This window comes from Phaethon aethereus, assembly GCF_964289735.1.
Source record: "Phaethon aethereus genome assembly, chromosome: 1".
NCBI lineage: Eukaryota > Metazoa > Chordata > Aves > Phaethontiformes > Phaethontidae > Phaethon > Phaethon aethereus.
This window is the reverse complement of record NC_138575.1, coordinates 99,768,484-99,829,431: the sequence shown is the minus strand read 5'-3', so window position 1 is coordinate 99,829,431 and position 60,948 is coordinate 99,768,484. Positions and strand designations below refer to the sequence as shown.

Sequence of the window (60,948 nt, the reverse complement as noted above, 5' to 3'; positions counted from 1 at the left end):
ATGAAGAGTTTTGGCACTGTCCCTGTACAGAAAGTTAGGTACAACTAACACTTTGAAAACATGATAAGGGAATCGTAGAACTCTTTGGCTCTGTTGTAATACTTAACTACTAAGGCAAGAACTGTGTGTACCTTAGGGTTGCTTTTTTGTTTATATTTTTATAAAATACTTGGCTAAAAGTTTTAAAAAGTCACCTAATCATCTATAAATGTCAAATGCTGCATATTAAAATATATGCTTATTACACCTTTTTGTTCCATTACTAGAATTTTTGCATACTGATGAGAACACACACATTTGTAAACTGTTTAGTGTGAGTTTATGAGGACATTCTCCATACAAGAGAGTCTGCAGAAAATTATCATTGAATCAAGATGCTGTAATATAAATTGCCCGATTATCCATTTTAGAGCACTACGATCCTCTCAACAGCTTTAGCTCTTTCATTCCTATGAAGATCAACTAAAACAAGTAACAAGCCCCCCTTTTCAATGCCTTTGTAAAACCGTCTCGTTGCGAGGTTTCAGGTGCACATCATAAGGAAGGATATTTCAGAGTATTCACTGGCTTTTCAGATTTCACTACATATGGCTAACTTCATATGCTAGGTTATTGCAGTATGCCCTGTTGCCCCCTTTTATTATAACATGAAGTGGGTGTAGCCTTCTGCGCCGGTAACAATAACATCCATCCATATCCTCATGGCTTCTGGCGAAGGAGCAACCATATAGTATATCCGGTCATGCGTCTTAACGCTGAACGTGAGCAACGGGTTGGGACTCTAGAATAACACAGAAAGAAGGATATCAAAAGAATGAAAGCAAAGCCATTTTCTGGCACCAGAACCAACATCCCTTACAGGGAGATATACGATGGGGTTATGGAGAACGACAAAATGCAAAATGCTGTAGCACTTCACCCTGCATTGCAGCGCTGGAAGCAGAGATGTGTTTATAGCATTTGCATCCAGCATAAACACTTTTTACAACATATTTCCACTCACCTATTACACTGTAGTACAGGGCTTCAAACTGTCGTTTCGTGCCCAAATAACATAAGTCCTCCACTCTGTCCAGTGGTCAAAACCAGCCTGGCTTTCACAAATCCCCGCACCAAGGATATATTCAGCTTGTTCACAGCTCATTTAAATTACAGATGAGAGGCAGGGGGTGCCGCGAGCCGCGGGCACCAGTTACCTCCTCCCTGTGACAGACGCATGCAGCCACCCCGTGATTTGCAAAGCCATAGATTTCAGTGGTCTCACCCCTCGACTAAGGAATTCCTTGCAGCAAATCCCACTTGGCAGGGAGGCACTCTTATCTCTGCTTTCATCAGTATTAAAAAAAACCCCACAAACAAAACCAGTGCTAATCACTGATCTGGCTTCATCTTCCTTTTCCTCCACTCCAGGTTTTTTTTGTTTGTTTCTTTTTTTCCCAAATAATGTCAGCTTTCCCTTTGACTTTACAGCAGCTACCATACTTTGGGTACTGCTATACGATACTCAGTTTAAACAACAGTAACAATAGTTTACCTTATATGCATTCTTTAGGTGATCATAATAGACTTCTTCAATAGCTTGAAAATATATTACACCTTTTAATTTAGTTTCATGTTTATCTAAAATGGAAAAGAGAGAAAAACTTGAGAACTGAAATGAACAGCCTGATTTGCATTTCCATATATGTTAGGCTAATAAGTAATTGGATTAACACTTCTGCTTGTGAAATCCTACAGAAACCTTCCACCCTTTCTTACCAGTTGCTCAGTTTTGTTGAGAGATGCATTTCCTAATTTAATAGGTTTTCTTTTCCACCTGGTTTCCAAAGAAATAAAAGCTTTTGCAGTTTCCTCATCTATCTGCAAGTCACCTCCTTCACTGATGTGTCTAAACATTATGGCTGGTATTAGCCAACAGAAGGACAGATGTCTCTGAGATACTTCCAATCTTCCAACTCCATGAAAGCCAGCCAGACTTCACATAGCTTACAGGCTAAGACCTACAGTTTGCCTTCAAAGGAAAACTCTTAGGATAAGCAAATTTGAAATACAATTTGATAGCAAAAGCTTTACATTAGAACGTCATTTGTGCTTGTACTTATTAAAAAAAGTGCTTCTTCCTGTTTATAATAATCTCCCTCAGTCTCAAGCTAATGTTTATTATTCAAATGCGAGGGTAGCAGATTGTAGGCAAATTTCTATGAGCTCTGACACATGGAAAAGTTTACAGGAGGTTAAAAGTTCCTGAGCACCAGCTGCAGCATCGTAATTGTCTGTTTGCACTCTCCTACTCTGACACCCAAGGTAAAAGCCAAATTAAGTAGACGCAGTTTGCCCCTGTTGTGAAAGGGAACTCCCTGTTTGCTTCAGAGCGCCTGAGGTAGAACCGCCTGAGGGGATAGTTACTCCAGGGAGGCTGCCAACAAGGAGTAGGTTGTTACCCAGTGGTACTGTGTTTCTGGTACCAGTATCCCATGGCAGCAAAGCTGACATACAGGGTGGGAGTCTTCTCACTTAAGTTCTCATATCTACAACAGAGACACAGCTGACTTAATCTCCCTTTGAAGGCCATAGGAAGAAGCAGACACATGCAGGGGGTCAATTCTAAACTATCTTAACACATCTTCTGATGTTGCCTTCTGCCCCAGCATCAGCTAGTGAACGGTTAGGACACAGACTGTGAATTTAAAATCTTAGCAGTCACAACTGTAAAGTTTCACCAGAAAAAGGAACAAGGCAGATAAGCATCTACAGTCCCATCCGGTTTCCTGCAATGGAGAGGCATTGCTGAGTAATCCCAGAGGGTGTTAAGAAGCATCACAACTGCATGTGACTCTGAAGGGCAAACTTCTTTCCACTCCCAGTGCTTTTATATTAGGGGAATGTAATGCCTTCTGACCCCGAGTCAGTACCACCTTAACACTGAACAGTCATGCATAACCTCTTCATCAGTCCCGAGAGAGATTCTGCTGTCATTTTGAATACTCACGAAACTCAGCTTACATCCTACTGGTAGCTGCAGGCAGTTTTGAAAGTGTCGTGCGATGGCAAAAATGAAATCCCAGCAACCAAACGATACAGCGCTGGGAATCACCTTGCCAGCCCCCAGGGGACCGGTAGAAGTACTGAGGTATAAGATTATGACCTTTTAGCACACATTATACTAAGCTAAATGCAATACTATACAAAGTACACTGTCTATGCAGTACAGGCAAACAGTGATCCATTCTCCTTTTCAAGCCCCACCTGGGGTCTCGGTTACAAGAGCATTTCAGGTACCCACCAGCTCCCACCGCAACAGTCTTTGTAGAGTTCCCCGTGTGCTTCAGGTCAGAAAGTGCAGATGCTTCAGTCACCCTAAAGCTTGACAATTTAGTGCAGCAAGTTCTTTGTTCAGGACACTTACAGAAGTAAAACAATATGCCAGTGTATTCACTTAGAGTTCAATTACTCTGAATTTACAGTATCAATTTTTATTTTGGAAGTCTACTATATATTTAAAGATCTAGACAGATCCTCGCTTGTACAACCAGATGCATTTTTGTACAGCTGGTACAGAATTCTCATGAAACTATGTTTGTTGGCCGGAGTCCTTGAGACATTATGAAAAGTTTTCCTTGGTAATTGAAATTTCATTATGGCAACTGTACTGCACACAAAACTCAAACTGTTAACTATTAACATAACTACTGAAAAAAAAAATTGGTACCAGATGGGAACACTACTGTATGTTACAGGCCTTGCTAACCAATAATCCAGATGTTAAGAACAAAGTAAAAAAATGTTTGTTACATTCTTTATAGTATTACTGCAAACTAGTAAGAAATACTCAGTATGTAGTGAATGAATGTAATGAATACAAATACGGGTTTTAAAAAAGATGGACTGAGCAATGCATAACCCTACCATCAATTTTAAGCTCCTTATGAGTTGCTGGAAAGCACTAGTGTCATAAAAGGAAATGGAACTGTTTGGGTGTTTTTTGTACTCGATGGGTTCTTCTGCTTCTTAGCAATGACCATCCTACATATGCCCCTGTGTCTGGCCTCTCCTAAGAATAAATATTCAGAACACAAAGTCATTTTTCTGGCTTCCTCTGAAACTTCAAAATCAAACCATGTGTAGATTTGCACAGCAATTGCAGAAAAATACATGTTCTTAAATTCCAAATTTCAGGGTTTACCCCAAGATAACAAATAAACATAATGCTTATAATGGCTCCAGATATCATATAACACAACTTAGTGTACAGAAACCTCTTTAGCGTATTGCATGTTGTTAATTTGAAATTCCTTGGACTCTCAAAACATGGCAAACTCAAAAAGCCTACTCCTGTACATTTAATTTCCTGAAAGACTTTTCAGCACGTCAAGCAGTGGGACTGCAGAAGCATTCAATTTAGTTTTCATGGGAAGTATAATAAATCATATTCTTGTATGAAGGGTACAAGAAATCATTCTGTCATTGGGGAAAGTATATCAAATTTAAAAACAAATTATGTGGAGCCATTATTCTGTGTATTAGGAACCTGATGATCTTCCATTTTTTCCTCTTGCCTATCTACATCTCTCCCTTTGTCTGTTACGCTCATTTCTGCCTTACCTAGCATTAGGATTGAACACTACAGGAAAGGGATTGCACGAGCTCCGAGTGTATGTTTAAAAAAGCCGACGAGATGGAAATGTAAGTTTTACTCAGGACTCCCTACACGTTCATAACTCAGCTGAGGTTAACGGGAAAATAGAGGGACAGGTAGCCTAGTAGTGATCCTGCAACCTACCTGCATAATATGTAAAAGTTCTCTTGTTTCTGTCAAAAACAAACCATCGTTTTTTCCATGTTTTAATTTTTCCTCCCATTTTAATCAGAAAGCCTCGGCAGGTCTTCTCTGTGAGGGAGACATGGTAACAGGTCTCTATGTTGTGACCGGCTGTTTCGATGTGACTTCGTAGGTCAAAGTCTTCCTTTCTAATGGGCAAATAGCGAGTCAAGGGACGAGCCTACAGTTAAGAAAAGAAAATCGTATTTTTTTTAGCAGAAGCATTAACTTCTCCGTCACTCTTTCTGCTGCACGGACATAACTGTAAACTGCCCATAGATTCTAAGAATGAAGGTAAGAAAATAAAAAGCTTTTGCCGCAGCCCTGATTTTCTTTAAAAGAAAAATGCTAAAAACTTGGAACTTTACAAAATGTTGGATAACTTCATAAAAGTGAGATTAGAGCATAGGAAATGATAAATTAATAAGCTGGTAAAACAGGGGCCACGGCACAGAAAGGTTGGTTTAGAATTAAAACATTAATTAAATATAAAGGTGTGTTGCTGCTTTAGTTGAAGTGTAAGAACTTAATTTGCATGATGTTAAGCAAAACCTTTATTTCTCTAGGCTAGATACTTGCTACACGTATCTCACGCATTAATATTTTACTGCTACAGGTATTTTCATGCGAAGTATAATATAAATAATAAGAACATGCTATCACACGAAAAATTAATAATAAGAGTGAACTGGAACCACTAGTTAGTTTTTCAGAGATTTCTGTGAACGAAATAGGATTTTTCTCTTCCGAACGAGTTAAATGTGGTATCTGATTCACAGTGGCAATACAGTATGGAGAGCCGAAGTGCACCCCCCCTGCAAGAGACCGCACAGCCGTGCAGGAAATGGTGCCTCATCCTTGACTGCAGTTCAAGACTGACTCTGCATCAAGCCTGCAGGGTGTCAGCTGGGAGAACAAGCAAGAGGAGGGACCTCTGCCAGCCGAGGGAATATGCTTGTTTTCTGTGCCTGAAGGGTCTGCGCGCCCCCCTTCCCCATTTTAAACACAAAAGGTAAGTCTCCCAAGGCTCCTGATGCAGTCAAGGCAGACAGAGGCTACAACACAGGGCAATTCAGAACAGAAGCTGAATTTAGGTTCTTTGAATGACCCATGAAAGGGGCATCTCCCTCTCTCCCCTGACTCCCGAGAGGTCAGTGATTTGGAGAATCTAATCTGCCCCTGCTCCATGCCTAAAGTTAGCCTGTTAAACCCCACTGAGAGTCGCAAATCGAAGGGACTTTCCCTCATTGCATTTTCAAGAACCTCTTGGGGCAACGGGAGCTGTGTTGCCCACAAGAACTCTCAGCACCCTTCTAAAATTATGCAGTCCTGTATGATACAAGCTGGCACCAGCTTTGGCAAGTGCAAAGATGGAGTTCCTTCTCCTAGCTGACGTTTCTAAGTGTCAGGAAGTGCTGAAAAAAAGAGAAAAATTAGGTCTCACTGTACAAAGGAAAGAAAAAAGTTAACAAAAAATCATAGTTATTTTTGACAGACATATTTTGTCTTCCTGCCAATTCAGTCTTCAGCCCTTGCTGCCAAGTCTGCCAATTATCAGTAACTAATAAGGGCATTCTATTACAACATATGCATGCTCCAATTTGGGATAGAGATATAAGGATTGCATCATTGTTTACGCCATAGTTGAGTTGTCATTAAAATTTCTGAGAAAAAAGAAGGCATTCAGGTAAAGTACACAAAAAATTAACATTTGGTAATTACATTTTATATAAAAACAAGGAAATGGATTTATTTAACCAGAAAAAGCTTAAAGTTCTTCTGGGGTTGTCCTATTGTTCTGATTTAGTGTTATCAATTAGAAAGGCAAGTTATATAGAAATGATCATTAAAAAAATGTAATAGTGACTCATGAAACAAAGATTTAGTAAAGGTAGCACAGATAAAAGCAGAAAGGTATCCAAATATGCTATATGGAATCTTCTGAACTCAGATACATACATTAAGATGGAGACATTGTCTTGCTATACTATACTAATGATAAGATGACTGTCTGATCTATTTGCTGTACCATGTAGATCTCATTAGTTGTGGTGGAATAAACACATAGGTAAGACCTTTAAGCCTAAAGAAAGCTCAAGATACCTCTAAATCCTAACAAGAAGCAAAATGATGTAGGAGGTAACACTGTTTTAATTAAATAATGTTTCTCATGTTGTATAGTCCCAGTAACATTAGAAGAAATACTGTTTCCTCTCTACAGTAGACGTGGAGCTGGAAAAGCTTCTTTATCTGTTTTTTTTGGTCAAATATTTGGAAATGACAATTCACAGTCCAAGATATTGTACATATTAAAGAAAAAAACAAACACCAATTGTTTATAAAATTAACACACTCACAGACTTCTGTTGTTTAGGCTGAAAAATTCTGCTCTGCCCATACTCAGTAATAAACCCTATATAATTAATATTTATACTTTAGATATAAGATGCTAATAGATATCTATGCTGCTATTTATCTTTAAATGAATACTCAGACATCTATCTAAGGCTCCAAGAGCCCAAACATACTTTTAGCAGCACAGTTACACCTCAGAAATACTACATCTATCTATTCAACTGAAAGCAGTTCTCTTTACCATTGGCAGTTACACACTTAGTCCCTTCTGTATATCAAGGGGAAGTCTTGCACTTAAAAACCGTTTCATGTCAACATATCTCACCTGTGCTCTTTGTTTCTCACGTATTTTGACTTCCTTTTCAATTAATTTTTGCCTCTGGCTAGTTTCTTCTTCCAATCTTTTCTCCAGTTGCTCTCTGCGTCGCTTCTCTTCTTCCAGAGCTCGTTTTTTGGCTTCCATCTCCCGTTCCTAAATACCACAGCACATGCAGAACTTCAATTATATGTGAAGCTATAGTTGATAGTGTAATTTCTAAGCTGGGACTTTTTGCCTCTTAAGTAGGCAGAAATATGTATCCAGTAAAGTGGACTGAAAATTGGAATCAGAATTACAAAGATTACCACACTGTAAATTAAGATTCTTCTTAAGTAGCTCTCCTAGCAGGTGTAGGAACAATGCTGACCTAGCTTCTGATGGGATTTTGCCATCAACTCACGCACTGAGATAGCAGCCATTGCATACAGTATCAAAGATATAGTATGAGGATGAAACCAGACCAAACTAAGCGGGGAGAGGTAATTTTTAAAGTGTCTATTAGATGCAAACTATTTAGGGTCCAATGTTGCATTTAGGAGGAAATTATCTAACATGCTCATTCTTAGTTTTACTCATAAAATTATGCTTACCCTGGTCTCAAGCAGCCTAGTCTTTTCAGCATGTGCTTGTTTCAGAAGTCTCTCCATCTCTTCTATTCTTGCAACATTTGAAGTGCTAGCACTGCACAAAAAAAATTCAAAAAGTTATTTAAAAGAATACTTGGTATTTAAAGATGTATTTTACAGTCCTACATTAGACAGTTTAAGAATGGAGTTGATACTGTTCCGATCCAATTCAGTGCAGTAGGCACTAACAAAAAATGATGTATAATATGGTACGCTCTCAATGTACACATTCCCCATGCAGAGTTGTGAAAAATGCAGACTTGAGTGCCTAAAAATGCATCTTGCTGGTCCCCTGTGATCTGCCATCTTCTCCCAGATAACAGAATAGGGGTGCAGGAGGTTACCATGTCCTAACAGAACACACCAGTAATCCTCAGAGATGGCCTTAGTAGCCATCTGAGTATACCAGTCTTTGGCTGTAGACTGTCTCTGTTTTGTGTCTCCCTGAGCTCACCATCAAAAAAAGCTCGATGAAAATAAGGAGGGTTAAGAGGTATGCATAGAGGCCATTCAGTGACATAGTAGTGTCAGGAAGGATCTGCTAGTTAAAGTAACCAGCAAGCCAAAGGAACAAAGGTAATCACAAAAGAGTGCTGGATCCTGGCCCAGCACAGCACAGCCGTCACCTTTGCTTGTCCTTTTTTATTTTGCTTCTCTTCTCCAACACAATTTCTTTGTTTCATCTCAATTTAACAGCCGTTTCAACAGTGGCCATTTCCATGGCATGCTCTTTAATTTAGTTTTTATCTTAGGCCGTTCAAGAAAAACAGTTGATGTTAATTCTTACTGTATTACCGTTAAATATGCCATTAGACTAAGGCACATCACGAGGAACCAGAATGGATTCAAACGTTTAGGGCAGAGAGAAACTTGACGTGGGACTGCACTGAAAACGCTATCTGACCACTCGAGTGGAAGTGGGTGTCAGATGGCAGATTTTTTCATGCTGCTGAACAGCATACAGACCAATTGCAGAGGGACACAGGTAGAATGGAAGTAGTCCAAATATGTGTCCTGGGCAAGGAAAAGAAAAAAAAGTAAGAACAACATCCTTTGCTTTCTGAGCACGCCTCTGATGCTCCTGTCTGTACGACCAGGATTTTTGTCAGAAGTGTGACAGTCTTCAGAAGACATTTCAATGTCTGGGGATATGTTTCCTGAGCGGATACAATACAAGGTGAAAATAACATACCTCATTTAACCCAAGCTTGCAGAAAAGGTATAATCCACCTGAAATCTATCTAAACTCTAAAAGCTTACTGTTTTAGAAAAAAGGGAGGCCACTGACTTAGATGCCTAAGCCTAGTTTGTCCAAAGTGTGTTTAGTTGATGGGCCAAAAGAATCTGGCTCAAATAACTTCAGTAAAAGCAACGGGGCCGTAAATTAAAAGTCGTGTGAGCAACCTGCAACATAGTTAATCGCAGTCGGTTTTTCCATGTTAAACTGGTTAACCCTTCAGTTTAGCTTAATGCTTGATTTGCTTATCCTGCTCACAGAAATTAATGCACAGCAGATCACAATCTCTGAAACCTTGGCCACAAAAAAGAAGTTGCTAATGAACCTTGGAACAACTAGTGCTTGGCAAGTTGAATAACTACAGCAGTTCTGTTTCTTCTGTACTTTGAGCACAGGCAGATTTTATGCATTTCCAGCAAAAAAAGTCTCTCTCACCTTATACAAGGTAAAATATAGCATATATTTTAAATATGTCAGAACAAAGCATCATAATTGTTTTCCTTTAAAGTCTGATATGGCTGGAAAAGATTCTCAAACACCATCTAAACCAATCTGAATTGATTTTGCTTAAGGGAAGTTTTGTTAAGGAAAAGTAACTGCCTGTCTTCCAAGTTTTATCAACGAAGTCAGCCCACACTCATTTCTTCCCTCACCAAAGTTTGCCTTGTAAGAAACAGAAGAGTCTGTCGTAATGGGTCCTTTTCTGGTTTTTGGATTGGATTGTTTTTTTGGTTTTGTTTGTGTTTTTTTTTTTCTTCTGGCATTGGCTGGAAGCTGCAGAAGAGCCAGAGGGAGGCAGAAGGGGAAACAGCACCAGTGAAAGTCAACAGCCATCAGGGCTCCCGCGTCCTGGGCTGGAGATTCCACTTACAAGATGGCCCTGAGGTAGCTCAGACACACACCATCTTCTTCCAAATGATCAGAGCAGTGAAGAGGCAGATTTCATACCACTGCCCTGTTAGCTTGCTGCAGAGACAGAGTTAATTCCCAGCCTGTCTCCAGCTATCAGAAACTTGCTGATAGTGTTTCTATTTAAAACAGAAATCCTCAAAACCTGAGTCCTAATGTTTTTACTTAAAAAAACCCCCAAAACCACAAAACCAAAAAAACCAAACTAACAACAACAAAAATACCCCAGCCAGCAGAATGAGTGCCACTGGTATTTTCTGAAACCCTTAACACTGCAGTGATAAAGACTATATGAGGAAATCAGCAGGCTGATACCCTGTTACAGGAAACAGATGCTGAATAAAAGACAACATGCTAGCCAAAAAACCTGTCCTTGTGATTGCAAGGGATTCTTAATCCCGTGACAACATTGTACTTAATTATCAGCCTCCCCTTACGCTTGTGAAACTGCTGGGGCAAGACTGCAAGCAGAAATGAAAGCGCTATCATTAAAACCAGACTGTCAGAAGAAAAATTGTTTGCACACAGTTTTGAGACTCGGCTTGACTTTTAAAAGGAACATCAATGTTCTGTGTTATCTGAGGAGTGGTGTCTAGGCTGACACACTCTGAGGATGAGAAAAGCCACGGAGGGCTCTAAGCCTCTCAGTGTCATCTCTTTGTTTTTACTGACCCAGAAGAGTGAGAGGAAAGGGCAGAAAAGACTGCCAGAGGAGCCCTAAGTGTTTCAGCATACGGCTCTAGTAAGTTAACCTGCTGGACTTGCAGAAGAAGTGTAACATCGTCGCCAGCAGATGTCTTTGAGAAATTTCCTATCACAGGAAGTTCCTTCCCTGTAGTGACCAGGGAAGGAAGCTCAGGTATACCCACTCTGAAAAGAGCATCGACAACTGCATAACTGCAGTTCAGGACCGACACCGATTTCTCTGTGACCTTCAACTTAGCCTCCCCATGTGTTTATTTTCCATCTTTAAAAACGTGAGATGATAGTTAAACCTGAGTATGAAAGGCTACACAAATACTAGCTATTATGCCTGTCTAATGATCTTACATTTTCTTGACCAGTTAGCAGTATTCATGTACATATTCTCTTTTTTCGTTATAACCCTGTGACCATTACAACATGAGAAAGAAAGGTGTTTTACCTGGAAATGTTATCTGGTGAGCATGCCGATATGCTTGTCTCCATACTGTCAGAACTGTCTAAGCTTAAGGTATCAAAGGCATGGTCCTTGTAACTACGATCTGGGTAATGGAAACTATTCAAATACACATTCGATTCGGATGCTGTTCTGCTGTAGAATTCAGGAGACTTCTGCCTTTGGTTTTCACAGGTACGCTGATGGTTATACCCTACAGAGCACAGAGGAAACATTTATTTTACACAGGAGTTTTGTGACTCAGAACATGTTAGCAGCACAAGCATTCTGAACATCACCTCAGTCTCAACTGCACTGTGACCAAGGCACTACACTATTACGGTTAATTTCACAAGTTAATCATAACTGAAATAAAACCTTTAAATACCTGTTTTATCTATGATGGACACAAATATATGCAGATTAGTATGGCTGACTTTTCAATATATATTCTTGTATGTGTAGTATGAAAATTTAATTTGAATGAATGAAATTTTCATTTTAAAATTAAAATTAGACTTAGTCTGGAAAGTAATGCAGCTAAATTCAGGGATCTAGAAGAACTGGCACTGATTAAATGAAAGAAAAAAAAAGAAAACAAAGATATTCAATCATCTTGAGTACTTGTTTGGTTGATTTTACTGACTCTGGATTATTTTTTTGTCTGTTTGAAGAACTTTCTCTTCTGGTAACTGCAAGTTGGGCTTTTAGTGTCAGCTGAAATAATATGGGCTACTTGTCACATCATCATAGTTACTAGTGTAGAGGTAATTTCCTGGAGTTTTGAAGCTGCAGTTCACCCTAAATGAATGAAGCAGATCCCTATAGCTCAATGACCGTAAGGAAAAATAAGGTTCATGTAACATTTAAGTCCGTTGTGCTGTTATTTTTCCACAAAATCATCCTTTCTGAAAAGCCATCCTTCCTGTACACAGGGAAATTTGTTTGGCTACATCTCCTTTAAGAAAAAAATTCCTCAGAATTATTTTTATCTCATGTCTCCATTGCTCTTTGTAAACAACGCAGCAGTATTTATACAGACTTCCAGAGCGGTGGTTGAGCTTGCCTGATGAAGGAGAGTAATGACGGCTGTTGTTTTAACTGCTGAAGTTATTTTACGGTGCCCTTTCAAGGTCTCTTTAATCCATGTGATTACAAATGCAACTGCACTGCTCATCTTTTCCTTCCACCAATGCACAAAGTGAGGCTTTCTCACAGCCCTGACACTCAGTCAAGTTTATAATACTCTCTGCACATTCTTGACCCAAAATCTGAGCTGGTGGCAGAGTTGGAGATTAGGAAGGACTGTTAGACTACATGAAAACCTCCCATTCATACAGGAAGGCAGACACAGACATTCCACATAGTTAATATAAACAGACACAGGAAAAACACAGACAAATGTACAAATGCAGCAAAGTCCAGATAAAAATTTTTACTAGACACCATTAAGAAACTGATGTTAGCAAAGCATGCCTGAAGTGGGAATATTTGCCTGCCTTATTCTCATTCTCTATCTGCAGGTAGAAGGTTACTGTCTGGTATTTTTTGCCCATGACAGAGTGAGGAGAGTCCCAGCTCAGGGAGCCAACAACTGCAGCTCTACCTTGGAAAGGCTATAATATTCCCCAAAAGGTACCTGAAACACATGACTGAAGCTGAGTAATTAAAGCATATTATTAAGGAAATCATGCCCTACAAGCATTTCCAAGGCAGAGAGTTTTCTCTCTACTCCTCGCTTCCTTCTGTACCATACAAAGGTTTCTTGCAGATGATGAAAAGATGGTTTCTAAGGAACTAATAGGACTTCACTTGCCATTTGAAAGAACACTAAATTTCAATAAAAGTTCAATTGCACCGATTAGTAAAATCGGTAAATTAGTATATAAATTAGTAAAAAGAGACAAAAGGGACACAAATACACCTCAGCAGTCATAGATAAAGCATCACACAACACAGGTGTTACTGATTCACATGTGCAGTTTGGGGTTTTTTTCCCCCATTATTATGGCAAATGTTATTGCAGATAAGCAATTACCTTTCATACTCGAACCTTTGGAATGATTAATTGCTCCTGTGATATGGTTATCAATTATTCATTATGGAAAGAGAGGGAAAAAAAAAATTACTGAAAGAACTTTATTCAAATGCGTGTTTTTCTACTGAGCCCTTTGCAAAACCTTGCCTGCTCAGAAATCTTAATTCCATATCTCATATTTCACTGAAAAATAAAGCCATCTAAAAAGCACAGAGAAACATAGCAGTTTCACAAACACTCTCCTAAAGGAGGATAAAGAACCCATTTTTAAGTAAAAACACTTGGTGGTTAAATTTATTTAAACGTGCAAACGTAACTAAACACTGCAAGATATATAGTCGTTAGGTCACAAGATGAGACGTATTCACAGAAACAAAGCACAACGCGATGTTCTCATTTCCTCCTTGTGCCACAAGCAACAGGCAGTTCAAAGCTTAGGATCAGCTGCGTACAACACCGAGAAGCCTCACAACCGACCTGCCTCCGTTACAGCCCCACTTGCACGGCGTGCAGGCACAATCTGTCGCTTAAGGATTTTTTAAGGGCTCAGGTGCCTATTCACAGAACATGCACTTAAAAATATTAGACTCCTCGTAAGATCCAGCACTTCACTGAAAGTTCCCCACAAGCCAAGACTTCTATCAGCCAAGTATAAGCTCATACAAGAGCGAAAATGTTTCTTGTTGCATTGGCTTGTGTTCTCTGTAGTAGAACAGTAAAACTTAACACTATTAACAGCCATACTCTTGAGCAAAAATATCCATAAAGCCATATCATTAAAAAAAAAATCCAAAGGAGTTATTGCAGAATCACAAAACCCACATATACCACCACAAAATTCTGGTGAGCTCAGAGTTACAGGTGAAAGCTGTTACTGAAAGTGGCACTGTCAAGTATGTAAAAAAAACCCCCCAGTATTTCATAAAAAAGATCACAGTACATTTTCTCCCATTTCTATTCTTTCTTCTTTTTTTTTTTTTTTAAAGATTGACATTAAAATGTCAAGCTACATTTTTTTGTATGCAAACATGTCAAAGTAGGAAGCCCAAGTCTGTCTACCTTGTCATTGTCACCCACAGACCTGCAAAGACTTCTAAATTTTCTGCTCTACTTGTGTGGCTATGAGCAAAGAAGCAAAAAATTAGGCCTGCGCAAAGCTGTAGCTCTGCAGATATTAGCATTAATCATAAGTTTTGTTGTGACAGTTTATTTGACAGGAGGGAAAAAAGAATTTTTGAAGTGCTATCATTACTTAACAATTATTTTAAAGTTTTCCAAGATTTTTGGGAACTACTTGACAGTGCTGATGCAATCAGTACTTTCGCCAAAACATGACAATGACAGCTACAACCAGGTAAAGGGATGTTTTCGTACCTTTTCTGGCTTTCCCTGAGTTCGACAAGAGAAACGGTGGGAGCGGGGGGGAAAAAAGGCAAACTGCTTTGAAAAAGCTTCTAACTTGTTTGTACATACACACCTTGCCCTCAGTACACTGGTTTTCTGTAGAGCTTAGGAAGAATACAAATAATCATCTTGCTGGTACCTAATTTCTCTGTCCCAACGGTTTTGTTCCTAGTGCTGTGGCTGGGAAATTACGTCTTAGCTCCCGGCTTACCCATCCCTCTTCCCTTCCGCAGCCTGCGAGCAATGGGGGCTGATTTGGCCAACCCTCCCTCCTTGCTCCCGCCTGTACTCGCGTGGGCTTCTGGCACCCCGAACCCCACGGGAGCTTCCTGGGGCCACGTTTTGACCTGTGCAGGGTGAGGTCTCGAGATTGTACCGACTAGCAGCTTCTCCACCCTTTATTTTGGCACGTGGTTTGCTTACAAAGGCATGTATGCAGGAGGTGAATTTATAAAAACAGCCCTTCAAAAATACCTCAAGAATGGCTGCTACGAAATAGCTTTTTCCACCAATGACTTACAGCAAAGATGCGTCCTCGTAATCATTTTAGAAGTTGCTCTTAACTTGGGCTATGATTGCTGACAGTGGCTTTATTTCAAGAACAATTCTTGAACTCACGTGACTGACTAAACGCAGTTTTGGTAATCCTACAACGAAGGCTATTTAGAACTTTAAAATCTTTCCTAATCTCTCTCCTACTGGATAGACATAGACATCACGTGTTCCTGCACAAAGACGAAGAGATTGAAATCCGTGTTCAAACTCAAATGGCCGTTCTTCATTTCCAGACTTCATTTTTTACTTTGAATTTTTTCCTCTCAGACTTTCACATTTACCTTCTTGGACTGAATTAGAAAAACTGGAGAAGGCAAATTAGAGAAAACTCATTTCGTAGCACTACTAATTTAGTGACGATTCTCAGATAATATCTTCACATGAGCTAGGCTGCCACTTCTTCCTCCAGCCACCATTGAATATGTTTTTTTTCAGATCCCTATGAACACGCCCAAACACCTGGCCTGGAAGTTCTTTCAATGCTTTTAAACCCTAAGGTAAGCTACTAATGCCGCTTCGGGACCGCATCATCCCCTTTGCGTAGCAGCTCGTGGGACACCGCCCGATGGCCAGCGCTCCAGAGCGGATGGAGCGGCATTTGCCACGTGAGACCCCGGGTCTCCACCGAGTCGAGCGCACCCGGCGCCAGTGCAGCCGGCGCAGCTGTATGCTCGAGGTACCGGTAACTCCAGCCCTCCGCCTCGCTTGCAACGCGTCACCCCGGACGCAGAAAACTGACGGAGCGAAAAACCTGCCAAGTGGGAAAAGAAACGCAAGGAGAGCAAGCAGTGGTTCAATACACACAAGTCAAGGACGCTTTTCATCTATTCATCACCTGGTTTAGGTGAACAACTTATTTTTGGACTGGGAAGAGAAGTGAGCGCATATTTATCAGCATAAGCAGTATCTATACATTCGCAGAGTTCCACTGAACTGGTAGAAAGATCTTACTCCTCCAAAATATCTACTTAGTCCAAAAAGGCAAATCTGACCTACCTGATCTACCTACAAAAATAATGTTTTTGTAAGAAATACAGTGTATTTATTACCTAATAATCATTTATCACAGAGTGATGGAATAAAAGAACATCACCAAGGATGTCCGCTGACATGAGATTTGGCTTAGTTTTTAATGATGTATTTAAGGACATCTGCTGAAATTAATCTTAGTTACACAGACACAAGTCACGCCAGTTTTAGTGGAAGCCACATAAGATTTGAGAATTTTAATTAACAATAGTATTCCATTTCAGTTGTACTGTGTGCTCTGTTTAAATACTACGCTGTGTTCAAAACACTTCCCAAATCTCACCGTCCCACAGAAATGCAGGTCCTTTACTCATGACTTGGAAGAAAATCTTGCTTCTCCTCCGTGCACTCTGCATGGGTATGAGGTGCTAGGGGAAACCAGAAATCAGGCCAAGTTGAACGCAGACCCCCCCGGGCTCATACCACGACACTCGTTAAGGCTATGCCTATGAGGCTGAATGAAAGATGCCGGAAGACTGTTCCTCCAGCCCCAGCTGCGGGTTATCTCATGGCATAGGGCTGTCTCCCTTCACGACCACATTCGTTGTGGAGTGAGCTAGTCGGAGCAGCCCAGAGCAGTTTGGGGGAGGGATGCTGGCAGACAGTTACACGTTGTGGATGGTCACACGTGTCCAGCACGCCCTGGCCCTTTTGTACAGCTGGGTAGAAATGCTCTAGGATCTGACTCCAGCCACCTGACTTGGGACATCTCCTTGCTGAGCTCTGCACTGCACTGGGACAACTACATACCAGCAGGAAGAGCCATGCAAAAACTTTTGTGGTGTGTTACTGAGACAAAGAAACCTAGAAACACAGCACTTCAGAGCAAGAGAAAGCAGTTGGACTCTTCAAGCTCCTCCAACAGCAAGAAATTCACGGAGCTCCATGTTGAATGCAAAGGGAATAAACCCTTCACTGATTACTAAGAGAGGTAGTCAAGCCACAAATAATCCTTGCATTCCCATATCCTTTGCGTTTCGACTCTCTTTGCAAATCCTGTGAGACTTCAAGTAAAGCACCTGCCAGCAGCATCATTTCCCTTTGACAAAGCTGATGTTTCAGAATAGGCCATCTAGAACTGTCCTCTCTCCTAGCAGGAATTAATCCTGTAAGGCTCTCTTCATAACTTAGTATTTCCATTCAAACCATTGGATCTTTCAAAGAATAATGGTCATCATCTAGCACGGCAGGCAGTACAGCACACATGATTCTTCACAGCATATGGCAAGTACTGTGCCAAGCGCCTTAACAAATGCCTCTCTCTCATTCTCTCTTGCCTCTTTTCTTTGTCGGGCCATAATTCAGTTTTGGTTTGTGGGTTGTTTTTTTTCTTTCTCATTCTTCAGTCAAGAAATCTGCATGTACTCTTAGGATTTTCTTAATTGCGTGCTGACAAAAAAAGGAACATTAAAACTGATCAATTTATTTTTAAAACCTTTATCTTTGCCTATATTAGATTTGATAACACTTTGTAATCGTGTTTTAAGTCACACACTAATGCTCTTTTGCAACCATTTTATACAGAAATATTTCCAATTTTAAACACATGTTCTCTTGTCATCAAAGTTTAACCAAACCAACCTTACTGATTTTCAAACTGAAACAAAAGCGTGTTCTGCACAACGGCATAATGATGAGTATGAATGTACTTGCAAGCAATCCCACCCTTGCAAACGCATTACACCAAAGAAGCTTTCCAAGCTGAGCATGATGCTCCTTTTGTATCGCATCCAAAATAAATACATTGGTAACTTAGCCACAACACGCTAGGTTTGCGGAAGGCCTGCTGCACATGTAAAGCTCAAAAAAACCAAATCACAACTGGATGAGCTCTATAAACTGCACCAAGTCATGATCCCTTTTCAGCAAGCTTGTTCCATCCCTGTATGGAGTCATCTTGGCGCGTATAGCTGACCTCAGCTGGGCCCCCTTGACCTCTAACAGCTGCTAGCTCTGAGAAGCCCTATGACAACAGGATAGATCCTGTCTCAGCTCAGGCTTAGTCAGAGCAATTCTACACAAGGACCTACTGCACTTACATTGATAATAATGCTGCAGATGCTGGAAAGAAAAGAAACCGACAGCTGGCACTGAAGCAACTCCATTTGAAGATGGGACACTAATGAATAATGCAGTTAAAGCAGAAATTAAGTGTATCGATTCAAGTAGACAAACAATAGACACAGAGTGCCACAGCCTACAAGCTCATGTTTCAAAGATGCAACTTCCTTTTGGACCCAGAATTGTCACGTTCCCTATTACAAAAATGCAGCTATCTATCCATGATGAAACACCTCTCTCCTTTCCTATTTTCTAGCCCAAATGTTTAAGACCAGTGACAACAGCAGTTGCAGATTCTCAAAGTCATGATACTGAATCTTTGTCTGGGGTATTACTTTCTCGAGGCTAAAATACATGCCAGTGAAAAACCATTTTTAAGATCACAACATGAAAAGAATTATTTAAGGGGGGGGGGCGGAGAAAAAAAGAAAGCAACATGTAGTATCTTTAATACATTGCCTCAAAATCACTCACAGAAATTACCCAGTTAACCCAACGTGTATTCTTCAATAAATTTTTCTTGCTTACTTGATTATATTTGGTGACCACGTACTTCAAAACTACACGTGCACCTATCACCATCTCACCTGGTATCTGCAAATTACATTTAGAGCTTGCTTTTTTCACCAAGAAGGAAACTTATTTTACAGCCCTGTTGATTATAGCAATATCCCTTTCAGACTTATTTGCTGAAAAATTGAACACTGACTTTTAAGAGCAACGAATCAAATAAAAAGGTCTTACCTTTGTGCATCCTTCTCGACTCTGACTCTTTGGTCATGGTTGCTAGGCAGTGAGGAAGTACGCTGCCACAGCTGTTGCTCTGTCCTAATGGTAAATGTCCCTGCAGGAAATTTTGTAAATATGTGCTTAAAATTACACTTCAAGACTTTTTTTTTCCTATCAGCAACTAATGCTAATGACGTGCTTTGTCATGGGTATAAATGTCGTATCATGTCATGTCAAATCAGCCATGGATATTTTAGTTGTGCAAAGCCTCTATTAGACCAAAACGTTTCCAAAGAAGTATCTCCACCTTGCTGCTGTTCATTGATTTACCAGATCACAAATAAAGAGTATTTTCACTTTATACACAACCTTTACCATTTAGAGGCCTTAGGTAGGAATGAAAAAAAAACCCCGTTGTGTCTCCAGAATCAATTTAAACTATCCCAGAAATACAATCATTGAGATACATTAATCACAAATGCGTGATTACTATTGCAGCACAGCACTTCCAGAGGTCACAATAAAGGCTTCATGTGTGTTCCCACGTGTTAATATACCTGAATTTCTTTCAAGGTCAATTTCAGAGCTGAATTTGGGGGATTATGCAAAGCTTACAGCGCCTCTAACATATTACAGGCTTTTATACAGACGTTGGAAGGCTATTAATAGCATGCAACTACGTACTTTAGATGCAACGCTTCGTCCAAGCGTTGCGCTATTGAAGTGCGGTGATACAGACGGAGTCGTTTTCTTGCGAGGTAAAGTATCACTCATGTACATGCATTCCCTGTGCTGCTTCTTTCGCTCTTCCAGATTTCTGAAATGCTTCAAATGTAATTTGTTACACAGTTTTGACAGAATGAATTGACCTACTTGCTCAGTTATACTCTATATGGAATATACTGAAGGTGTAAGTCTGGGAAATTCACTATAAAGAACAAAATCTAAAATACAGAGTACCTCCTGCTTCACAGTGCTTTCCAGAATTTCTTCAAATACCACATTAAAATCATGCTGATTAACACGATACATTAAATTCATGTACACATTTTGTATACATGTCCGGGTACTTAATTTTTTATAAAAACCCCTCAAGTCTAGTGTACACATGGAATCAAATTACAAAGAAAAACATTTATTTACAACCTATTCTAATGAATTGGTGGCTTAAAACCAATACAGCTTTTGAGAGACATTGTTCAAATGTATTTGAAAAATTAATTTAGGATTTCAAATGTAGCCACCTGTACTTTATTGCTGCAAGTCTTCTGACAGTTACAATGGCTCCTAAATATTAGTATTTGCCTCTGGATTGCTTATATAGAATTTTTGTTCAGTAACATTCTATAATGCATTGTGCTCATTTTTAAATGAGCAGTGCCTTTAAGTGCAACACCCTGCGAGCACGATCAACTTATGATCCATCATATCACTCTAAAAACTTCACATATAAATCAACTTCAGGGCCACCACAACAAAAACAAACAAAAATAATAATCCCAAGTTATCAGCTTTGACTCTGTTACCTGTTGTTGCCTGCGGTGTTTCTTAGCTGGCAGAGGTGGAGGTGTATCAGATAAAGGAATAGGGTCTACATGAGTAGCCATGACCTCAGGCCAATGGACTGGTGGAAGTTGAGCAATAGAGCGAGGAGAAAGAGAGTGAGGAAACACAAATCCAGAACAGAGAGGTGATCTTAGCTTTATAGGAAAAAGAGAAATTACACACAGAGTTTTCTTTTTGGAATTGCTCAAAAGATACGGCACATACAAGCTGCAGTTCTAGCACTGTGTTTTGTTGGGGCATTTAGCAGGAGAGAGATGTGTTGTATTGCAACTCTCGAGGCGTATTTAACTACCAGCAGCAGCACAGAAATGCCAAATTCTAAAGCAGTTGCAACACAAAGACAATGGCTTTACATTCATAACATTATTCCATTCTTTTAAAAGGGGATTTATTCAAAATTTGCTATGGTCATTACAAAGGCAGAAACATCACAAAGAATGAAGAAAAGAAAGAGTAAGCTAGAAGACACAGATTGGACAGACTCCATGAAATAGCTGAGATAAGTAGAAGCTACCCATGTCCCCCAAGTATTCAAGGTATACTTCTTCTACCACCTCACAGGAAAAAAAAAAGAAAAAAAAGCTACAAAACACACAAAATTAACACCTAAGCACCACTGAACGAGTAATCATTAAATGCGTCCACAGACAATTTCTCCAAAGGTGCATTACATTATAGTGTTTGACAGGCAAAGATGGTCACTTATTGCTGCTTGGGTCATAAGCATTCAGGTTTTTTGGCCTTCGAAGTCCCATCTACATCATCAAAGACACCTTATAACTGAAGCAGTCCTTCAGCTTTACTGTTAAACTGTTATTTGAGTCGGTAGCAGGCAGACAGCAGCTTGCCTTAGGGTCAATTTGTTACATGTTGAATTATCAAAAAAAAAAAAAAAAAAAAAAAAAGAAAGAAAAAGGCAGCCATAAAAGAACAATGCAAACAAAGGGAAACGTCTCTCAAACAAACCTCTTTATTTTGTGGCTGGCTCGTCAGCACAGCCGTGGAAGGCTCAGTGGCAACTGCTTCAGCATCTGTGGGGGGCTGAGTGGAAGGGGACAGATTCGTGGAATTGCCATACAGCTCACTAATTTCACTTACACTGATATAGCCCTAAAAGGAGGAATTCAGAAGTTAAAAGCAGCAAAAGCCAAAAGACGTGCAAGAGTATTAATGTATCCAGTACGATGAAAGTTAGTTTAGAGCGGTACAGCCAAATATTTGTTATCATTGAAATACTTCATCATAAATAAAATAAAATTATCACCAAGCTTTTCAAATGTTGAATACTTGGATTCTGAAAATTGTTCTTCATTTAATTCCAAAAACATTGGTGTAATCAAAAAGCAAATGTTCATTAAGTGACCAAAAGACTTTACTAAAATGTAAATACCCTTTAGAAATTATGTAGCTCTTTCTCGGGAGAGCAGACTGGGGGAAAAGGAATAACAAATCTTATTCACCCATCTTTTTATTTCTTTTTTTGTTTATGTTTAAATTAAATAACTTACCCTGATTTGTTTCTTGCCTAACTATTAAGCTAGTTTGAGTAACCCAAATCACTAACAGAACCGGAAAGAACTTGCATAGGGACAAGCCATTGCTACTCTATAAATCACGCTGACACAACACCTCCCATTTGCATTGTCTGGAAGTGGCTTCTAACTTTTAGGTGTTACCAGGAGACTCGGGTAGATGCCATTAGTGCTGGCCCCATAGCCATTACAATTTGCCTCTTTTTTCTTCTTTTAAACAATCACAGGGCATGTGACGGACTGAGGAAAGGCACAGACTTAAGAGTGTGCTTCAGCCTGCAGGGAAGACTTATGCAGGCAGATTTGAGATATAACGGTAGAATACAATTATTGCACGTGTTTTGGTGTTAGCTGAGCAAATGTTATTTAAAAAGTAAAATACGGATTCAAATCTGTGGTATATAGGATGCCAGACTGTAAAACGTCAGATGTCCTAACTTCTTACCATAGAAAACAAGGCTATGCGAAAAGAAAGAATAAATCACTGCTGAAGCAATGTCCTAAAAATGAGACAGAAATATGCTTATTTTTTAAATCAAGATGGTAAGCTGCTTTTAAATTGAGACGGTGTCAAAGGGGCTATGTTTCTATTACGGTACCAGCACACTGACATGCCAGTATGTATACTTCAGCAATTCAGTAAGAGAAGCCACAGATGGCTATACTATTTCTTCTTTTTAAAAGTGCATAAATTTAGCAATGATCATAGAAGGTAAGTGGGAAAAAATACCAACCCTACTATCTATTAGCATCATTTTCAATGCATTTTATCAGCTATTTCAAGCAGATATATACAATGCTGGAAAATTAAGTATCATACTGTGAACCCAGCACTCTGGAAATAGGAGGCAAATCTTAACTCTGATATTATTTGATGAACTAGTAAATGAGAAGGAGACTGAGTAAGATACTAAAGTTTACCTCTCAAAACATGTAGCCATATTACAGCCAAACAGAGTCCAGTACGAATAAACATAAAACTTGCTTAACCAACTTGTAGTAGCAGTATACGAGTGACTAAAACTTGGCAAGCCTATGAATGCAATATTGTATTAATTTTTATAGAGGATAAAAGCACTTCCACCATTATATAAAAAACATCCAGTCCAGACTCACAACCCCAATGGGGATTCACCCTGGGGTTTAAAAAAACAGAAGCAAACAACAAATGACTGTGCTGCACATTAGCCCAGGCCCCTTTTACATTAGATTAAATAAACGGTTTCACGTCAGATTAGGCATCCGAGTCATTTTGTCAACGCTGAACTTTTAAACAGCGCTGATTTTCCTCCCTTGTTTAAGTGCCGGGACAAGCACCTTTACGTGAGGCCGTGTTGCTCTCCGTAGCGGCGCGTGCGGGGAGTAAGCTTCGGGACGGGTGGGAGAGAGGTACAGATGTGTGCTTTGGTGAGGGGGCTGGGGGGCCTCGGGCGGCAGACTCGGCCGATGGGTGAGCGACCGCACGCTGAAGTTCCCTTCTGTGCGCAGGCGGGTCTGTTGAAGCCTGTGTACCATTCGGTGCCCCATTTTCCAAGGTGCCAGAACAGTCAGAGAAAAATTAAGCCGGACTGAGGCAAACGTAACACCTGGTAAGGAACGGCACTTCTGTTATAGGATGGAGCCTGTGGGGACGCTGAGCACGAAACAGATAACCTGCGCTGCTCCTTCTCTCATGTGCCTTGGAGCAACTGGCTTCACTGCAGCGAACAGAACGACACCGCAGAATAATCCATTTCAATAGAAAGAGCGTCAGGCTCACTTAATGTAGTTGCATTTTGACATATCTGTGATTACAGAAACCATTATGCAGGTACGAAGATAAAAATCAGAGATAGCACCCACTCTCTAGTGAGAGAATGAACAGATCCATCTCAAAACGCAAAAAATGAAGCTTAGACTTGCCAGATGCCCTGGTGGGAGGTCAGATACCCAGGTCAGAACACAACCTAGGACACTGGAAGTCTAAGCACCTGCAACATGGCTTGCACTGAGGAAGGGTGCTCAGCCCTGCTGGCATGTGCTGGAGGCCACTCGGGTTCACGAGGAACTTGGAGGCCACATACGCAACATCACAATTCCCAGCTGCTGAAAGGACAGGTGGTTGCTTTCGACTTCAAGAGCCCAACTTCCCGCAGCAAAACCTACATCATCAGATGTGGCAGACCTTGTTCAGGGCTTCCATACAAGCAGATCCCGCAAGTCCAGTCAGACCTCTTAGGCAGAAGTCAATGAAGCAGCCATAGACACCTGCCAGTGTATTTTAAGTGCTAGATTTTCTGCCTCTCCATTTATAACTTCACGTTTACCTGCGATGTGCAGATTCATCAAGTCAGGTCAGGAAGATAAATACGGGACATGTGCTAATATCATACGTGCTGACTGAATCTGGAACGGGCTTGCTGGCTTACCTTACAAGCCTTACCTTGTAAGGCTTACCTTACACTGACCTTGCTCATAGACCTTGCGGCTTGAAGCGGTACCCTCAAAGCTATGAAGTCTTGACAGCTGCAGGTAAGCTCTGGGTCTCATCATGTATTACCCAAACTAACTTAGTTTTTTTTCAGCAAAAATATTTTACACCTTTACTGTAATTATTCAAAACAGTTAAATGACAATGCTTTACTACAGAGCCTTAGAATAAAGGGAGGGGAGGCAATGATAAAATCTACAGTGCAAAAATAAGACTGAACTGTATTTGTACTTGAACGGAGTTATTCCTGGACCTCATTCTTCTTCACTTCAATGAGGTTTAATTGTCTATTTTGAGAAAATTAGACACACACACACAGACACATAAAACCGATCATTTTTCTGGAGCGAGAGATTAAGGCGATACCAGCCACACCTTGGAAAATGTCAAGAGAAGCTATTTTTGATCACCCATGCATTTGGACTTCCATGGATAGCTTTACAAAGGAATTTCATCACCTCTCAAAAAAAACCCCCAAACTACAAATAGGTCTTTACTAAAGTGCTTTTGTATGAAGTGTTATTAAAAGTTACTTATGGTAAAGTCAAAAGCAGTGAATCTCTTTACCTCTTTTAGACTACTGGGACTGACAGGAAATCCCTTTCCTCCGGAAAGCATGGAATATTTCTTTTCCAGATTACAGAGATTCTCTTTTTCCTGTTAAAAACAGACATTTTATGCTAAATACCAACAGCCATGTAGTGAAAATAAAGGCTAGCCATTTTCTTAACCATGTAAAGAAACACGCTGGGATAGAAGGCTAGAAACTGCACAGCAGAGCTTCAGCTTCATCCATTTACAGCAGAACTGAACAAAAAATGGAGGTACGGAACGAAAAGCTAGTGAAAGATTTCAAACCTAACAGGTCTTCCTTCAGCATTTTGAAAATGCTGTTTCTGCTTAATGAACTACAATATGATTTCCCTCCTGATTAAAAGCAAAACATAAAACAGATGCGAAGGGTACATTCCAGCTTCTTATTAACCGGATGTCAGCTGATGTTAAGTAGCTCATCTTGTGGCCGAGTATGGGCTATCACAAGCCAAAAATCTGAGCACTCTGTGCACAGTTCCAGCAGCCACACAGGGAACACAGGCTTCCAGCTTCAGCACCCGGGCGGGTGCCTCTGGTTGAGTCCTCTGGAAGGGAGGCACATCTAAAACCCTCTCGGTTATCAAATGCCACTAGCGTTTTTTCTTAGGAAATCTAACGATTAATTAAAAAGATTTCTTTTTTTTTTAAAGTTTAACGGATACAACGATGTCTATTACGTTATTACACTTGCTAGCTTCTGCACACCTGATGCTTTTCTAGTGCTCTATGTTCTTTTCTTCTATGAAATGCTCTTCTATTACATGCTAAAAATATTTGAAAGACAGCAAGTACTTACTCTTTGCAGCATCATTATTAAGTTGTTTTTCTCTTTTACAAAATGATCTTGTTCTCTTTGTGCTTGTTGGACAATATGATTGGCTTGTTTTTTGAGAGCAGAAATCTTTTCCTAACATAAAAAGAAAACAATCACAATTTACATGTTTTATTTTCAAAGCACAAGACAACCTGCAGCAAGGATCCTATTCATAAGAGTTCTCTCACTCATGAGTGAAGCAGCAGGAAAAGAAGTTTTTACAAGACAGCTCACTGCTCTGAAGGAGATAATTAAATAAGATTTAGACAGTAAAGAGACAATTTATTCAAGAGACAAAACAAAAGAACTGCACATATTCTTTGATAATATGGTGACTAACATCCATATACTGAACGGAACTGGTTTAGAAATGCAACTTCTCACCGCTGGAAAACTGGTATTTAATTGGTTGAGATAGGACCTTTACAATTGATTTTAAAAATTAAGGAGTATTTAAAAATACACCTTACAAATGCAATACAAATTTAACAATTTGGTGTTCTATTATTATTTTAACAAAATCATTTAACATCAATCATGAGTATAAAATAACTGTAGTTTTGTCCAGAGTGTACAAATCTCCTTTCTTAAAGAAGGAAAACCAACTCTTTGGTACTTTTTGTAGCAAACTAAAGGGTTTAATTTTCATATGCAAATATGCAAACAGGGCATGAAATTTTATTGATTTATTTCCTTTTGGAGAAGTGCATGATTTGATCTGTGTCGGATGTTCCTGGGCCATCATCTTTGCTCTGCTTCAAAAGCTTTGTCAAAGAGGAAAGTTTTGCATTGTTTCTCACAGATGGGCAGGCTGTAGATCCGTTTAATCTCCGTTATGCTCAACAACAAAGAACAAGTGAACTGTTAGTGCTTTTACCTTTCTACTGACAATGCTGCGCTGATATTCAGCTACTTCACGTAGCAGCTGTTGCGTCAGGTTTTCTTTCTCTTCATCTAACCTGCTTTCATGTTCAAGCTGCTGAAATTCCAAATCTTCAAAGTGTTTGCTTTCTATGTCCAAAAGATCAGCATCCTTAAGGGGGGGGGGGAAAAAAAAAGGCAAAAAGAAAGTAATCATGCTTTCACTGAAACCAGAGTAGAGATACTTACAAAGACACACACAAGTCAGTCTAAGATGGTATTTAGGTATCTCACACAACATGTTCAAACAGGAGCCCAATGCTCTTAATGACCTACTGTCATAATCAGAGAGCAAATGGAGCTAATCGTTCTTTCGACGTTGCTTCCTCCATCGCTCCCACCGTCCCGCCCCGCTGAGAAAGGCGAAGCACCTGCGTGGCGAGGGAGCGGCTCGGCAGCGTTCGGAGCAAGCTGGGCACCCAGCACGCCCTGGCTGGGCAGACCGCTCTGCTGTAGCCTAGCGGTGGCACCACCGAAGCCTGAACCCATTCGGTGAGGTTGTCACATGCCAAACCAGGAGAGCATCTGCTTACCAGCCAAAAAGGACAGGAAGTATCATCCCAGCCACACCAGGGAATGGCACACTGGATTAACTACTTCTGGGAACCACACACTCAAACGATGGAGCCTGAACTGCAGTTGGAACTTCTTCAGGTCTAGCCCAAGTACCAGCCCTGCTTTTATTAACAGACCTACAGTCAGGTAACACAAAAGAGACGTGGAGCCATGTGCCGTCGTCAGTGCATGGCCATCACCTCGGCGGCGATGTCCAACCGTGCAAGCTGCTCAGCCAGAGGCTGATGGTGGACCACCAAATCGGAGCCGACAGTTGCTCCCCGTGCAAATACACAATTAAGGACGCTAGCCACCCCCCCTAGCCAGTAGGTGTATGACTTCCGAAAAGCGTATCAGCCCACTTTTAGGCATTCCCCTGGACCAACGCCAAGTTTTGCCAGGAAAAAGAAGTTGAATGCTGCAGAAAAGACCCAAGAAATAAGAACACACCTGCCTTCCGCTTAGGGACGGCAAGATAAAACTGGCGGTGCTTTTCAGCACACGAACCGAATGCTAGTCTTTCTCCTGCAACAGCTGTGTATTCCTAACACACGTTCCTACTTACAGGTTGCAGAGCCCTGATGAAAAAGGCGATTTTAGTAATCGCAGTATTATTAAGTGCTAAGGCTCTATAAAATAGGCACATTGTGCATAACTTGTCAGGCAAGAAAACCTACATCCTGTAAGCAATTTATCATTTTAGGGAAATGCAAGCTTACTCCTTTTCTTATTTTGACCTGAGGCAAAGGTTAGTGACAGAGATAAGCAGATAGGTCTCTATAAAGGCGTTCAAAACCAGCTACCAATGTACCAGGGAAAGACAAGGGATGCAGAAACTGAAGAATCCAAGTTATTATATGAAACACCAACGTCTTCCCATTATTCTCCAAAGAAGTGCCTTTCACTGGTAGGAGATAGTGAAGAGATCAAAAGCAAAGGCGTGGGCTAAAAATTACAAGCAAGCAGTTACCTACAATACAGAAATGTTTCATTCAAACCAGCCAGCCGTCTTCAGCATTGAAAACAAACAGAAGGGCTTTGCCTGGGCCACGAAAGTCAACGAATTCAGCCTATTTCACATCACATTAATTGCTACTGAAGCAGAAGAGCAGACTTCAGAGCCAGTAGGGCAACTGGTAGCCAGCTGAGCTCACAAAACGCTATATTCTTTGCCAGATGTGCTATGGAACAAGAATTTCACCATATCCTGTAGCACTGTGTCCACCAAGGAAACAGTGCCAAACAAACACCACTGGAGAAAATTCAGTGGGAGAGAACCTGTCCCTTACTTCTGGATGCCCTGAGAGCTCCATGGGCCCACACCGCCTGTAAAAATTAGGAGAATTTTATCTGAAGAGTAGGGTATTTCCTAGCAATGGTCAGAGTCTTTCCGGATCTCTGCAGGAATCCGGGCATCTATTCTCATCCCCCATTTACGCGTCTCTCCATAAACCCAGGCGCGTGAGAGCAAACGAACAAACGCTGGTGCTTTCACCCCAACAGCGAACGATGCTTACAGTAATTTCGCAACAGCTCTCACACTTGATGTGCACCTGAGAGCTACTGTGCACTAGTTCAGGGGTAACTTCTTCTGCTTTGACCACAGCAGCCACAGCTAGCTTTCACTGCCCTTGGCCTGGAATAACGTGCAATAGGACTAACCGGACATTTAACTGCACCCCCACTTGCAAATGCAAAATCGTCATTAAGCCAACTCGGAAGGACCAAAAAAAAAAAAAAAAAATTTAACTGAACAGATTTCTAGAAGCCTCGTGGTGGTCAATAGTGAAAAATTATTTACTACCATCCCACAGCAACAAGATTGCAACTTGTCATGAATTAATACCTTCAAGTATGTGACTGCACAGGAAAGGCTTCCTTTCCTTTTAATATGTAGCAGATATTACATCATACTGCCTTTTTTTTTTTAAAAGGTAACTTAAAAAATCCTCAAGCATCTCAAAACCAGCAAACTTCAGTTGCTACAGAATAATTTAATATTGTTATTTCCAAAGCTGGACTTTTTTACTTTTTGCTCTTTGAAAAAGACTATTAAAATAGAGTGCTGCAAATAAACCAAAATCTAAAGAATACTTCCTAAAAAGCAGAAATACCCTTTTTTGGTCACTGCTATTACAACCCTTATTCCTGAAACAAACACTCAAGCAAGAAAAAAAAACAAAATTAAAAAATCAAGTTTGACTTTCAGATGGCCTCTTGAGCTTGCTGTACTGACGCTTTGAAAATTATTCCCCCTCCCCCAAAGCTAACTATATCTGCTGTAGAACCCACTTAACATTAATTATTACTAAAATCTTTCCACAGAAAATAACTCTACCTTCACAGACAATATTGTAGCTTTTTCACTTACAAATAATACAGAATAAAATCAAGTTGCAGCGAGACTTTATGCAAAGGCTATTATACCCGTGTGCAACTGTTGAATATGTAGGAAAAAATAAAGCTATTTTGATAAGTGGTATAATCTTCAAAATGAATTTTTCAAAGCACAGTTCAGGCTGACAGCTAAGTTATCTACTGGAACAAAGAAGTTATCCGTGGCTTCACTGAGACAGCCATTTACAGCACTGCAAAGGAGAAACACACAACAGGATCAAACGACGAAAGCAGGGAAGGGGTGCTAAAATGGCTGATCCCACTGACCAAAGTTCAGTTCCTGCCTTTGCTCACACAGGTAAAGAGCGATGCTCCACCAGCCACCTAAACATCACAACAGCTTCCACACCACCCAGCAGCCCTAAGGTGCTATCTACAGGCACGTAGCCCAAAGCTTTAAAAACATTCAACGCAAAATGAGTCCTAATCAGCCCGTTCACACTCCACGCCTTCGCCGCCGCGCACGTTATCTATTACAAGCATCCGACAAAAAAGCGTAACCCCCGTGGCTACTAACAACTGTAAGTTGCAAACACGTTCAGGCACTGGATACTTGAAACAGAATACGTCACACAACTAAAAAAAAAAAAAAGTCAACAAAAAAAGAGTTAGTGCAATCTTGAAACTTGCTACTGACCCTCTTCAGCTGCTGCTGTAATTGTTCCCTCATGGACTCAGGGCAATTATCAAGCTGCGTCTTCTGCTCGGAGTAAAGCTCCTGAAGCCTCTCTAGTTTTTCCCTCTCAGCATCAAGTTTTAATTTTTCCTGAAGCATGAACCAGAAAATAAACACAATTACCTTCAAACCCAAGCACTTGTTAGTGATTATGACAGCGTGTGGCAAAACTTGAACGAACAGTTGAAGCACAAAGGTTAAAGACAGAAACCTCTTGTTAGTTGAAATGCAACGGTGGGATGCAAAATGATAAAAAAAAAATTAATCATTTCAGTGCGGTGATTAATTCTCTCCCTCGTCACTGTGTTTTGTACTCATGCCTGGATGATGCCATTGAAGCCCAAACACTTGTCTCACCTAATGAAAAAAAAAAAAAATTAAAAAATGAGGAAACGGTAGCCATGTTAGTGAGGTAACTGATGGAGAGAGACAAGAGTAGCTGTTGGAAAGCAAAATGGATGGAAAATGGCTGTAGCCTGGCAGTGAGGGGAAAATGGATCTTCCCAGGAGAATGAATCACATGCCTATGTGCCTCTGTACAGATAAGTACATTTAGCAAGCAGTGAAAAGGCAGAACAAGACAGAGCTTTGTAAAGAAATAACTCTGGGCCAGGAAATCTTCTTGCAGCAGAAACACCAAGTGATTTAGCACATTTGCTTCAGGATGCAGGAACTGTAACCTGTTCTCAGGGATCCAAGGGGACCGCTCCACCTCCCTGGTCTCCTCCAACTCGTTCAGCTTTCCTCTCGTTCCACCCGAGTAGCAGCACTCGGCACACTGCTGCTCACCCTCAACAGCCTTTAACCTTTACACATTTGTAATGACATACTACATGATTTACGGTGCAGCACTGCTCTGAAGACTCACTTAAAGCTACCTTGTAGACTGTTACTTATCTATGGACCAAAGTTTGGGAACTAATAAATCAGAGCGCAGAGAATTTTTTCCATGTCTTTTACTTGCATCTACACTGGCTGACAGAGCAGATGCATTTTCTTCCACTGAGCTGATGATAACTGGAAAAACCAACGTGCCTGATTATTTATGCCAGGCATACATAATCAAGTAAGTCCTTGAAGCCCAGCTCTCTGCTACCTTCTAGAGTCACACTGGTATAGTTCCCTTTGCCTACTTCTTGTTCTGTTGTTATGCATCACCGCTCAGATGGTCTTTAACTCTCCTTAATACTCAAAAATTAACAGTATCAGCCCCAAAGTTTCAGCTGCTTCTTTTGGATGTTCCAAGAAAGGTGAATTCTGTCACAGCATCCACTCATTTGTCCTCTTTCTGGTCCCAACTATTATTTAATTTTAAAATCAAGCATGTGGCTCAGCAGGTGCTATGTGATCAGGCACTCTGCAGCACCCTTATGGCACAGGCCATAGAGGAGGAACTTCTTTTAGTATACTGTACTTGCTGTTTCAAACTGTGGGATGGTCTTTCCCCAGAACCTTCTCTTGGTTGCTCCGGACAAGGTTCTCAAACCCTCACGCACAGTGGAGGTACAACCACAAACATATGTTAGCTGCCTGCTTTCTTTACGGTTTTATCTCTAAATCTGAGTGGGATCAGGGGCTGAGATTTCATTTTCCCAGTATTTAGAAACAACAACAGGAAGCATTCCCATTCAAGGCCAATATCAACCAAATTCCCAGCTCTGTTGTTTTCATTTACACGTGCAGCTTCCCAGCTCATACAATCAGATGAACAAAATGCTGAACACAAAAGATTATTGTATTTTTTTTTAAGCTTGCAAAAATGAGCAACTGAGCCAGCATATTCAGCTACCTGGGCTTCCTGCACTAGCTCCTGCCTTACAACAGCAGCAGCAGGGCTCAGAAATACAGAGGATGCGGCACGCTCCTCCCTGGAGGAGCGAGGGAGGAGCGTGCAGCTCTTGAGAGGTCACCTCTAGACCTCTGTCCCCAAGGAACCCCATTTGCTGAATCACCCTTACTTGAACACGGCAGGAAATCTATGAATAAACTGGTAGTTCCCCTCCTCACAAACCTTGCTGTCCACTTAACAAGTCAACCTACGGCCTGCCACATCATTTCTCGCTCGCCCTTTCTGCCCAGCTAGCAGCCTAAGGCAGCAAGGACTTCTCTGACCGTAGCTGCAGCACCGTGCCTCTGAAGCTATTAATAGCTCTCGAAACGTCTACGCGCTGCAACAAGCGTGCTCATTCATGAACGAGCAAGTCAACTCTCGAGTGCGAGGAGGCATCATCAGCCCGTATAAAACTCCCCGGGAAACCGGCCAGAGATACTGTCACTTCCCTCAAGAAATTAGAAATGTATTCCTTTGAGATTGAAAGTGATACTCATCTGGGCTATTTATAGCGTAGGAAGCGCTGATGTCCCACCGAACCGTCTCCCTTCAAAATGTGCAGTCTTAACAGGAAATATCACTTTCAGCACTGAGAGGCACTGTATGTTTTGCAGCTGTGGAGTTAGGTTAGCCGACATCCCTGGCCCTGCATTGGTGAAGCCCATTTAATTCACAAAAAGTAATTTGATAAATAAATGAATAATCAGAATTTTTCCGTACAGTCTCTTCTATTAAGTGGATCAAGGCAAGTTCTTTTAGAAAGGAAAAGACTAATAACTTTGCAAGCTGAGTGCACGATGCAGCGGAGGCAGGGCTGCGGCTGACTCCGCAGGCTCTTCGCCCGAGAAAAGCCAGCGGCAGAGCTGTGAACGGAGCCCGTGCGCTCCAGCTGCTCATCCTCATTTCACTGCATGAGCTTGTACTTGTCAAAACATTTCTCTGCAGACAACTGCTTCCCGGCCCCAGCGTTGACTCCGGAGTCGCATTAACTGCAGTCTGGCTGAATTATTAACATCCTGTTTCCAGGGAAAAGAAGTACAGCTCAGTAAAGCATAACATCTGGGCTTAGCCTACTGCCCAGCTTGCCTTGTGGTTTGCCGCTAGATACACATTAAATGAACCTGGGGTCAGCCAGGATACAGAGCAGGACTGGCTTGAGTTTTGAAGATGCTGGGGCACAGCTTGGAGCAGTTTGGGAAGATATCTGAATATTGTGAAGGACTGCAGTAGAAAGAATTGAGGTGTGACACTGTGCCCCAAGAGCACAGACACAGGATGTCACCTGAGCACCCATGGGATGAACACAGACCAGAAGTGACCAACATGGGTCACAAAGGAAATCAACCTTTAGATGTGGTAGAATAGATTTTAGGGCAAAGAGAGAAAAAAAAAAAAAGAGCATCTATCCAACAGATCTCATAGATGCTGAGAACACAGAGGAGAGAAAAGGACAGTATTAAAGACAACCAGAGCCCCTAGAAGAATGGGAACAACAGAAAGAGAGAGACCAATTGCTTCAGCGTAGTCTCCTGTGGTTAAAGATGCCCTACACCTGATCAATACTGCTAGGTATTAGCAGGTCCCCACATCCCTTCTGCAGAGAAGTTCTGCTTTTCAATTTGTCATTCATCACATTCTGCTACTGCAGGCAGGCAAAAATGGTAGAGTAGCACGTGTCTGCACTTATATGTGCCTTCTGAGCCAACCTTCCTGCATCAACTGGTTGACTCTACAGAAATGAGTCAAAGTGGATGAAACGGAGAAAGCTCCTCAAAAATCCAGATAAAAATTGGAAAAAAACAAAGCAAGAAACCTGTAATTTTTACCAGGTCACTGTGAAATGGATTGCATGGCTAGAGGAATTGGGCTCACTCTACAGCCTTCCAATCCTACCCCACAGCCCCTCCCCCAAAAAAGAACAAAAAATTCCCCCAACCAAGATCTGTGTTATTTTCAGACAGAAAGAGAAACTGCAAAGAAACCTACAAGCCATCAATGAAGAAAGGAAAAAAAACCCCAACAACCAAAACTGAATGCCTTCCCATCCAACAGGCTCTTATACTTTAAATGTTCCGGTCTGAAGTACTCCAGGATCTTCCTCGGTCCAACTCACCTGCAAATCATCGCGTTTTAAGGTAGCAACATCTCATTACCCACACCAGGCTTCAGACATGCACACCCTGTCTCACAGCTCGGGTAGTCTCACAACTCTCAGGTTTCTGAGAAATAAGGAGAAGCGCCTGGAGTTGTTTGCTCTGAAAAGCTTCTCCATCTCATCTTCATGCTTTCACCTCTACCCAAACTTTATTCTTTTACACTCCAAAAAAATATCCCTGCCCTTCTCAAAAATAATCTACTGCAAAATCTAGAAGTGGAGGAAAAAAAGCAGACTGCATAAATTATTCCTTTCTGCTTGGAAGCGGTGTGATGCTACAGAGTTTGTCCACTCAGTAAAAAGTTTCGAAGAATAAGTGGAAGAGCAAGAAAATTTGACTTTAACATTGGCTTAGCCCTTGCCATGAATCTAGTAGTCTAGTCCCTAACAGAAAGCAGGCTAGGAAATGTTATCTGTTCTTCAGTGGTTACTCACTGCAAGGGGCAGACGGTACATTTGGGGCAAGTGTTAAACCTGAGGTGTACCAACCCGTCCAGCACTCTTGCAAACTGGAAGCATTTCCAGTGCTATGGCTGATACAAATCAGACCGCATACAACTCTGATTAAAAAAATACTGTTGAAATGAAACAGATCCTCCCGTGCACAAACTGTACATGATCCTCTTCTGTATTTTTCCGACAACTATTTCCTGCATTCCTTGCTGTCTTTCAGGACAGAAGCATGAAACCTGTCACAATTCAGTTATCTGTCCCTAAATCCCTGTGGGTTTCATGAAAGAAGCCATTAAGGGGGGGAAAAAAAAAAGTAATGCCAGGCATGTGAAAAGGAGCGTAATATGTTAGAAGAAGGTATTTCACAATAGTTCTTTTTACTGTACGAGTGGTAACTAATTTATTACATAATAACAGACTGCATATAGTGATGGCATCTATATGAGATCTCAATGGTTTTGTTTCACATGCATGTATACAGCTAATGTTAAAAAGCATTTTAAATCAGAGTAAGCAATTCTGCTGCTGCTAAGTAAAAAAAAAAAAAAAAATCACAATGTTGCACACACGAACTTGGTCCTAAGACAACTCAAGCTTTATGGAATTTCTAAGCTCATTCTCCAACCATTGCAATGTGTTGTCCTAGTGAACAGATGGGGAGGCAAAAGAAAACCCCCAATTCTGAAGCACCGTTCCTCCATGAATGCAGAAGAAGAGGAAATAATCATCCAAACCACGAGAAAAAAGTTTCAAGTGAGAAGATTAAAATTCTATATAGTCTTCAACATCTAGATGACAAGAAGAGGATTTCCCTTAGTGGTACAACCCATTCTGCTACTTCCCTCATGACTGTTTTAAAAGAAAGCTTGTGAATTCAGCTTTTTCTCCTTGAGTCTTCAGAATCATCTTTTTCTTCATTAGTGGTCTTTCTACAGGATATCCTTGTGTGGGTATATCCAGTGGATGCAAGTATTCCTCAAAATACTTAATCTTGCATATCATGTCTTAAGGAGGTTAATAATGTTATAGAGACGATAACTCATCCATTTAAAACATTTGCTTACATCTTGCTGAACTGGAATCTGACCAGGGAAGATTTAAAAGGCTATGCTATGAGGTATAAATTTGTCAGATTCATCAGGATAAAAAAACAACAGCAGGAATTCTGAATTCAGAAGAGAAAAGCTTGAGAAGGGACCACCAGTATATCTCACTTCGATTGCTGGTGGCTCACCAGACAGCTGCTCTTCCCTTGACTCAATTCTTGCAACTCTTTGCAGTGCTAATTCAGCAACAAGGCCGAGCTTCAAATGTTTTGGCACGTCTGGGATATTCTGTTAATGACTGAAAAACATTTCCACAAAAGCACGTGGACAAAATTAAACATATTAAAAAAAAAAAACCCCAGATGAGTTATCCGCTGCCAGCTGCTCCTGATTTCTGCTCTTGAAGAGGGACGGGAAACCTGGGTTGACAAAGTAGTCCCAGAGTACGTATTTCCACCATGACATCAGGCAAAGGTCCTCCAGGAGAAAAGGAATAACCTCCCTCTCCTAAAACACAGCCCAAACTTTTGCATAAATAATTGTTTTGCAACCCTCTGCCAAAACTCTCATTTAGCTATGATTACCTCCCACAGCACTTCTGCCGAATTCATTACCCACTTTCAGTCACTCCTGTTTATTCACGCTCACTGATTTATCCCCTCTTTCCCCTGCTACGTTTTTACTTTCAAACCTCACGCTTTAACTCGGAGACGTCAGGCGTGGCGAGCCATTAAGCACCCTTCTCCACGTACTGTGCCGGACTGCGCAGACTACGGAAGCACTGTACGAAAAGACAAATCTGGGTAACATCCCAGCGGGCAAATACCATTTTCTCTCCAGCTTCCTTACAGACAAACATCAATCCTGAACCACGTCTCATGAGCGAAGGGTCATCAGGAGGAGGTCGTAGGTAGCACCATGGACCTGAGGTGCTATGTACACCTAAAAAAAAAGTGTCCTTACCGCACACCTGCGGTGTTACTTATCAGGGCCGTCCCTGCGCAACTGGAACTTGCAATTAATAGCTCAAATGCTGCAATTCAAATATGTAGTTGGTCATCTTTTTCTGTGGATAAAACCACATGGTAGTTAAAAAAAAAAAAAAGATGATGATGATTGTAAGCTGTGCTCGAGAAGCACGGCCATGGAGGGAAAGCCAGACCTTCCTCCATGCAGGAGCGTGGTTTCCAGCGTAGCTGAAAGCACAGGCCATGCCAAACAGCTCTGGAAGCGGCTGCCCCAGCCAGGACAACCGCATCCTGTCAGCACTTCTACCTGGCAGAGACGCACCGCAGGCAGAACCACACCGAGTCCCGCAACGGCGCTGAAGGGCTCTGCCACCTTCTTTTCAAAACGGCAACCGCTCATAGCGCTTATTTCCAAAACCTCAGTAAACCAACGCCGGTCGCTCCGTTCCTGACGGCGCGTGCGGCCGCACGCTCACAAACGCGAGGGCAGCGCTGTCAGCGCGCCGTGGGCGGCTGCGCGCCACGTCATCGGCCCCACCGATGCGTCCGTCCTGCCTCACCGCCGGTCCTGCCGCCTGTTCCGGCAGGGCCGAGCGCCGGACTCGAAGGAGACCAGGCTGCAGCACACCATATAACCTACGGACCCGCTCGCAAAACCCGTTCCTGATTTACGGGCAAGGGGCTGGGACACACAGAGACGCTGAACCACAGCGAAGAGCGTGCTGGCGCAGCCCGAAACTGCTCGCAGCTCTCCTGCCTTCAAGTATGTTTTCCAGTTGATTCCCTTGCCTCGCAAGGGCTCGAAACTGGGGCTTTAAAGCTGTGCAGAAGTTGGCAAAACTTCGTGTCCTCATCTAAATGAATTGTGCACAGGGCTTTAAAAAAATTAAATAACTTAAAAAAATAAAATCAAAGAATCGGGTAGAAAGTAGTGCAAGAGCTTCCAGTACAAGAGCTTCCACCTGCAGTCTATTTCAAGTACGTAACATGGCCCGATAATTAGGTTGCAGTTTATGATCTTTCTTTTCAAGAATTTCACAAGCTTTTCAAACAGGTGCATGGGTAAGGATGAAACACGACCAGGCAGGGGTTTCCTGTCAAACAGGTGCCGAGATCAGCGGTGAATTCCAGGAGACACTCAAGTCGCCCCAGAGACGAGTGCCATCATGTACAGCCCTGGCCCCACCGTCCTTTCATGAGCGGAATTAGCTCTCCCTCTCACTTCAAGCAGACACCGTGCGGCGTATTCAGATATCACTCCCCTACCCTGACAGAAACGACCAAGCGATGGGACCCGACAGCTTCTTGCCATGAAGCACCACCAAAACCAAGACCATCAACATGATTAGGGGTGAAATAGTCAGGCAACTAGAAGAAACTGTGTCCACTGTGTGGACGCTGGGACACTCGTTCTTGCAAGAAACAACACAAGAAGTACCATCAGCAGGGTAGCAACTACTGGCCAAAACCTGAGGCTTAATTCTGCTGAGGAGGTCATAAGTTTCAAATTATTTCAGCAAAACGAACCAACTACCCCCTCCACCCAAGCACCCCTTTTCTGGGGGGGTTGACCCTGTACTGCTACAGGGCCAAGATGTTGCCTGTCTTGCATCAGATCTGCAGGGCTGCAACGTACCGACACACAAATCAAGCTTTAAAAAAATGCTGGCTTCTCAAGTCAGCCAGAACTTCTGTTCGTTGACATGATCCATGCCATCGGTTTTGCTGGCTGACACTACTTTCTCCAGAACACTTCAGCTGTCACTTTACACTTTGTCTGTTCGCAGAAGCTTGTCTCTCATGTCTTGTCTAAACTTTCACTTTTATGCAATGCTTTAAGACATCTTCCAGAACAAAGCCCGTGGGCTCTCTTAGAGTTTATTTCTACAAAGATAATTTCTGTATTAACTGAGCCATGGCTTTAAGTCTAGAGCACGCACTCACAGCTGGGTTTTTGTTTTTGTTTGTTTAAAAAAGAACACAAAAGAAAAGACAACTAAAATATTGTAACTGATCTGACTAATGGTGTGCTTCATACTGAAAAAAATGTTGTGAGTGAACTTGCCTGTTAAATAACAAAAGTGGTTCTTCTAGGCTGCTTTCCATGCTTCAGTTCAACTGAAAATTTAAACTAGACCTGGAATGTTAATTTTCTGACTGCTACACACTAATGTTCCATCACATGATTGCAAGGAAATTTAAACAACCTACAGCTATTAGAATAATTTCCATTAGTTTAATTGACCTTTGAGGCTACTAGCGAACAAATATAAAAGGCAAAAGATCTCTTGAATTTCCAAGTATGTTCTTTGTTACCACCTACCAACCAAAACTTATAGCAGCATCCTTTTGGAGGGTATCTGCTTGCACCACCCCACCTGCTGTTACCAACTTTAAACTCATCTTTATACTAAAAACCAAGTACAAAACACGTTCCATGGACAACTAACTTAAAACGTGCCCACAGGCAACACCGAAAGCTGAAGGATCCCTGAGGGGTAGACAAGAACAAGGAAAAGTGCAGGCAGGAAAGTCCACGAAAGTTCAAGCTTAAACTGATGTTTGCTGTTGCTCCACAGGGCAGAGACAGTGGTGGGAGCAACATTCTCCTCCTCAGACGCAGGCTTGATGAGTACAGCCACAAAACAGCATCTTTCAGGCTCATGACAGGGTAGGCAGAAATTGAAGACAAAAAGCTCAGAATAAAGCAATGCAAGCTGTAAGGCGTGAATTAAATGGGAACTGTAAAAGAGCTAAAAACGCGCAGCTTGTCTAAGCAAGAGCAAACAACGCAGACGACTCCCAGATATTTCTGGAAAGCTTAAAAAAAAAGAGGGGGAGAGACTAGCTAGAGTATTTCCACAAGTGGCAGGCTTAAATTATGAGGTAGAGGATGAAATTTAAAAAGGAAATGTTACTGGCTGAAAGCCCTGGAAAAACTTCCTGACCTTGAGATATTATTGTCCGCGGCACATCCCCTGTGGAGAAGGGAGCGGAGAGCCTGCTGGGGAGAACCCGCGCTCCCTGGTTTGAGGGGGACGGCTTCATCCTGCAGGCCCTTTCCATTTCTGAACTTGATTTCTTATTATAGTGCTATCCTATTTTGCAAATATGTGCTTATATTTTTGCTGAGTATCTGAGAGCAAGTATCTGACTCTATAGGAGAACTAATTAATTCCTTGTATTTAAGCACAGAATGTTCTACAGTATTAAAATTGTCAGTCAGTCAGCAAACAAAATAAACCCACATAATTGCTTTAAAATTACGCACTTGACAGATATCTCATATCAATCTATATAATAATAGATAAAGCCATTTTCTGAAACCGCAGCCTTTTTTCATTCTGTTCCTTTGCTGAGAAAGGATTTTTTTTTTTTTAATTCAAAATATATAACCTACAATGGAAGGTAGAAGAACAGTTCAATTAATACTGTTCTCTCAAACAACAGGTAACCCAAGTCCTATATGGATTTTTTTTATTAATCAAAAATATATTCACAGTAGGTCAGGTCTTTTTACTTAAGCGTACTATATTTTGCTTGTCAAGCATACTTGGGGAAACAAGATTGTTACAGGGAGATGATGGTGAGACAATTATTTTCTTCCTTCCATATTTACCAAGTAAGTTTAATTATAGACAGTACTTCATAAAATAACCACAATCAATATGTTATATATCATATAAATGTATTTTGAAGATCAAGGGGAACAGAGCACACAGCTAGCTAAGATAATTCAATTACCTTTGTCTTTTCACCAATAACATTTCTCTCCAGCTCAGCTATTTTTCTGTTTAGATGATCCAATATTTCCTTCTCTTTCAGCAGCTCTGTCGTTTCAGATTTCTGTTCCCCATCCAAAAGGGCACATTCCATATCCAACTAGGAACACAAAATATTTTTCAGAAGCAGTCCAGATTAAGAAGAAATCTTGATACACATTATTTTCTGGGGGAAGGGGAGTGAGCTGGTCATCATTCACAAGAGAAAAACATTTTAAAAAGAGGGGAGGAGGCGGGGAAAAAAAAAAGTAAGTTTTACTGCCACAAACGTAAGTTAAAAAGAGATCACAAATCTGAGAAAAAATAAAACTACAACATAAAATACTGCAAAATAAAGTCCAAACCAACTTTAGTTTGAAGATTCTTTTTTCCAAAACTTTTTCTTTTCTAAGTCTTCTCTGTGCTTCCTCCTGTTACGATACTGTACCGACTCCCTGTGCCCAGGCTCCATAGGAAACCCTTCTGGAACAGCTGTTTCTTTCCTGTCGCTGATAATTGGAGCAAGCACAACCCAAATGCCTGGCCAGCCTAGACTGCAACTGTGAGATTCCAGAAGTCAAGAGGCTGCCAACATACCCTTGCCACCGTAAAGCCAAGGAGGTTTGAAAGGAAGTTGTCTCACTTCCTTTCTCTCTAAAGGGTCACAGGAGACACCCCCATAAAACGCCCCAGTGACACAAGGTATTTAGATCAACTGAGTCACCATTAAACAAGCAAGATTGTTCTAATTCCACTTAGGAGTATCGTGATTACAGCTGGGAAAGGCTAATCCGAGCATCACATCCACCTCCCAGCTGGGGAAAAATAACCTTCACAGTAGGAGGCTGCTAGGTCTGTGATTCTGTGCCTAATCCTGGTGGAAAAGCACAGAATATGAAGGCTACATACATCCATGAGTTCCCTAAGCACTTGCTGAAGCCAGACTTATGCTATGTCGACGTACCTAACATGCAAGACATTTAAAACCAAAACGTATTTCATACCTCTCTCGAGGATTCATCCATCTGGTCATTTAAATCTTTGATCTTCTGCTCAAGTTCTTCCAAGTTATTTAGTATTACTATGCGCTCCTCCTCCAGTCGACCGAGCTCCTGCCCTCTTTGCTCATCACTTGTGCACTCTGGTATCTGCAGTTGCATGTTACAAGAGGCTCATTAGAAAAAGAGTTAAACACTGTTTTTCCTTCCCCCTTTCATATTGTGTGCATTTTAGACAAGTATGCTACTGCTGGTTTTGAACACGTTCCGTATTTCATGCCTACTATATTGCTGTTCCTATATTTAGAAGGTGTACAAGAGAAACAAACACGATACTTCACTTCCAGGCATTGGAATTAAATACTATACTTAACAGTAAATACTATTCATTCTACAGGAATTATTAAAACCTAACCCTTGAGAATACTTTACACGCTGTGCTATTTAGGTTGTAAAAGTCCAATTTTTCCCTTATAAAAATAACACAGATAGATGAGGATGCTTTTTACGTAAATCACAGCTGTTCGTGTAATAAAAGCCAGGAGGTAGGATAGGGCATTTTTGTAACCAGCCATTAAGATGGGCAGCTTCTGTAAAATAAGGACAAAAGTTGGTTCTGTCTCCCCAGTTAGCACTGAGGAAGTAGGTACCCTTAATGTTGCTCTTTTCACTGCCATTTACTTACTATAGATAACTGCGCCAAGAATTAAACGACGTTATTAAGAAAATACCTGTGATCTTATACCAGCAAAGGCTAAACCAAAGAGTATTGGGTTTCAAGGGTATTCTTCATGTTCACCTGACCCCAGGGGCTTGCAATCCAATCACCCCGGTCAGGCTGCTCGCTCATTGTCCCCGGCCGGAAAGAGGAGCGGGCTGTGCGCGGGGCTTCGCGTTAACCGCCGGACCGCACAGCCCTGCTCAGAAGAGGCTCAGCTCGAGCTACTGGATGGCTATTCCGAGAGCAGGCATTTTATCCTGAACAAATCTCATCTCCGTGTTTCAAAACAATGAGCTGTGCTTCGTTAACAGAGTTGCTTGTTACTGCTTTTCTCAGGGCTTGGCAGAGCACCCTTCACAACGAACGAACGGACGGCATTCCTTGACTAGCATTAGTAATCCTAGCAGGAAAGCCTCTTTTTGTCCGGTATCCTGTTCGGATAATGCTGACATAACATCTTCGATTTCAGCTTCCTAATAAGGATTTAAAACAGGATCTCCGACTTGCACGAAGAAAGCAACAAATGGGAAAGAAATGCAAGACCACAGTTAACTTGCGAGTGAAACGTCTTACGAACTTTTCAACACGGAAAGACCAAGTAAAGCCACAACGGCACGCTCCTGTTCAGCGGAGTTTCACACCGAAAGACTCAGCAGACAGATTTCCAGAGAGATACCCCTTTTTAAGGCAAAAATGTTTTTCTATCACACCTCTCTCTTCTCATACACGTACGTGCTTCTATTGACTATAAAGACGTAAGCAAGCTAAGCAGAGGTTAAATACAATTCACGTTAGGCGTACAGCTGTGCTGAAGCTCACACAGTCTGCACATAACAGTAAAAAGGAGAGGCACAAAGTATTTTGAAGGTGTGAATTCGTTAAACAGAAACCTGCTTTTATGGCTTTGCTTGGTCACCTCGTGCTCCCGATTCTAACTCCTGAATAGGGTTATTGAAGGCGCTGCGCTGCTGGTCTGGCGCAGCAGAGCCGCGGCTCTGACCCCAGACGACGCAAGGCCCCTGCCCCAGCCCGGAGGAGGCGGCTGCTCTGCCCTAGCTGAAGGAAACTGTGAGCAAACGCCGTCAGCTTGTTTTTTTAAAGGACAATTTCCCCTTCAGCAGCGTCAAGGACCCCGGGGAGGAGCCGGGAGTGGGGCTAGGGAGGCGGGAGGCTGGCTGCCGCCGCGCGCCCCACGAGAGGCAACGGCTGATTTGACAAGCGGCTCGGGTCCAGCCCCGGGAAGGGAGACAGGACAGTAAATTCGGCTCAGGCAACGCCTCTTCACCTCCCGTGCGACTGTTGTGGTCTGCCCGCGGGAAAGCAGGCCTCCTCTTAGAGGAGACGGGAGCCCCAGGCTGTGAGAAGATGGCAGAGCTCCCCTTCCCTCCCACATCCCAGCAGGGTGCTAAGCAGGGCTCCTGAGACCTTCCCTGCTCAAGCAGCTACAATCGTTCCAAGGAAATTCTTCTCCCTCAGAACAGCTTAAAACTCTTCCTGAACTGTACATCCCTCTGAAATAAAATAAAATAAAATAAAATAAAATAAAATAAAATAAAATAAAATAAAATAAAATAAAATAAAATAAAATAAAATAAAAAACAAACCCAACACGCTTCCAGTACCAATAGCTTCCGCAGAAAATGAAATAACAATTTGCCGGCTGCAAAGTTGTATGAGCTCCGAGATTAATTCTCGCACCTAAGCCACCCTGGCTGCGGCCCTGCCAGGACCACCAGCTCCCAGAGGAGGGTTGGAAGAGGAATGGTCCTCTTCCCTCCTGCGGAGCGTTACCTTTGGTGTGATGCTTAGGTAGGACGATTCGGTGGCGTCCTTCAGGAAGCCGGGAGCAGCGAAAGGTGGAGGCTTCGCGCTTTCGTGGAAGGGCTCGTCGGCTCTCAAGCCTCTGGAGGGGAGGAAAGCAGCGGTGCCGCGGCTGTGGTTGCTCAGCTCCGAGAAATCCGAATCGCTTGCGGATGATTTCAGGTGGCTTCTGAACCTCGTTTCCAGGTTCATCTGGGAGTCTTCGAACACCGAATCCTCGTCGGAGAGCTGAAGTTTTTCAAGTTCTTTGTTAATTTTTTGAACATCAGCAACTGTTGTGGCTGCAGCGGGGTCGCTGTCAGATTTGGAGTATTCTGCACACAGATTGAGGATTGTCTCCAGCCGCTGTCGTTCCTAGTTTAAAACAAGATAATAGCACCAAGCGTCACACGTGAGCTAAAGTAAAGATGAAGTTAAAAAAAGTTTGCTGGGTTTTTGTTTTGCTTTGCTTTGGGTTTTTTCATTTTGTTTTGTGTGGGTTTTGTTTTTTAGTGTTGGATTATTATTTTTTTTAGAGGGAAGGGTTAAAGTCTTCCAGTTCCATGTATGTCAAGCACTTAGAGATAATAAGCAGATATACATAAGTAAATTACAGTGCAAGATGAAGAATCAAAGTTATCGTGGAAGAAGAACTTAAAAAATTAAGAGTACCTTTCACTTAAAATTAAGAGTACCTTTTTTACTTAAAATAAGATGTCCTAACACTTACTTATCTTTCCAATGTAGAAAATTGTAATATTAATATTGTTTATTCAGGTCTTTGTAATCATACCCCATTCGCATGTAGACATGTCCAGTGAGCTCACTGTATAAATGACTAATTATTCCACTTAACACTTATGCTATACTCCTACCAAGATACAAAATATCACACATATTTTCCATGAACTCAATCATTTCTGACGTTTTTGGCGTTTTTGTTTTGTTAACTTTGATTCCCTTTTTGGGGAGTGAATTAGTCCACATGTTGAAACACACAGTTCTTAGCAGAAAAATGAGGCATCACTTGTATAACACAACAGATGTCAAATGGACAGAAGTGGGGGAAATCTTTATTTACCAGTTAACTCAAATTCCCTATGGATTCATACTAACATTTCAAACTTGAGAATCTGAATAGCTGTGCCAGTTGGACCTGACGTGCTTCAAGTCGCTATAAACATTTAATTCCTGAAGGATTTCTAGATCCCTATATCTCTCCTTATAAAAAGTATTAGAAAGCTGTATTTGCTTTATTCTACTGCATGCACAGCTTCCTGTAACTTATATTTCAGACGAAATGTTTTTACCTTTTCATATTTAAGAGGTAACGCTTTTATGTAATTTCATGTTTCTTTTGCTAAAGAAGAAAAGTAATGTAAATAAAAAATTGCTTACCATAAGCCTATTGAAAATTCTGCTGGAAAGAAAGAGCATCGTGAGAGTTTCATGCATGGCATTAATACCTGCACTAATGATCTCATTTCTGATTTCTAGGAAATCCTTCTTATTTTAGTAGTATTTAAAAAGAAAGCCAAAACCCCCAAAATCCTCAGCCTCCTTCCCCGGCAACCACTGCAGCCGTATTCGCTTCCCAAGCTCTACCTGACATTGCATTTGCAAACAGGATTTGCAAAGCGGCTATTTCTGGTGGCCCGAACTCTCCCCACGCCCAACAGCAAGTGACAACAAGGACCGAGCAAAGCGTTGGGGCGACGCGTCGCCTGCCCCTTTCCCTGCGGCAAAGCCACTGGGGTTTTATGAAAACTCAATCCCGGTTTACGAGCACCCAGCTTGTCGTACGGCTCCCAAGAGATGACCCGGCTGCAGGCGCTGCCTATTCCCGTCGCCCCGCGCCACCCGCGGCGCAGGGCTGCTTTTCTGGGCTGGAGAACCTGTCCGAACCCACCCCTTTCCAAGCACCACCCGACCGAGAGAGCACGGCGAGGCAGGAGTTTTGCCTTCAGGTAGCTTATTCCCAGGTTCCCACTGCAGGTCTCCTCTGAAGCCTCCCGTAACGGCACCGGCAGAGACGAGCCGCCGAAATAACAGGGCGGCTGCGGGGCGGCAATTGCAAGCTTGTATTTTCCATGAAATGGGTCCAGCAGATTCTGCAGACATGCTCCAACCCCAAACGATCGACATAATTATAACTCCCCAAAGCCTTGTTCCCGCCGGGCAACCACTGCCAGACCCTAAGCCTCTTCCCTTACCCCTCCAATGCCGCTATCCTCCCTCTTACTAAGTCTTTTGGCCACGCAACCCAATTCCTAAAGCGCTGAGCAAGTGCTGGCTGGGATGGCCGGTAATTACGCAGTTCTCCCTGTCGTGACAGCACCGGGCCTGGCCCTTCCATACCGTCGTCGGAACGGTTATAGGCGGGAAACAACGGCATCGGGACATGAAGTCCCACCCTTCCCTGCAACAACTGGGTATCTCAGGTTACCCTGTGCCAAGCCTTCATCCCTTCACTAATAATAGCAAAGGGCAGATTTCAAAGGCGCTGCTCATCCCAGCCTAAGCGCTCAGGTAAGGGGCTCTCGCTGCAAACCTGCCCTTCGCTGAGCAATCAGGAAAAAGAAGAAAAAACAAAGGCGGGCGGGGGAATTCTTTTTTCCCCCCAAGTCTCAGATGCTCAGGAAAGCTTAAAAATTGCAGGAAAACCGCCGCCAGTCTTCAAAAAATTCCTGATGAACTTTCAGACACATTACAGAAATAACGATACCTCTCACTTCTATTTTGACATGGGCCGAGAGGCTTACGGACAGGAAGCCCTGTGGTTATTTTATACGCTCTATTCTCATCACTTTATCCCGGCCAACTCATTCCAGCTCCAGCACACCTGCATTTAACTGTTTCCAGCATAAATTTCTGAGTCAAGCAGCAAGCTAGGAAAGCACCCCTGCAACGAAAAGTGCAAAAGCAGTAGCACAGGGAAAATCCAGTCGATAATTTGGTAAGAAATACCACACAAGTTATTTGTGACGCTGAACACTGGCAGAGGGGAAAAAAAGGAAGGTCAAAAGAAGGAAACTGGTTTAAAATTGGATCTGGTGGGAGGGAGGGGGTTTGAAACAAGCCTTGTACGCCTTTCAGTGTATTTCCCCATAAAATGCCCTTTCTAACAGGCTAAAATGTCTCCATGTATTTTCAGCGGATCTCTTACCCGCTGCGAGAAGGGGGACGTGGGTCTTGCGCAATTTCTGCCTGAGCAGTGTCACCGCTCCTGGCTTTGAGAAAGCTACACACCACCTATGGATGGCTGCAAATTTAGGCGCTGGAGGAGAAGGATGGGATAAGGGGATAACAACCCTCCACTGTTAGTGATTAATAATGACATTAAGAGATCTCTGGCACGCTGTAAAGAAAAATATTCCACCATAGCAGAGATGAATACCTCCCAATTTTTTAACAGCAACCACGTCAGTGATTCCTGGATTTGTTCATCTGCTGCACGTCACGTATATGAATTTTACAAACGTGTAGAGGTGATGCTATATCTAGGTATCAAGGCAAGACTTGGTTAATCAGCTGTGGCGAGCAGGCAGCTTTTTAGATAAGTGCCATTAGCAACTGGCTAACTCCAGATTTCATTAAAAATACACGTGCAGGCCCTCCTTTGCGACCAACGCTGATGAGCATTATGGTTATTCCGTGCACGCAGGGCTCCCTTTGCCTCAGGAAGAGGCAGTTGCTCTTTTCAGCTACCAAAACCAGCACTTTTCCACTGTTGCTCTTTAAAAACCTCAAGAGCAGGCAGGCAACCAGCTTCACAGCGAAAGCTTCGAGCAGCAGCTAGTCAAAAAGGATGGGGCGGGGAGGAGAGGCAGAGAGTCCAGGGAACAGAGGAGGAGAAACTCCCCAAACTTTCTTTCTTACAAATAAATAGAGTACCCCATGGACAAGAGGCAGGAGAAGGGTTTCTCTTTTCCTTCCTGCATTTCTACAGAGCTGGTGATTTCGTACCTGTCAGATACCGAGAAGTTTATTTCGAAGCTAGACTTTAACCGGGTCTGAGAACAGCTGGCCAGCTCTTCGTCCCCTTCCCTCCAGTCTGCACCAGCCTCGCTTATTTTCTCATTTTCAGTCCTTGTTTTGCCGCAGTTAGCCTTTTGGCTCCGAGGTTGCCGCTAGCAGCACCGAATTCAGCGGAGAGCTGCCGTCCCTCACCCGGCTCTCTCGGGGGCGACGCGCCGGCTGCCTCCCGCCCCAGAGGCGCCCGCGGGGCGGGGACCTGCAGAGCGCAGCTCAGAGCCGGGGAGCGGGAGCAGGGACCCCGCTGGCACGCCTCGTCCTTTCCTTCCCTTCCCAGCACAGGCGCAGAGAAACAACCGGAGCCGTAAAAGCAGAAGAGACCAGTGGCAGCCTCCAGGGAGGAAGCCAGCAGGTGACTTTCGGCAGAATTAGCTCCTGCATCTGCAGGCGAGCGTTCGGCTCCTGAGGAAACGCTGTCGGCTTCCGACATAACAGCGTTGTTCAGACCAGTGCCCTTTTGCCCCTACGGTACCGCCTCTTCACATCACGCTGAGGGCAGGAGCCGGAGGACTCGAGCTCTTAAGTTCTGTAAACGAGAATAGGTCTCCTAAACCGATTTCTTCCTGGCCCTTCCTGTTCATTTACATGAAACATGTAGCTGCAAAAATTGAGTTTATGTAATACACACTTCGGATTATTAAAGATCCCACAGAAATGTTTTGGAACACAACTAAAACTGAATGCTCCTGAAAGTTTACTGAGTCGCCAGTATGAACTATATTCTGCTGCGGGGGTGGTGGTGAGGGTGGTTCTCCTATTATATGGCACTTTTTCATTTTGTAAACCAAACTGATGTAAAGTAGCTATTCTGTAACACTACAGAGACTGTCAAATACTAGTGGTGGGAAAAATTACCTTGATCTAGCCTTTCTGTCCTTGGCTGGGGTTCCTGGAAGAGGGAAGTCACTTATGCTTTTACATACAGCACGGGTACTTTATGTTTAAAGAGTCTATAAAAAGACACAGTGCCAATATAAATTTATAAAACACGTATATGAGGTTTTTCCAAGCTGTATGGGAGATTTATGTAAGCTCTATCAACCATAATTTTAAAGCAGTAGCACCTTGAAAATTCCAAAAGATTTTAATTTCATTTTCCCCTCACATGAGCACAGCTTAATAAATTGTAATGCATCAATGCAAACCAGGCACAGGGATATTCTGTATTACTTCCTACCTGCTGAATAAACTTAATGAAATTCAATGCTCTTCTGACTGTGAAAAAGTGGACTATGAATAAGTTCCCTGAATTTTATTATTGCTTGTTTAGGCACCAGTCATGTAAGCCGAAATCTCTCCCAGCACAATTCCTGCACCTAGTAAAATATCATTAACAAGCATACGTTTAGAGATCCGTACGGGCAGCTGGGCTATGGAAGGTATCACACAGATACTGCACATGTAATTTTTAAGTACCTACCACCATCTAGAGGAAATACATTGTACTGCCTAAAAACCAGCAGTAGAAAAAACAAGTTTAGTGCTATCCAAATGAGAGGGTATCAAACAAAACAGATGGCCTTAACATCTATCTGACTATGTTGCCCGTGCTGTTCCACTGCCGACCTCCCCACGGGCTGAAGAGAAAGACTGCCTTTCAGTTCCAGCAGCTACCACAGTTGGGCTTTTATCTCAGATGGGGGAAAAAAGAGTGAGATTTCCTCTTTGGGAGGGGAGGGGGAGGGGGGGAACCCAAAACAGTAGCTAACTCAATCTCATTGAATATTCTTAGATCACAGTTATAAATGTTTTCCATGTTTATAAGGCTCCTGGGCTAGCTTCAGCAATAGCTAACGCTGACTTCTACTTGTGCAAAGCTTGTGTAAACATCCCTACTCCAAGACATGAGGTCCGGTCAGCTGGGCTGGAGAGGAAGCAGAAGCAGATGGGGACCCCCCAGCCCGCCGCCTGCGCAAGCTCCAGGAGCAACCTCTGCCATCCCACCTGCTCCCACAGCCCACCGGTCCCCAGGGCTCAGCAGTAACGGGAATTCCGGTTCCTCCTGCTCCTCAAGTCACAAAGGAATAGGCTGGCAAAACAGAAGTGGCACCCATCTTCAGCTAGTTTGGGTGAACCCAGCCATAAAGGGCAAATCAAAAGAAAGAGAGAGGGAGAAACACCAAATCCTACACAAGTACGTACATGCCTTTTCTGTTTGGTGCAAATTGGAACAAATTAAAACTCAGATGTTTAAATCATTCCAAAAAAAAAAAAAAGAAAACCAGCCCTGCAATGCATATTTTCACTATTTGTAGTTTTTTAAAATTCTCTGTTTATTTCTTTGGGCAATGACAGCAGATCATTTGATTTCATATGCAGGCTGTAGCAGCAGCTCAAAATGCAAACTTCCAGAAGAGCCTGTTACTTTCAAAAGCAAACAAAGCACAAGTAAAACTCATAGAATAATTTATATGGAAAAGAAAAAGAAAAAAAGTGAAAGTAAACAGAAGAGACCAAGGGCAGATACTAGGTCAGATTAAGTATGCATAGTTCTTACTAAAAAAAAAAAATCCATAAGTAAATAGTAGCTATCAAACAGAACAAGCCAAAACTGCTCTGTGCCAGTGGGCTAGCTACAGGGGCAGTGCTGGTGCAAAGAAAGATGCTCTCCACCTCGTATCTGGCCCCCAGAGCAGTCTAATCATCTAAAATTGAGGCTTGTTTCTGATCAAATTCTGTGGGTAGTCCTACATTTTTCTTCTGCCTACCTTGCTTCAAAAACACACTATGGAAGAGTCTGACACTGGTGCACAGAGAGACTACGTTACCCCTGTCATTTACCTACCAGCTACTCAATCTGAACTTTTACTTAGCACTGAAAACCCAAAGCACACAGTTTTGCTATCCATGGGTGCTTGCTTAGTTGTTTTTTTTTTTTATTCACACCTTCTCCCACCCCCCAAAAAGGAGAGACCTGAGCAGACCTGGATGTCTAACCTTTGTCCATCTTGGTGCACAAAGTCAGACAAAAGTGCTCTTTGGAAGCTCAGGCTGGATATATAAAGACCCTGTTTGGATAGACCCATGACTAGATCCACACAGAAGGATGAAGATAAAAACTAAAAGGGACAGGCCCTAATGTATAAAGAGCTGATGTGTGGATTTTTTTTTTTAAATATATTCCGTCTTCTCAGAGATCTAAAAATCTATTTATGGCATTTTTCAGACCCTCAAACCATTGGAAGGAGGCACTCTTCTGATATTCAACTATTCCACCAGATAGCTCTAATGAAGGGGAAAAAAAAATATTGAGCATGATCCTGAACAGAAGAGGAACTCAAGCAGGAGGAAGTTCCTTCATGTTCCAGTTAGATGCAACACACAAAACATCATCTTTTTTCAAAAACTTTAACTTGCTTGGAAAAAAACATAAGCAAATCCTCTTTTTAAAGAATCAGGACTTGAAGACAGTATTGTCTGACAAGAAAACAAATGGGGGAGGGCTTTGGAAATTGTAGTGATTACATCCAAATATAAAACCAGATCAATTTTTAGCATTACTGAATACTGAAACAACCCCGTATTTTCCACCTCTCTCTCTCAAAAAAAAAAAAGAAAAAAGAGAAAAAAAACAGAAAAAAAAAGAAAAAAAAGCGCTGTTCTCTTTGAAATACAAACACGCCCTACCACATTGCCTTTTATGACTGATTATCCCTGGCTTTACAGCACGACTGTCTGGGAAACCCTCTGATAAGAAGCGAAGACCACCCGGCGCACACAAGGCACCAGGACTAGGGAGAAGGGAGGAGATCCCCTCGGAACGGCAGGGAGGAGGCGGCGAGGGGAGAGGGAAACAACCCGCCAGCATTTCTGCTGACGCTTCCCACGGTCGCGTCCACGAGCGCAACAGCCCTTCCCACGCCGCCCGGTCACCTCCACCCGCAGCGGGCCCTCCTCGCCCCGGGGAGCCCGGCTCCTGCTCCCCAGAAGCCGCAGCTTCAAGGGGAGCCAGCGGAGGTTTCGGGGGGCACAGGGGGCAAGGCAGGGCAGGGGCGCGCTGGCGCGGCCGCTCCCCGGGGGGGCAGAAGGGGGGTACCTTACAGAGCAGAGCGCGGAGCGGAGCAGGGATGAACGGGCAGCCTCCTGCCCGCGTAACGGGTTCCGCGGCGGCGTGCGTCAAGGACGCGGGTGAGGCGGGAGGGGGACAGCTGAGCGGGTTCCAGTCCTGCAGCCGAGCCCGCCCGCAGGTGCGGCTCGACATGGCGGCGGTGGCCCCGCACAGGCGCCGGGCCGTTGCTAGCGGTCCCCGACGGGCACCCCCCGCCCCCGCCTCCCCCCGCCCCACGGCTTTTCACCCCGGCCTGCCCGGGAGGCGAACCCCCCTGCAGGCTCGCCGTGTGTACGCAAACTAGGCAGCTTGAAGAGTATCCTTATCCCCATTTTGCTCGAATCCATAAAGATTTGAATTAAAGCACACACCTGTAAAGTTAACGTCTCAAATCTCAGACCCCGTAACGCAAATTGGCCCGTCTAACGGCCTCGGTTTCCATGTGGACAATACGATCAATACAATATGAACGCAGGGTAATAGGGTCAGAGATTCTTGTAGCCACTGAGAAAACTTTTTTCAGAGAAATACGAAGTATCCTTTCAGAGGCAGTTTCAGTACGAAACCGTTTCAATCATCTTTGTGTGTTCTGGAGAGGTGGGGGTTTTTTCCTACCCAACAGTTGTTTCAATAATACATAAATTACATTTTACTACCAAGTTTAATTCTGACCCGAAGCAGTATGCACCGCTTTATGTTGACTAGAGACAAAGAGAGGAACTCTGTCTCCCTCTGCGACTCTGCATTTTGGGAGGAGGCAAAGCAAGGAGACCTGTATCTTCATGAAAATACCCAGAAGGAAAAACTACAACCACGCAGAGAAAGCTCTGATGATGGATGCAGAACCCACACCAATGTATACCTGACTCCGCAGCACACATGGCTGGGCATCTTATAGCGGAGACTTTTTTTTTTTTTTTTTTTTTTTTACCCACTTACCTCAAAACAGTGCCATCATCCAAAACAAAAAGTGCTGGATCCCTGCAGTGCAATTTGTGGGTTTTATGTACGTAGACATTTTAACAGAGCCCACAGCATGACTGAACGCAATTTACATGGGTTCCAACTTTTTTTTTTTAGGATGGCTGAATGGCACTGTCTACGCGAGCTGTTACAGCAGCACGCTATTTAAGCATTAGCTTCACGAACTGCGATAATAAACAATGCACCTGAAGCAGGCAACATTCGAATTTCAAAACATGGCAGCTTATGCTTTGCTGTACCCTCCTGACGGCTGGATCTGGGACGGACATTTTGCAAAGGCTAACTTGCCACCAAAAACTAAGTGGAAGAGAAAAAATTACCAGCCGTTCCATCTCCTGCTCCCGAAGCCGCTCTTCCCTCTGCCTCCTGTGATAGTCCATGAGGTCTTCTCTTCCCGAAATGGAGCTAATGCTGTTCTTCCGCTCTCGCATGGACGCTTGCAGCGAGTTTGGCGTCTGTCTGTAACTTTCCAGATCCGGGTCGTCAAGTTCCATGGAACTGGTGGAAAGGTTTCTTCGGACAGAAAACGACCTGTCAAAGTCCACCGGGGAGAAAGAACTACTGGGACTTGTTCCTGAGAGTCCAAGTCTATCGAACTCATCAGAAAGATGTGGGGAAGAAGGTGCTAAAAGCATTTTTTTAGCAATTCGAGGGCTTGCAGGAACACTAAGAGTTGAACTGACGTAGGGATTAGTCCCAGAGACAGAGTTTGCATGTGGTGAAACCCCTGAGCTGCAAGAAGAAAAATTCAGGTAATTATCGGCATCTGAAGCATTCTGAGGTAGATCTTTTTCTCCAAGTTTTTTCCTTTTAGTATTACCCAGAGAGCTTCTGGGGGGCAAACTTAATGGCACCAGCTGGCTTTCTGTCGATTTATAAAGTCTGGGTAGGGAACGACTGTACATTCCCATATGACTTAGAGATCCACCGGAGTATTTCCTAGGCCGTGAACCCAGAGTCTCCATCATCACGTCCTTGTGCTTAACTGGTTTTATGTGAAGGGAGAGGCTGTCTTCAACAGCCATCCTCCTGCCTTGCTTTGGGCTAGAAGGCATGCTGGCCGCCCCTGAATTGCTAGCAGGCGAAAGCATCAGCTCGTTCCCTGAGCTTCCATTCCACATGGTCAGAAGGGAGCCCGAGATCTTCTTTGTCTCCAGCATTCCCGGGAAGTAGACGTTGTCGTACGATTTGTTTTTCTGACTGTACTTTGAGTAGTGAAACTTATCCATGTGTCCAAGGGATTTTTCATTTTCTCTGCCGGCGTGAATATCAAAGTCTGTCCTTCCTAAACCGTACCCACTGAGGGATGGACACATGCCCGATACAGAACCCAAATGCTTTACAGGGATGCTTTTGTCTGGAAGATATGGGCTTTCACAGGGGAACTGTTTGCCACCTTGAATTTTGGTAATCGAGTGTGTATTTTTAACACTGGAGGAAGGGTTAGGTTTAACTGGCATAGGTTGTGAAAGGGTTAAATACGAGCCAGCATAGTCCCCGTTTGTTTTAAATTTAAGACTTGATGAATATTTCTTCGGGTTGAGGTTTTCCATAATATCCTGGAGACCATTTTCAAGGGAATTTGCCACAGAACCCTTTCCCAAACTAGCATTTTGTAATTCCATCTGGTTTTGTGTGTGGCTATACTCTGCCATAATCTTACTGGAATCTGTAAGGAACAGAAAACAAGGAAAAAAAGGGTTTTAGCAAGTAAGTAGCCTCTTGCATGTGCATGCCTGCATATTAACTTGAAAAGAACAGTTTTTTTGCAATAATTGCTGTGCTTGTAATAAACGTGTCTCAGATAATTAAGCAAAGGAGGGGTTGCACAACTTTCCCATCTCTGTTTTTGCAAAAGATGGAGATTAAAAAAGAAGGGGTAGAGGGACAACATCAAATTCGTACTACAGATCAGCAACACAGCTGGAAAGAGGCTAGACTCTTTCTTCAGTGTCCTATCCATTGCAGGAGTCTGTGGCTGAGCCTCCTAAGACGTCCGCGCAGTGAGGAAGCGTTACTGTCCTGATGTTTTACAGCTGAGGAACTGAGGTGCTGGGAGAAGATGCAAAGCGGGCAGCAGAGTAAAGGACTGAACGCAGGTCTCCCGGACCTAAGCTACTGCCATCTTAGGTCTTCCTTTTCTCTTCTTTTAACCTGTGCAGCCAGTGCATCCGAGCCCCAATATACCTAATGAGCTCAATTCAAAGCTCAGTAGGAGTTTGTCACCTTTCTGCTTACTTTGTGGATTGTCATGCAAAGCTGCATGGAAAAGTACAAAACCAAGGCCTGTTTTTCAAGGTGTTTCAGCTCAGTGCTCTTAAAATACAAAGCTGTAATTACATCTGCAAAGAGCACTTAGTTAAAAGGTAGCCTTAAGGGAGTATAATGCTAGGCTCCGTGACTTCATTCCAAACAACAACAACAACACGTGACCGTAAAAACACCGACAGGGGTTTACGGTTCCAGGTCCTAATGCTTGTTCAGAATTATAATTTATATTCTGGAAGAGGACACCAATCAAAAACCCCTTTGCTGTGGTGCACGTGGTGGACACGTTCAACGATGAGTCAAGCTCCAGCCTACGGTTCCAAGCCCCACTTTGCTGAAAGGAATTTGGGTCCCAACAGTGTCTGTCACTGCAGGACATAAACAGGAGCCCCAGCAGGCTTGCACTTAGACCTCAGCTGATGTAGAAATGGCACCATTAACATTTACAGCAGCTCCTTGGATGTGCTAGGCTGTGCTTTGAACTAACAAAGCACCCTTCAGTGTCAGCTCCTGCAGTGCCAGCGAGCGTTGCTTCTGAAAATAAGGGTCAAATCTGGGATTTACTCTTGGCTCGGTCACTTTTCACCTGTGACTTCAGCCACCTTGTGAGAAACCTAATCTCAGCTTGTCACTCAGCAGAAAAACCTAGCATCCAAACCTGTAAAGCACCTTTAAAATCCTCAGAGGCAATACTTTAATCCTCTTTCAAGTGCCACTTCAGACAGTTACGTGAACCTAGACAGAAAACTTGGATTCCTGCCCTCCACCAGAGCTGACATGATCCGGTTTCATTGAGGACCACTAGCTTCAGATACCTAGTGGAAGGCGGCAACGCATTCTCTGAGCAGGTCCTCGTTTATGGGACCTTCCTTGCTAACAAGGCAAAAAAAACCCTAATTCATTACTGCCCAGGGCAGGATTGGTGCAACATCACCTCTGTTGCACAGGCTTCCTCTACGCAAACCGTGGTAGGTCTAAGTGTGTAACAACTCATTCTCCTCAATTCTTAAGGAACAAACCCGTAAGTTTAAGAACAAAGGTAACCATCATTAATAATGTAATTGAATAGGCAGAAGATAAAAGGAGTCTGCGTTATGGGAAGAGGGGAACAAAACAAATTAACAAAAAAAATTACAAGACAAAAATCAAACACCTTCTTGATCACAGTAGACCTGGCTGAGCATGTATTAATTACAATCTCTGGTAGTGGCCAAAAACATTAACTTGCAGCTTCAAAACCAAGCCTCAGGTTTACTGTTACACAGAATTTAATATTTTTATGCTGACTGTGATTTTATTTGCTGTAATTTCAACACATTTGTTATGATGATACAACAATCTAAGCTGCCTTTGAACCAGTAAGTTCACAGTGCTCTCCGTCAGACTATTACCGCTGTGAGAAGTGAAACTGCAGTTTCTTATAATTTGACATTTTACTTGATATTTTTTAGCTATTTTCACAACTTTTGATCAACAGCGATGATGAAGTTCAAATGAACAAAAGAAGGAATGTGACCCACGTTCAACAGAACTCTTGTCAGGACAAGACAAAATCATCTGGAAAAGATCAAGCATTCATCATATTAGTGGTGTTATGAAGAAGAACAAGATGTAGAAGTTATTTAAGAGCACAGATACAAAGCACAATGTATATGCCTTGTATATTTAGACTTCCATTGTGGAACAGAACTTAATTTCCACCCTTGTCTCTTTCTCCTTCCCTCTTCCAAATCTCTCTTAAAATTGAAAGCTGATCTCCTATCAAAATTGTACTGTCCAAACCATAACATGAATACAGCTGAGGTTCAAATGTTTTTGCATAAATTCCACTGGCTCCTATATAAATAGCTTAGCAGACATATTAATGGGACATTAATAATTGTTTATTACTCCCTTGCAACACCAGTAGGGCACATTTAATCCTACAAAGACTGGATGCTTTTGCCAAAAAACAAGTTAGCTCATGGAAACTTTCAGGCCCATTCACCACAGCAATGAAGGGTTCATTGTACTTGAAATCCAAACAAGTACAGTAAGAAAAGGTCACGATACCTTCATGTAGCCACTCAGACTCAACTTTTCTCAACTATACCCTACGCCAGCTCCTCTGCGTTTTTGGTTCCAGCACCACAGTGCCCGCAATCACACGGTTAAATCCCAACTGGACGACAGCACATGTTCAGCTGAACTGTAGCTGCTTCCCACAAACCAGATCTTGTTTGTTTTGTTTATTTTTAGGGTAACGTTTGGGATGAGACTCTATGAACGTGCCAGGATGCGCTACACATCGCATGCAGCTGTAGGGACCGAGGCCGGGAGCTCCGGCACGTGGTCTGTCCTAACCCCATCCGGCATCCGGGTCAGCCCCAGCTTTCGCTCGGTGACCTTCAGCGCACAGTGCAAGGCTCCTCCGTTTAGCAAAATATTTGCTGCCTGGAGCTATACAGAAGGAAATTATTCCCTTTTTTTTTTCCCCCCCTCCTTCTTTTTTCCCTTCATTCCTTTTCTTCCTTTCCCTGAGTTGTTTAGCTGGGAGTCACCAGTATCTATTCCAGCCAGGCATTAAACTGATGGGGGAGGGTTGGCCGTCCGCAGCGTAACCAGCTGTGGCCTTATTTTGCCTGGTAAATGGAGTTAGACATGGAATACGAACAGAGCCTTGATCTCACCCATGTGTCAGGAGAATTAAAGGACCAAAATCGATAACAAATTCTGAAAGATCGCAGTACATTTACGAATAAACTTCATTGTTATTGAGTACCTGATCCAACATTCTGAAAGGAGGAGAGGTTACTTCTGTTCGGCATCATATTTGTCTTCTATAGGATGGTTAAAACAACGCTAATTTGAGCGAACCAGATAAATTTTGACCTGCAAATAACATAACAAAAGAAAAAAAAAAAGTTGCATTAAGAAGTGTATTCTGAGAACATTTTTCAAATGTATAATATAGACTAAAACTGACTTTTCTTATGGTAAAATTTCCAGAGGTAACTCAAAAAGAAATATGTTAAAAGATATTTGGAAAGGGCATCCCATGTTTAATGTGGAGACTGTGGGGAAAAGAAACGCTGTCTGCAGTTGTTTTATCAGTTTAAAAGTCCATATAATTTGATTTGATAATCAGCTATTATCTGTGGTCCTGACTCTGTGCAGGCAGTTACTAGTCACAGCTCCTGAGTTTTGTCTGCGATCCTGTGGCTTCCTTAAGAAATCATTAACAAGGTTGGACTTTTCTGCTGAAGATTTTCTCTTTAAAAGCCACAGCCCAATTTCAGCCCACGCAACACCAGCATCTTGCAATCACGAAGAAACCTATGCAAAAAAGGTACGCGATCCAAAACACAGAAAATGTTTTGGCATGCAATGATTTCTGAGGTTCCAAAGAAGCCAGACTAGGAATGCAAGGAAATTCTTTAAAGTTCGTTTTGAAAAAAATACAAAAAAAAAAAAAATTGATATGGCTACAAGAGAGACTTGGCTTAAAAGAAATGCCAAAATTAAATCCCAGCCGCTAAAGACTAAAATTAAATCCAAATAGAAGATCTCTAGTGAGTTGCTCTGTTAAAAGATTTTTTTTTTTTTTTATGCACACATCTGTTTTTAAAAGGTCGGCAAAAAAGCTTTAAAGAAAAAAATTGCATCAAGTGACAAAATTAATGGTGACCATCTGTAGGTCCTCTGGGCTTTAACTCTGGACAAGCAAATAGAAACGCGGCAGAAAAACAAGTGAAGAATGGAGACAGATGTCTGAGGCTGTCTAGAGACGAGCCACCTATTTAATTAACCGCAGTCGTCACAGCCGCAACGTTTCGGGTCTCCCTTGCAGAGGCTTTTCGTGCCATGCTTTTTCACGCTGTCCTCCTGGGAAGACAGCCCTTGGGAGGAGGGAGCTGGCTGCCAAGCCCTGCGGAGGGAGGCTCCTTCGCCGTGACCCCTGGCTTCTCCCTCGCCTGCTCCCCCCAGGGTGCTCTCCCACGGGGGGCAGGCCCCGTCCCTCCCCTCTGCCCCCCCAGCAATCCCCCGGCACTGGTCTCACACCGCAGTGCTGCTTCTTCCTCTGCAGCGGTTGGTCGTTTCTCATTCCTAAGGAGAGAGTTTCCACCCCCTCGGGCACCTCTCGCCCCTCTCACAGCGAGAGGTGGGCTTCACCCCGACAGCCTCCTCCAAGAGCACGCAGTCTTACCGTTCCCCAAAAATGGCGCTGCTCTCCAAGGAGCCAGGGTGAGGAAGGAGACCCTCAGAGCACCGTACCTCCTGGGGGGACTCGCCCACCACGTCTGCCCTCTCCAGCACCACAGGACTGGAGTTCTCCAGAGCAGATGGTGGGAAACAGCCTGGGCAGCAGACAGCTTTTCAACACAAGTTTCATGCTCAACAGCTTGACATGAAGCATCTACCGTCCTTTTCACCCCACTGGGTCCTCCACCTCACGGAAAGACTCCTTCCCTAATTCCTTCCAGCTTGCCTCGCATCCTCCAAACCCAAAACCTGCGTAGCATCCCAGGTGCCTTCCTTGCCGGGAGTGGGGCTGGGGGCTGCCTGTGGACCCCCTGGCAGGGCAGCAGCTGACCCCGGCAAGAGTTAGCAGCGGTTCTCCCACCTGTGGAACTGGCACTCTGCCTTTTCCCCACCTACGAAATGTGAAGGACTAGGACAGAAATCTTGTTAAAGCTGCCGCTACGTTGCCGTCTTGGCATATGGCTTGTGTAATCTCTATTAAAAATACTGCACTTCAAGCCCACAGCTTCCCAGAAAAGAACCAAAAAATTTAACTTTTCAGGAAACGTTTAAGTTGACACAGAAAACTAGTGACTCTCAACATCTCGCCCCGTTCTGTAACAAAAGTATAGTTATATCATCAAACAGAAAACTAAAATACGGACAACTTGGAATTAAAAGAGAGAAGAAAGGGTTGCTTTGTAAGAAAGGAAAGTGTTTAATTGGATTTCCCGTGTCTCTAACATTGCTGCTTTATGGTTAAAATCATTGGTAAGATCACCAAAAAACCCATCCTTTCTATCTCATACGATGATGGCTACAAGACTTAATCAATGTGACAAACATTAAGGAGAGAACAGCTGAGAGGGAAGCCTTTCTATGCAATTGAAAATTCAATCTTCAATTCAGCTTGGT

General features: G+C 42.6%; 1 protein-coding gene across 1 annotated transcript; it reads right to left on the bottom strand.

The window, feature by feature from the left end:
- Positions 1 to 640: 640 nt before the first annotated feature.
- PHLDB2 (pleckstrin homology like domain family B member 2) lies at positions 641 to 59,609 on the bottom strand (the record flags this gene model as incomplete). The annotated part of the gene is made up of 20 exons (XM_082011095.1): positions 58,574 to 59,609; positions 53,865 to 55,213; positions 44,469 to 44,852; positions 41,963 to 42,106; positions 40,942 to 41,079; positions 30,706 to 30,834; positions 27,073 to 27,228; positions 26,178 to 26,288; positions 25,355 to 25,444; positions 21,752 to 21,895; positions 20,746 to 20,919; positions 19,904 to 20,044; positions 19,235 to 19,334; positions 13,442 to 13,477; positions 11,410 to 11,617; positions 8,084 to 8,174; positions 7,500 to 7,646; positions 4,781 to 5,000; positions 1,535 to 1,620; positions 641 to 781 (listed from the first exon to the last, which is right to left on the bottom strand). Exons 1-20 carry the CDS (start codon positions 58,620 to 58,622, stop codon positions 641 to 643), a joined length of 4,038 nt encoding a protein of 1,345 aa, XP_081867221.1. The 5' UTR covers positions 58,623 to 59,609.
- Positions 59,610 to 60,948: the final 1,339 nt, after the last annotated feature.